General features: G+C 50.4%; 4 protein-coding genes across 31 annotated transcripts in view; 2 read left to right on the top strand and 2 right to left on the bottom strand.

The window, feature by feature from the left end:
* Positions 1–9,047: 9,047 nt before the first annotated feature.
* On the bottom strand, positions 9,048–16,975 carry RGS9BP (regulator of G protein signaling 9 binding protein). The gene is made up of 2 exons (XM_061548506.1): positions 15,381–16,975; positions 9,048–9,293 (listed from the first exon to the last, which is right to left on the bottom strand). Exons 1-2 carry the CDS (start codon positions 15,873–15,875, stop codon positions 9,048–9,050), a joined length of 741 nt encoding a protein of 246 aa, XP_061404490.1. The 5' UTR covers positions 15,876–16,975.
* Positions 16,976–27,020: 10,045 nt separating this feature from the next.
* On the top strand, positions 27,021–36,477 carry LOC133340255 (hyaluronan synthase 3-like). Its single transcript, XM_061548307.1, is given in 6 exon segments — positions 27,021–27,384; positions 31,437–31,715; positions 33,592–33,921; positions 34,427–34,528; positions 35,088–35,843; positions 35,845–36,477. Coding segments are annotated over 6 exon segments (1,893 nt in total). The 5' UTR covers positions 27,021–27,138; the 3' UTR covers positions 36,025–36,477.
* Positions 36,478–44,350: 7,873 nt separating this feature from the next.
* LOC133340256 (pyruvate dehydrogenase [acetyl-transferring]-phosphatase 1, mitochondrial-like) lies at positions 44,351–56,896 on the top strand. 2 transcript variants are annotated; one of them, XM_061548309.1, is made up of 8 exons: positions 44,351–44,653; positions 46,891–46,950; positions 47,941–48,099; positions 48,796–49,167; positions 50,845–51,092; positions 51,555–51,785; positions 54,721–54,901; positions 55,326–56,896. In XM_061548309.1, the coding sequence occupies exons 1-8, from the start codon at positions 44,366–44,368 to the stop codon at positions 55,602–55,604; spliced, it is 1,818 nt and encodes a 605-aa protein (XP_061404293.1). In that variant the 5' UTR covers positions 44,351–44,365; the 3' UTR covers positions 55,605–56,896. The 2 variants fall into 2 exon arrangements, with proteins under 2 accessions (XP_061404293.1, XP_061404294.1); XM_061548310.1 differs by having other exon boundaries at positions 44,532–44,653; positions 46,761–46,950.
* Positions 56,897–62,996: 6,100 nt separating this feature from the next.
* Positions 62,997–67,469, bottom strand: part of LOC133340260 (RNA-binding protein 39-like) — a 13,454-nt gene continuing 8,981 nt past the window's right edge. For 26 of the 27 annotated variants that reach the window (XM_061548345.1, XM_061548346.1, XM_061548319.1 and 23 more), the window contains 10 exons: positions 67,136–67,288; positions 66,712–66,858; positions 66,470–66,535; positions 65,966–66,170; positions 65,754–65,843; positions 65,569–65,641; positions 64,887–64,992; positions 64,520–64,598; positions 63,764–63,860; positions 62,997–63,547 (listed from right to left, as the gene is read on the bottom strand). In XM_061548345.1, the coding sequence (XP_061404329.1) occupies positions 63,532–63,547; positions 63,764–63,860; positions 64,520–64,598; positions 64,887–64,992; positions 65,569–65,641; positions 65,754–65,843; positions 65,966–66,170; positions 66,470–66,535; positions 66,712–66,858; positions 67,136–67,288 (1,032 nt within the window). In that variant the 3' untranslated portion in view covers positions 62,997–63,531. Of the gene's footprint in view, positions 63,548–63,759; positions 63,861–64,519; positions 64,599–64,886; positions 64,993–65,568; positions 65,642–65,753; positions 65,844–65,965; positions 66,171–66,469; positions 66,536–66,711; positions 66,859–67,135; positions 67,289–67,469 lie in introns of those variants that run through there. The other variant, XM_061548328.1, reaches the window with a different exon arrangement.

The raw sequence follows: 67,469 nt of genomic DNA, 5'->3' as shown, positions 1-67,469 counted from the left end.
CGCACCAGGTACTAATTTGAGGCTGAGTCGACTTAGGGGAGGCCCGGGACCGGTTCAGATAATCGTCACTTGTGTTGGACGTGATCGGGAATAAAACTCGGGTCACCGGGTGTGTAGCGCAGCGTGCTAACCGTTGCACTACCACATTATTACATAGACACATTAACACATACATTCACACACAGCACATACACGCATTCACAGAGATCGTGGAACTTGAATTCAGGGGTGGGAAATATTTTCCTTTGGCCGAGCCACGCGTTAACAGCACACGAGCTTAGCGTTATCCAATAACAGCGCATAAAACACATTCCTGCGGAGGGAGCTGGTAGGAACGTTGGGTTGCTCGGTCAACGGCGGCGTGGGGTATTCTGCAAATATGCTCGACTGTGAGGGCGGGCACAAGCCGGCGTGAGTCGGTTAAACGTTGAGTTTTATAAGGGCACCACGGGGTGACCAGCCCCTCCCCACCCAGCCCCACCCCTCCCACCCCCCACCCTCCCCACCCAGCCCCTCCCCTCCCCACCCAGCCCCTCCCTGCACGACGGACGGACGGACACAATAATCCCCTGTGGGCTGGTGTAATCAGGTTCCTACCAGTATAAGTAAATACACAATCATCAATCGCAGTGTTGCTTCCAGGTCGAAAATATTATTCTCTAGCGCCAGATTAGTACTGCTAAGATGCTTGTCGTGACGGATGAGCATGACTTCAAAGTGTTGGGTCTCGTGTGGCCGCGGGACGTCTGAAACGATGTTCTGGATCCCTGCTGACAGTCAAGTCGAACTCCCAGGTATTGTAAACGCTTGGAACCGTTGCATCAACGTTGGGCTAACGTCGGCACGTGTACTGGGCTGAACGTTGGAGGAAGTATTGTAGAATAAAACCACGTGGGTGCCTTCTCGTCACACGGGGCGAGTTGAGTGTTTCGTGTCTGCAAGGGTCGCCCCGCTTTTGTTTCAGTGACTTGTTTACCTTTCCAATACGTTGGACAGCTGTCGTGTTGTTGTTGTGTTGTTTGTCGTTGTAACTTTCTGACCAGCCCCGACTGGACATCTGTGGAAAAAGAAGCGGCACAGCTCTTCGGCTACCTTCTGCAGTATGAATAAAAAAATATTCAGATTTCCCTTAAAGAACACCACCGTTTGTCAGCCAACGAAGCACTGCCACTGACGAAGGACCTCGAAATCCCTCCAGCCACACTCCTGAAATCAGGCAGCCCCTACTAGAATCCACTTCCAACCCTACAAACCCACGACAGCCCGAACCTCTCGATGGCGCAACTCCGGGTTGACTGCAAACGTCACCAATTGTGCAACCCGACGATAACTGACCCGACCGGTGAAGTCCCAAGGTTCAACCTTCCACGGGAAACTTGGGACCAGCCTCGAGCGCTCGAGGACAGGGCCAGGGAAAAAGACGCGGTCACAAGCCTCTACAAGTTGAGCGTGAGGAGCGGAACAAATTGTGACCGTGGTCAACCACCCAAGTCAGACGATCGCCCCACGGTGGCATCACGACCACTCACTTTGTATGTACTGTATGTTGAACTTCTTTCGCGCCGTACGTAGCCAACCGTGCTAATCGGTTGGATACGTGCGGTGCGTTTAATGCCTCACCTAAAGCCATTGAATGGACTGCTAACCTCGATAGGAATCTATACCTGCTTCCCCAGTCATACGAAGAGGAGTCCCCGCTTTGCACTTTTAGGGCTGAGTGGCTTTAGTAAGTGGGGCTCATGGGTCGAGGTCGGAGCCGTGACCTTCACCCGTCGGTTAATTCCGTTCAGCCTCTCGGCATCCACACAAAGCTGACCGCGAGTGACCGACCAAAGGATCTACTCTCGAGGGCCATGTGATGAATGTGCTGGTCACTCACGATGATCGTGATAAAGATGGTAGGTGGTAGTGGTGATGGTATTGGCGGTGGTGGTGGTGATCGTAATTTGTGATGATAATGATGGTGATAGAGTTTTTATCTTCGTGATAATTGATGATAATGATGGTGGTGGTGGTGTGGTAGTGGTTTTGGTGGCAAATGATGAATATGATAATGGTGGTGTTACTAGTTGCGTTGGTGGTAAATGATGCTGATGATGGTGGTGATGATGGTGACGATGATGGTGGTGCTGGTGATGATGATGGTAATGATGATGGTGGTGATAATGGCGATGATGAGGTTGATGATTATGTAGGTTATGATTGACTCGGCGATTGAGTGCGACGGGTGCGTCATCACGCGCGCCGCTCGCTATCTCTCTCGGATCACATCTGTTAATCGCGCTAATGCTCCCTGTCTGACCACCCCACCCCCCACTCACAGCCGGGATAAAATCCGCTTTTCACGGAGGAGAGCAGGGCAGGAGATGATGTAGCTCTCCACCCCACTAAACCCATCCCCCCATCAAATTTTTCCAACCCCCCCCCCCAACCAAAGAGCCCAATCCGCTTACATCCCTCGCCACGTGCACACGGCCGAGCCCACATTGCCGGTAAAGCCCGCAGTGTGGTGTGCAACGGTGGTGATCCTGGGTGTAAATATGCAGGCTCCACACGCGTGCACACGCAAAATTCACTCGAGATTCGTTCCAAGAATTTTTTTGTGTGTGTTTTTTTTTTGCGTTTCGTTTGTCCACCGTCTCGTTTGTATAATTTCTCGTTTGTGTATTAATAAACGCACTATTTATTTAGTCCCCTCCTTTTTATGCCTCGTTTGTACACTTGTGTTGTTCGTCCTCGTTATCGTCATCTACATGTTATTTTGCATACAAGATTTATTTATTTATTGCAATACGCGTGAATCGACCCACGTATCGTGAGCCCTAACAATAAATATCAACCATCGAATCAATGCATCGTCTGTATTGATCAATCAGCAGCCATGCTCAATCCACTGCTGGGCGAAGGCATCGCCATCTCTGGACACGGAATGTAACTATTAAACTATGTTTTATTTTATTTTACCAGGTAAGGCCCACTGAGCTATGATAGCTCAACAAAGTGGCTAACCACGTGGAAATGTATTGCAGCAAAATACTCTAAATGCGTGACGTTGATTCGAAATGTTGAGGGGAAAACCGAAGGACCCAGAGGAAAATCCACGCGACCACGGGGAGAGAGACACACAAACTCCAAATATACAGCAGGCGTCAGGGTCGGGATCGAATCCACGACCTCCTGCATACCGTGCGAGGTAGTTAACATCTCGCCTGTTCACCCAATCTGGGTCTCCCTGCACAGGAGGCGGATTCCGTCGCTCCATCTCTCCAGTGGGCGTCGTCCCTTCCACGCGGCGTGGCCTGCCCGTGCCTCCGATTACCAGGGTTGGCTACCTATGGTGCGAAAGAAGTTCAGCATCCATGCATAACATGGCCACGTAACGTTTCTTCGCGGTCATTGTAATGTCTCCATGACCTGTCTTCTGATCCACGTCCTCCTCTTTCTCTCAATGTAATTCCAAGCATGAGTCTCTTCCAAGCTGATGTCCCCCGGGTTAAGTCTGATGGGTTGTTGAGATGCACTTCAAGTCGCAGCCAATTATCTAATTGTTTAACGGTCCTAGCGGTGGCATTAGGCGCTTGGCTAATTAGTGATGACACCGCCAGTAGTTGTGTACGCATTGCGTGTGTGTGCGCATCTAAATATAACTACCCCCTCACGTAATCTACAGGCAATGGGCCAACACGCGCTCGCATACCGAGTCATGGCCTAATGCGTCAAGATGTGGCGAAATGAGAGGTGATTGCTTATGCTGAGGTCTCAGCAGCAGCAGCAGCAGCGATAGCCATGGCCAATCCACTGCTGGATGAAGGCCTCCCCCAAGCCGCCACCCCCCCCCCCCCCCACGATCCTGCGATGCAACAATCTACCTATCAGCTGCACGCGAACTGATTCCATCGCTCCATCTCCTCCGCGTTGGACGTTCCGTCCCCTGGCTGCCGCTCCGCTGTTCCTCTTGGCCACCGCTCATCATCGTCCCTCTGGGCCACGTGCCCCGCCAAACGCGCGGCTTTACTTACGTGCAGTGTCAGTCCACTGCTGGATGAGGGCCCCCCCACTCCGTGCGGGTAGAGGGGTTATTTTGAAGGTGGAGAGTGTATACAAGTGGGAGCATAGACGTACAATACAACTGCACTGCCCTCTGCTGCCCACCACGCAGCCACAGATCACCATCTATGCGCCCGATCTGGGAAGCTAAGCAGGTTAATCCTGGACAGTGATTGGATGCTGCATACCAGTTGTTATAGACTGCACTGTACGCACACATCGAGTGTTATTAGCCAGCCCATGGTGGCGGTCCGGTACAGTACGATATTTGTTTCGTATTTGGTACTCGAAACAAATATCATACCGTACCTCTGAAAATGTTTTCGCACCGTACCAGTACGGTACAATTTCGCATCTTAGATCGTAGCAAAGAAAAAGTTGGAAAATAAGGGCTAGATGTCAAGCAGAGTTGTAGCGAAATAGAGTTTTTTCGACATTTGTTTTGTAGAAAGTTCCTTACTGTTAAAAACGCATCTTCTGTAAACATGTTTTATTGTTTTTTTACTGGAATTGACAAAAAACAATGTAATTCCAAATCTAGCATGATTTATAAATATGTATTAAAAATGCGTAAAATTCTCATCCGTTATCAACGCTAAGTGGCATTTTGAGAAAGGAATCTTTGCCTGCCATTTTATAATCTTTTATTTTTTATAACTTGTGAGTTAAATTCTTGCAGCCTCCTTTAAAAACAAGAGGGGAGAACGATTATCAAAAATGAAGAAACTTAGCTTCGGATTAATCGACCACCTAAGTTGGTACGAGAAGAGTACGAGAAGGGTACGACCCAAAAAAACATACTCTCGTACCGGTTCAAATACTCATCACTGATGTTGACCGTGAGCGGGAATACGAACTCGGGTCGCCGGGTTCGTAGTGCAACGCGCTAACCACTACACGATCGCCGCCCCCCCACACACAAACACACGAAATCATGGAACATGCAGCAAACACACGAGAGACGCGCATATTTTAAAGTGGAGCTTTATTAACATAATCACCTTATTCCCGGGATTAAACCACGCGCTGGTTCTCCAGCGTTTGGAAGCAAATGTTTCGAAGCGTCTAATAAACCCGGTAGCTGTGAGAGAGACCAGATTGTTGTGTAACTTCACTGACAACCGGGCACACGTTTTTCGGATGCGTCTTACACTCCCAACCGGTCTTGCAATCCCGAGATTACGACGTCTCATGCAAAACAACAACTTGAACTCACTAAACTGCCCCATCTTGTTTCATCGCAAACCAATCGCGGATCCTGAATGACATCGACAGCCCGAAACGTCGGATAAGATATTCGAAACATATTTTTTGGCAGTTTTTGGCATTAATAACAATAATTATTACGACATATTTATGTGTATATTTGCTAAATTGCCTCTGATTGTTCTACGCATACCCATGAGTGCAACTTATAATGCCGTTATTAACAGACGCGCCGCACGCATTTTAACCGCGTACATCGAGGGCGATCCATTTATAGATACTACACTCATCTCTATTTACCGCCTCTTACTTTCAATGGGGCGATATCAGTTCACCCGGGCAACCCCCCACCCCCTCCACAGTAGATGCATCACAGTTCGTCGATCGACAGCGTTCGCCTGTGATTGGGTAAAGTGTGGGTAACTCTCACATATCCTTCCAAGACGTCTGGTCATCGTGGAAGAGTAGACCAAGGTAGTGGAGGTCCTTTCGCCGCCGGTGGCTTGAGCAAGAACGTCGCAGTAGCCCGCGCCTGCACACGTTGGCTGTGAACGGCTCACCCCATTGCGTCACGTCACGCAAACCGCGGCGTTTGCCCCAGGATGCATCGGCCCCGTGCACACGTGGTAAATGATTCATTCATACATCGTATTTCACACACACACAGCGCGTACATGGGGCATACCGAGAGTGTACTGTTTTGCTGTAGACACACTCACATATCATGGGACCCTTTTTTTGCCAACATCACAGTATAAAAAATAAGAATCGGCTTTAGCCAAAGACAATGTCTATAATAATAATCAGAGCGTGTTTTGTTTCCGTGTTCACCACAAGTGCGTGTGGTTAATGCAGCACTTGGTTCCTTGTTTGAACATCTTAAGACCCTGTCTGATTGCCAGAAAGGGTTAAAGCGATTCTTATTTTGTTTATACACTCACAGTCTGTGCTCGTGCAACGCCTGAAACGGGGTAAAAGTTAAAACCATAGCAATAATTAAGCACGTGATGTCAATTCACCATACATGCACAAATACAATGGTCCCCCGTATAGCCTTGAACAGACTGCTGGGGCAAGTGCTGTTCGCGAGCACCTATGAAGGCCCGCTAGGCACACGAGGGGGAGGCTGGCCAACACCCCTCCCAGCCGCCTTTGTCGCTCCATTGCTGATGTTTCCACACCGCACCAGTTACTCATTTTAAGGCTGAGTTGACCTCGGGGAGGCCCAGGATGGGTTCATATATTCATCAACGAATTTGGGCTGTGAGCGGGAATCGCCGGGTTTGTAGCACAGTGCGCTAACCACTGTGCCAGCACGCATCACACTCATATATACCATCGCATATCGATACACATACACTTACATAAATACACTTATACATACAGAAAAACATGCATGTACAGTATACAAAGAGAGTACAAAAAACAATTAGCCTTAGTAGACTGTAGGAACAAGTGCTGTTCGCGAGCACCTTTGAAGGCCGGCTGCCTTTGTTTCCCTAGTGGCGATGTTTACACACCACACCAGGTACTCATTTGAGGCTAAGCCCAGGACCGATTCAGATAATCGTCACTGGTGTTGGCCGTGAGTTGGAATCGAACTCGGCTCGCCGGGTTCGTAGCGCAGCGCGCTAACCGCTAACTAGAGAGCACACACACAGACACACGCGTATACTCACATTTATACACACAACCGTATGCACGCGCACACACATCCACACACACACATCTGTACGTACGCAGCAATCTTCCCGCCTCCAAAATCGTAGACATATTCGTGTCCTTCACGCTTCACATTTCAGATATTGTAGCCCTGCAGGTTTAGGAGTATCACACGCCAATCCCAGCGTGATCCACCAAACCCGGTTTCGCTAAGCTGGAGTGAGGCTTGCATTTAAAACCTCCTGGAATGTGAGCCCCTCCTGACCTATTGACCTCATGACCTCTACTGACCTCATTGACGCCTGTCCGACCTCTTGTAAGTGAACACCCCGAGTTCAACGCAGCGACATTAATCTGTGCAGACATTTGGTGATTTGGATCAGCCGCAGTTCTTCCGCGTGCGATGCCGACGACGCCTTCTTGGCATCCGATGGTTTGACTTTGTCAGAAATTGTCACCGTTGCATCTGCGACGGTCTCCGAGCGATCTCGAGAGAGAGCTGAGTTCTGGTAAGGAGACGGCTGTGGTGTCACTTTGTGGACACGTCGCCCCGTCTTGGTGCGCAAACTCCAGCAGCAAGTCGCGCTCACTTCAGTTGGCGGTCGGCGTTCGGAGTTTGCACTGCCACGACCCTCAAAGGAATGGCGCCCCCCCCCCCCGTGGTCCCCCCCCCCCCCCCCCCGTGATGCGTGGATCAAACAAATCACTCGAGACATCGGGGTATGGCGGCAAGAGCAGCTGTTTGTGCGAATGCTGCAGCAAGAGGTCGCATAACGTTCGGCTCAACGCCCCTTCGCTGATTGCACGCGATGGGCACATTGAGACATCGGTGGCCGTCCTGAGACCATCAACTTGCCATGCGTGGGGGAACTCAGTTTCATCACGGGCAGTGGCTGAAACCCCGATTCGAACCCAGGTACTCAGCGGCGCCGGCTCGGTCAGTATCTTCTGTGTGACACGGAGCATTGCGAACCCCACTGAGTTACCCTTTGGCTTATTTTTACGAAAGGGGCCGTCCATAAATGACGTCACGCGATTTTGGACGATTTTTGACCACACCCTCCCCCCCTCGTCACACGGCGTTACAAAAAGTCAGACCCCCCCCCCTCAAATATGACGTCACAAAGCTCTGCCCCCCCCCACCCAAAACCATATTTTCATTTTGAAAATAAAACATGCTTCAAATCGCTTTAAACTATTGTCATTGTAGTTCGTATTTAATGTGGCGCTGCACTCTGATGGTGTAGGTGAAAACATTTATTAAAAGTCTATTTAATTAAGTAGAACGTGTTGTCTATATTTATTAAAAGTTGCGCATTTTGATGTGACGTCACATTTATCAACCCCCCCCCCCCCGTTACAAATCGTCACAAATGTCTGCCCCGCCCCCCCCCCTAGGTGCGTGACGTCATTTATGGACGGCGCCAAAGGAATAAACGCAACGTTCGCCGTGCAGATGGAGCGATGCAACCAGCTCATTGTGCAGGAAGGAGCCAGGCAGTTTGTCGCATCGCAAGCCCGTTCGAGGAATGGGGCGACGGCTTTGGGTAGGAGGTCTTCATGCAGCAGTGTGTAGATCACGGCTGATGATCGACAACCAACCGGCCACCATCCGAAACCCAATCTCAACGACACGTCTTGGCCTCGTGACATCCGCTCACAGCGTGGCGACCTTATCGCACATTCTGACGTCACGACACCTCCTCTCGAGTGTGCAGGCGGTGCAACTGCACTGGGGCCCAGGCTCCTGGCTATAAAGTGCTGGGGGGGGCGGTGCTGGGGGGGGTGCTGGGGTGGGGGGGGATTGGACAGAGGCGGAGAAGGTCACGACCGTACTAGCACCGGGACGGTCCAATCCAACCGGGCTGCTCTACTGACCTCCTCTACTCATCCTCCTCCTGCTGACCTCACACACCCTGACGTATATACGTATGTATGTTGAACTTCTTTTGCACCATACGTATCCCTAGGTGCATTACATAGTGCCGCTTGTTGCTGGCCGCTCGGCGTTTTTTTCCTGGGGGGGGGGGGGGGGCCTTTGCGTCCTGTACTCAAAAATCCGGATATTGGTTTAGTTTGTTTGGAATCGATTTCTTGACCCCCCTCCCCACCCCTGCGCCCCCCCCCCCGTCTCATGCGAACATGACCACGGCTGCGGCGAGCACGAGGGCGAGCAGCAGCGCCCCTCCGCAGAACGCGGCCACGAGTCGGCGGCCCGGGTCGCAGCACGGCTCCCCCCGGGCCCCCTCCTCTGTGAGCATGGCCACGGACGAGCCGCTGGCCGTCGAGTGAAGTTCGGCGCCGGGTTCCCGCGCGGCCACCACGGACCAGCGCGGCACGTTCACCTTGTTCTCCATCTCGTTGAGCATCGTGCCGAGCTGCGGAGGGGTCAGGGGAGACAGCGAGGGGGGGTTAGCAAATGCAGTTGTGTCAGCTATTCGACGACTCCCGGGGTTCGACCCCCTAACACCAGCGACCTGTGGTCAGCACGGAACCGCTGCAGAACAGGGCACGGCGGATGCGGTTACCTCCTCCGTCAACGTAAAATGAAGAGCGGTCCGCAACGTGACTCATGTGGTCACTAGAGCCAGACCATCGAGCAGCTGATCCCACGCCTGCCCCTGCACCTCCGATTCGTAGACCATGGATCAGCTGATCCCACACTGCCTCCTGCACCGCCGATTCACAGACCATGGATCAGCTGATCCCACACTGCCTCCTGCACCGCCGATTCACAGACCATGGATCAGCTGATCCCACACTGCCTCCTGCACCGCCAATTCACAGACCATCGATCAGCTGATCCCACACTGCCTCCTGCACCGCCAATTCACAGATCATGGATCAGCTGATCCCACACTGCCTCCTGCACCGCCGATTAGAGGGCAATGTCACCGAGATTCACCCAGCCTCCAAAGAGAGTGGCTTCATAACCTCGGTATCCACACAGATAACTCTGCTGACTTAACCTCGACATGCACAGGAGCAGAAGTTGTTATCGACTACAACTTTGATAATAGTGTTGTTTCTTGCAGGTCGCTTGACGCTTTGAGCCTTTGTATGTACGTTAAACTTTTTTCGCACCGTGCGTAGCTAAACCGCGCTAATTGGAGGGGCGGGGGATGGACAGCAAACTAAACACAAAAAGCAGTTTTAAAGAAATTAGTTTTCAATCTCGATTTAAAAGTACATAATATCGAGAGGAAGAACGTTCCAGACGGCCGCATGAGCGCATCTGAAAGTGCGCGATGCAGTGACCGTCTTTGTTCGATGGCGGGGGGGGGGGGGGGGTCAAGTCTATCCATATCCACTGTAGACTTTCCCACATAGTTGTAACAATTTTATCGACCCCGGAAATAGGGAAGGATGATGGGTTGAAGTCAACAACCGCATGAGCTACCTGGTTGGATGATCACACTTGCCGATGTTGAGGTGAAGTCGTTATTTTTATACGTGGGCTGCTTTTACGGCCAATACAGTATTATAATTTAAAATGTGTTTATTTCTGGTAAAATCGTCGCCTGTTAAATGTCGATTTTTAACCAGAACCCTCCACCACCCGCCAGAGCTAAGTGAAGTTGTCGCATCATGGGCAAATGTGCCAATGATAATATATCTGTACTGTCTATATTTTTGAAGCAACCCGGATTGCTTGCCTAGGGGCCGTCCATAAATGACGTCACGCGATTTTGGAGAGATTCCCCCCCCCCCCCTCGTCACGCGGCGTCACAAAAAGTCAGACCCCCCCTCAAATATGACGTCACAAAGCTTTGCCCCCCCCGCCCCCACAAAAAACATGCTTCAAATCGCTTTAAACTATTGTCATTGTAGTGCGTATTTAATGTGCCGCTGCACTCTGATGTTGGAGGAGAAAATATTTATTAAAAAGTCTATTTAATTAAGTAGAACGTGTTGTCTATATTTATTTAATGTTGCGCATTTTGATGTGACGTCACATTTCTCAAACACCTCCCCCCCTCGTCACACATCGTCACAAATGTCTGACCCCCCCCCCCCTAGGTGCGTGACGTCATTTATGGACGGACCCCTATAAAGTAGACACATGACAGTTCATCACCGTTGATGCCAGCAAAATCTGTCTCTGCTGCCGATGAGACATTAAATGTCGAAAAGGGTCCACGGTTTGATCGTCTTGATGACCAATGGCGCCGCCCCTGTCGAGATACACTCCCAGAAGGCCGTGCGGCTGATGAGATGCGCAAAAACACTTTTTTGTGTCACATGTATACATTCATATTGGGGACGCACAGCTCTGTGAAAACAGATAATTGTCTGCTTATCTATAACACAGGGTGCTTAAGAATGTTTTATACTTATATGGGACTATCGTTTTTAATGGAAAAAGAACGGATAATACATTGTAACATGATAACAAATGTACGTTAATAGCTTCGAAAAGTCAAAGCGTCTCCCACTTGTTCACTGCACATTTCGTCATTTGTTTCCACTGTTGTGCCAATATGCCCAAGTAGTGGCCACATCTTTCTGGCACCGACCTCTCTCATGACGTCGTCCTCAAGGCATTGTCCGTTAGGTATTCCTCTCTTTCCTGTTCCGTCCATGTTTTTGTTTTATTGTCCTGTCGAGGTAGGCAGCCGTGGTTCAGAGACTAAATGCGATCGCATTTCTAGAAGCTGTAGAGAGACAGTGGGCGCGTTGACTTGATAGAGGGGGGGGGGGGGGTCAGAGGCGGGAGAACAAGTGAGGATGCTGAACCTGAACTTGAATGGGGGCAATGAGTCCACAGCACGAGTGGCTGGTAGGAAGGGCATTCCAGACAATGGGCGAAGCAGAGAAGAATGAGTGTCCCCACCCCTCCCGCCACGGACCGAAGATTGAACGGAGGACTTCGACTGAAATCATTGGTGGTCGGAGCAGAGAATGAGTGGAGGGGAGTAGAGTGAGATGAGAGGGGAGAGGTAGGAGAGTGCGTGGAGGGGAGTAGAGTGAGATGAGAGGGAAGAGGCAGGAGAGTGCGTAGAGGGGAGTAGAGTGAGATGAGAGGGGAGAGGTAGGAGAGTGCATGGAGGGGAGTAGAGTGAGATGAGAGGGGAGAGGTAGGAGAGTGCGTGGAGGGGAGTAGAGTGAGATGAGAGGGGAGAGGTAGGAGAGTGCGTGGAGGAGAGTAGAGTGAGATGAGAGGCGAGAGGTCGGCAGGCGTGGTTCCAATGGAAGATCGTCAAGAAGCTGAGTGATATTTTGAAATCGATCCGGGGCTGGATTAACAATCATAATCTCAGCTGGCAACGCGCCTCCGCCTCACCCTCGTCGAGCGAGCGAGAGAGAGGAGGGCGAGACGACTCAAGAGACGCGAAGAACCGCAGACCAACGGGAAGATCAACCACGCGGGTTGACGCGTAGACTTTTGCGACCACTAGTATTCACAGGTTTTGTTGTTGTTGTTTAGATCGCGTAAGTATAAATGCGTCGTTAACCCGCCACCACCCGACACTCGCTCGATGACGCTGGATGTCATTACCAGAGGAACGTCGTACTACTCAAATTGTGAATGTTGTGGATTTACTCCCCAACACACCGGTAGGCTGAAGTAGTCACTAATTGCCACATTTTCTCTACGTGACAAACCTTACTGGTTGGCTGTGTCGGCTGGTGGCGGGTTAACGACACATTTCTATTTTTGTCATGACCAACCACGCGGTGAGCCGGCACCAACAATAGTCCAAGCTCTGCGGTCCCCTCTTTATATCTAAAAACGACTTATGCAAACATGCGGGAGGAAACTGGAGCGCCCGGAAATTTGGATCCAGCAAAGGGGGTGGAGGGGTTAGATCGTTGGAGAGCTGCCGCTATGAGGTCACAGTTACGGCGGCGAGTGAGGAGTCTGTGGGCTGCATTTCCATCGACTTATCAGCGTAATTCCGTCTCTAATCCCTGGTCTTCACACTAATGGATTAGATTCCTCGCGGTTTGGTTTATTTCGGGATATCCGTGCGAGACTGCCCTCTTTGTCACCGCAGCTCTTCAACACCGCAGTGGAACCTGCAGCGAGGGATTCGCATGGTTCTGTATTCGTGGCAGAAGCTCATTGAGCCAGACTAAGGCACCCTGGCATAGGGCTGCCGACTCTGAGGCTATTCCGAGGGATGTTTATTTCTTTACCCAACATAACGTAATGCCATTAATTGGACGACTGTTCATCCCGTTCACACCACCAAGGCATCGTTTTATTGTGTGTGGCTGTCAGGAGTGTCATTGATTACAATTAACTTGTTTACGAATTATGTGCATTCATCGAATTTATTTATTTTCTATTAAAAATAGTCTCACAGATTAATTGCAATAGTCGGCAGGAGATCGCCAGTAGAGACTCCCGGTGAATCTGGAAGAGTTGGCAAACCCTCCTACTACAGGGTTGGTATGCTTAATTATTAATGCCAAACCCTCATGCAGCCACACTGGGATACCTTTGGGAGTTGCCGGGTTCAGTATTAATGTAGGAGGCTCACAAACACAGCAGCTTCGAGAGTGGTACAACCGGAGGAAAGCAATGAGTGAATGATTTCTACATCAATACACACCCAGTAAACATCGAGCCAACGTTGGCACGTGGTTGGAAACGTCGTACCAATGTTGGCCCAACATTCCATGTTTACTGCGCAGCTGAGATCAAGCTGTTTGACTCGGTCATGTTGATTACCATTTCTAATGATTATAATGATCATAATTTCTAATAATCATCATTGTTATCATCGTCATCAACATAATCAATCTCATTCAAGCTTCGCGTTGAATGATGATCATCAATCAAGGCATGGTGACGCACTCCGTCTCTCTAAGAACAGTTTTTTAGTGTTTCAAATGTGTTGCCCTTGCTCCGCACCTCCGATTAGCACAGTTGGCTACGTACGGTGCGAACGAAGTTCAACATACGTCACGCCTGCACTGCCCGCTACACAGACGGGTTCAGGAACCCTCTGCCATCTCCTGGTCACCTCGCGGCGGCACGGCGGGTTTCGAAGGTTCATAATCATCTCGGCGTGATCCACCAACCCTTGCCTTCACATGCGCTGGATCGCAGCAGTGCAACCACCGCGCCTGACCATCAGACGATCCTCCTCCGTGTCATCCAAGTCGATCGGCAGCGGCAGCCAGATTGTCAGTAGCCAAAGGGAGGACCTCGTAGCAGATCATGGTGATGATGAAGACGAAGAACGATAAAACTAGAAACTTTATTTATTTATTTAACCAGCTAAGGCCCACTGAGCTGCGTAGCTCTTTAACAGACGCGACCTGGCCGCCAATGACAGCTCAGCGAAGTGGCTCATCGCGTGGACCTTTATAGCCGCCAAATACTCCAAAACGCGTGATGTTGATTCTAAATGTGGAGGGAAAAAACCGGATGACGCAGAGAGACAAAACCACACGACCACAGGGAGAGAAAGACGCAAACTCCAAATATACAGCAGGCATCAGAGTCGGGATCGAACCCAGGACCTCCTGCATACCAGGCCAGGTAGTTAACATCTCCTAGCCACCGTGATGATGATGAGAGAGACACGCAATCTCTAAATATACAGCAGGCGTCAGAGTCGGGATCGAACTCAGGATCTCCTGCATACCAGGCGAGGTAGTTAACATCTCCTAGCCACCGTGATGATGATGAGAGAGAAAGAAACACGAAAACTCCAAATATGCAGCAGGCGTCAGAGTTGGTATCGAACCCAGGACATCCTGCACAGTCTCATCCTCATGCGCGGCCCGTCGAAGTCTGTATCGACTCTGCAGCAATGTCTGAATCGAGAGCAAGAGATATCACTGGCTGTGATGACCTTTGACCCTGGAAGAAATAACTCGGCACTTACCACCAAGGTGTGTCCGTCCACCTTGGCTGGCAGCAATTGGAACGACATATGGTGGGATACGACGTCTGGCCATACACGCAACATCTCGGATTCAGTGTTAGATAGATACGGTGTGGATGCTGCATCTGGATGGAATGCAACGTTTGGGGTTGCATTGTAAATCTAGTTGCATGCAACATGTGGTTGCATATTATATCTGGTTGTATGCAAAATCTGGTTGGATATGTCTCATTGAATGCAACATCTGGCGAATTGCCATCAACAGACAACTTAACGCCACACGCACACACAAGCGCGCACAAAGATCCCCCATATAGCCTTCAACAAACTGTTGGGGCAAGTGCTGTTAGCGAGCCCCTATGAAGGCCGGCGCGGCACACGAGGGGGTGGGTGGCCAATACCACGCCCGGTCGCCTTTGTCTCCCCAGCGGCGATGTCTACATACCGCACCAGGTACCCATTTGAGGCTGAGCCGACCGCGGTCCGATTCAGATCATCGTCACTGGCCTTGGCCGCGAGCGGGAAATCGAACTCGGGTCGCCAAGTTCACAGCGCAGCGTAGCGCTAACCTACAGCGCGCCACCGCACCGTCCCAGTAAGTTCAGCAAACACAACGGTTACCTCCTGCACGTCCTTCTCCAGAGCCTGCGTGTCCTCGGGCCCACCACCACCTCCAGCAGCAGCAGCAGCCGCGGCGCTCCTCACGTCCTTGGCGCTCAGCGCCCTGGAGGCGATCGCCACCGTGGTGCCGCTCATGCCCGTGCGGACGCGCGAGGCACCCACGGGGAACTGGCCGCTGATCTCCAGCGCGCGCCTCATGTCGCCCTCGAGCAGCTCCAGGCAGCAGGAGAAGGAGACCCAGAGCCTCTCGAGCTCCGCTCGCCTCTCGCCCACCACCGCCTTGTCGCGCAGGAGGAGCGTGAGGGCGACGCGCGTCGCGTCCGCCACGCCGTGGGCGCGCTCCCGCGTGCAGCGCAGCTCCTCGCGAAGTCGCGCGCAGTCGGCCGAGCCGCCGAGGCTCACGGCGAGGTGGTGGTGGCACGCGGTCACCTTGTTGAGCGACTGCACGAGCGCGGCGCACTGCGAGTCCGACTCGGCGGCGCCCTCCGTCGCCATGGGTGCGTGCGGATTGAAGATGGGATGGGGATGATGATGATGGGGATGATGATGATGATGGGGATGATGATGATGGGGATAATGATGGGGATGGTGGGGATGATGGGGATGGGGGTGGTGATGTGGTGGTTTGAGATGAGAGAGGGGGACAGATCCGAGCCGACCAGGTGTGACCGAACTGCAAGTCGATTTGAATCCGGAACTGATTCGATCCGACTCGTACCAACCAGACGTTGGCCGACTAGTCCAGGTGTGATCTGCCGACCAGGTCCGATCCGATGATGTCTAACATCCGTCCAGATGTGACGGTGGCAGTCAGAAGCACGGAGAAGGTCAGGTGGACAGGACGGGGGATGATGGAGTGGGTGGCGAGGGTGAGCTCAGGGACGAGGTCGCGGGGCCATGAAATCCCAGCGAGGGAGACGCGGAGAGTTGATCCGAATCCCGGGCATGGGCGACTCAAGACGAAGTAACTCCGATTAGAGGGCGCCGATCACGGAACGGAACCCGGACTCCAACTGGAACGCGAACTTCGAACCGCACCGAGACTTGAAACTGGCCGCTCTCGATGTGCGCGGAAGCGTCACCCTGGGGTGTCGTCCCGAGCCAACGACTTTCCTTCTCTGTCTCTCTCCTCTCTGGCCCAAGCGCGACTCTTCGCCGCTCTCGTGACGGCCCAGGGAGGGAGACGACGGACGACAGAGAGAGAGACGGGAGAAGGAGACCGGGGATAGACGGGAGACACAGCAGAGCGAGACAGGAGAGAGAGAGATGGGGTAAGAGAGACGGGGAGAGATGAGAGACAGAGAGAGGGCGAGAGACGGGGCTGGGATACGAGAGACAGGAGAGAGACGAGAGAGAGAGAGACGTGGTTGAGACCAGGGAGAGAGAGAGAGACGGCTGGACGCGCGGTGCTACCTGTACCCAGGTGCGGGTCGCGCAGATTAGAGACCCAGACCCCCACCCCTCTCACCCTTCACATCATCAAACCACCCGACCAATCAAATGTCCACTGAACCACGCACCCAACTAACCAATTACCAATTACTCACCACTCACTCAACGATACCCAGCCACCTACCCAAAACAACCACCCACTCACCGAACCACCACCCGACTATCCAACCACCCACCCACCTAACCACCACCGTCACCACCACTACCACAGATAAACACCCAAGCCCTAGATTTGGGATTGCGATGAGATTATTCAAACCGAGTTTCACTCCGCCCTCTGATCCCACCGCCTCCCTCCTCGTGTGCCCCATCCATAAACTCATTCACTCCCCCCCACCCCCCCGCGGACAGCCCCCCAACTCCTGCCCCCACCCCCACCACCGCCGCCTCCCCATCCCCAACCTCCACCCCCGTCTCGTCCCATTCGCTCACGCGGCGCTGGGATTTTAATACCTCTGCAATCGCAAAATCCGACGTCGCACACCCAGCCCCACCCAAGGACCCCCATGCCCCCTCCTTCTCATTTCGCCCCTCCAACCCCTCCTCGCACTCATTGAGTCTGTCCCAGTCTCACTGCTGTCTCCATCCCTCACACTCTCGCATCCCCCTCTCAACCTCCTACCTTCATCTCCCTTCTCTCTCCGTCCATTCTTCTCGCCCCCCTCACTCTCATCGCTTCTCTCCCAATTCAACGTCCCTGTCAAGCTCACCCCCTAGTTGCTCTCTTGCCCCCCCCCGGCTGTTTCTCTCACTCCCCCCTCTCTAACTGCCCCCCCCTCTCTCTCCAGAGCCGTGGCTCCCCCCCCCCCTCCTCGCCCCCCCCCCCTCCTCTCATCGCTGCCGGTGCTACCGGTACCCTGCGCAGGCGACGCGTCTAACTTAGCCTGGCAGTAGCCGTGACGACCACGAGTGGGGAGAGGGAGAAGGGAAGGGGGCGGGGGAGGGGGCGGCTAGAGGGGGGAGGGGGCGGGGAGGGGAGGCGGTGGTGTTTGGAGGAAGGGGGAGAATGCGTCTGTCGTCGGGGTTGTGATTGTGGAAGGGATTCACGGGTTATTCTTTGCCCGGACAGATTGCGAGGTTATTAATAAAAGGGGGGGGTGAGTGGGGGTGGTGACACTCTAAGGGGAGGAGGGGTTGGGGGTGGGGAGGGAGGCTGATGTTAATGATGATCGTGATTTTGTGCAATGATGATTTTCGATGTTTCGCCATTGCCGTTGCTGCCGATGATGATGATGGTTAGTGAAGAAATCTAGAATTGATTATAAATAAAAATGTATAGATCGATGACGATTGGATTGTGATGGACTGTGGATGATTATGAAGATGGTGATATTGATGGTTACCATGATGATGGCCATAACATCGCATGCATGTCGAACTTCTTTCGCACCTTACGTAGCCAACCTGCTAACCTCATCATCGCTTATTGGTGGTTCAAGCTCTGGAGAGAGAGAGGGGGGGGGACAGAACCGGTTCTGATATCACTCGCCAATGATGTTGGCCGTGGTCTTGTGATCTGACTCAGGTCATTGCCACGGTGGCGAGATGTTAACTACCTGGACTGCTACACAGGAGGTCGTGGGTTCGATCCCGACCCCTGGTGCCTGTATATTTGGAGTTTGCGTGTCTCTCTCCCCGTGGTCGCGTGGATTTTTCTCCGGGTCCTTCGGTTTTTCCCTCCACATTTAGAATCGACATCACGCGTTTAGAGTATTTGGCTGCTATACATTTCCACACGTGATACGCCACTTTGTCGAGCGATCATTTGTGACCCGGTCGCTTCTGAAGAAGAGCTACGTAGCTCAGTGTGCCTTACCATGGTAAAATAAAAACACGTTTAAAGTAAAAACAAGTTTCATTTTAAAGTGTAAAGTTTCAAAATGGTTCGATATCACTCGCCACTGACGCAGGCCGTGGCCTTGTCATCTCACTCAGTTCGCCGGGTTTTCATCTCTCGCAGTGCGACAACCACTTCTGCCGCCACCGCTGCCACGTGCCTGCCACGGAGTTTTAATGAAGTCGCGCGCACGGTCCCTCTAATCACCCCCCCCCCCCCCCCCCCACTGCGGAGGTAGCTCTCCCCACCTGGGCTCCCATCGGGAGAGGAGGTAATGAATCTGGAGGGACCCCACGCGTGGTGAAGTGAAGGAGGAAGGACGCTTCGCTGAGTCCCAACCACAATCACCCCGGCCCCCAGACACGAAGACCCCAATTAGGGTCTCCAGATACAGATGTGACGAGACGACCAGGTCCGTCCTGTCGTCGCCTTAGCTACGTAATTATGTTTACACAAACACTTTTATTTCCACAACAAAGACAAAGATCCGCCGCGTAGCCTTTAACAGACTGTTGGGGCAAGTGCTGTGAGCGAGCACCTATGAAGGCCGGCACGGCACACGACGGGGTGGGTGGCCAGCACCACGCTCAGCCGCCTTTGTCTCCCTAGTGTCGATGTTTACGCACCGCACCAGATACTCAATTGAGGCTCAGTCGACCTAGGGGAAGCCGAGGACTGGTTCAGATAATCGTCACTGGTGTTGGCCGAGAGCGGGAATCAAAGTCGCGTCCCTGGGTTTGTAGCGCAGCGTAGCGCTAACCGCTACACTACTGCTCCCCCTAACAAACCAACACACGTATATTTATACGCATATATACAAAGACACACACACCATTGTACAATATATACTGCATTGCCCTCATACTCATTGGTTCTTTCGGTAAAGTCACGTGTGGCGATCGAAACGTCGTGATCTATTATCATTTTTCTACCTACGTGACTTTACCGAAGTATCTTCTTGGATCTTTCGGTAAAGTCACGTAGTAGGGAAGCAATAAAATAATAAAAATAAAACATAATAAAATAATTCTCACGACGTTTCGGCCACAACGCAAGCAGCCGTCCTCAGGTGAAGAACATGTCTGTCGATAAGACAGAGTCTAAATGACACGTCTTAGGCTTGGAGTGCCTATTTAAGCTGTGAGGGAGGAGGAAGAGAGCTTTGACAAAAGAATTTGCATTTGAAGAGGAATTTAGCATATTTATGGGAAATGCAGGAATGCGAATAGTGCTAATTGTGAAATGCGTGGGAGGTGGGCGGGGGGTTTTCAAAGTCATATTATGCCCATGCATTATGCAGGATTAGCAGCATAACCAAAGAGTATGGATTACTGCAGTCACGAAAGCTTCAAATCAAGATTGCATTGCCATCGTTTCTTAGTTAAAGGGTAAGGGCGCAGTCCTGCAACTGCTCGCTCTCACCACTGCTGGCGGAAGGGCCATCCACTGGAGGGATCTCCACCAGAGAGGCAAAGCGGCCGACTCTCTTCCACGGCGACCAGAGACGTCTTGGAAGCGGTGGCAGTACCCACACTTTACCCCACCACACGATCGACTCAATGTGGAGTAGCCCATGTGCTGGGTGGACACAGGCAGAGCGTTTGGAGACCGGGAAGGTGTTGGGTGGGGGTCGTCAGGCAGATAAAAAAAATCGTCCATTTTTACAGCTGCCGTTTTGGGAGATTGAATCAAAACGGCGACCTCTGGATTTTAAACTATTTTTAAAAAAAATTACCAGGTAAGGCCCACAGAGATATGTGGCTCTTTTGCAGAAGCGACCTGGCCGCGAAAGATAGCTCGACAAAGTGGCTTGTCGCGTGGAAATGTCTAGCAGTAGCCAAATCCTCTAAACGCACGTTGATTCTAAATGTGGAGGGAAAAAAAACGGAGGACGCGGAGATAAAACCACGCGACCACGGGGAGAGAGACGCAAACTCCAAATATACAGCAGGTGTCAGAGTCGGGATCGAACCCACGACCTCCTGCATACCAGGCGAGGCAGTTAACATCTCCTAGCCACAGTGGCGCTCAGATCCAGTGCCGCGAACCGATTCACCGCTGTGGCGGCTGCCTTCGTTTTTTCGTCAGAACCATTCCACACTTTCATCTTTATGGCGAAACATGTCGAGATGTGCGGCAAACCGGTGGTTTCCGGTACAAGAACAAAACCAATTTTAACAACATGAACTACAGAACTTGAACACGTACCCCCAGTAGCCCACCACCTCTGCCCCTCCCCCTCGGCCCCCCACTCTCTGTAGAGAGATCGAGGAGGCTGTAAGTTTGGCCGGGAGCCCGAATGCTCTTGGCGAGTTCGTTTCTCGAGTGGCGGCTTGGCCTGAATTCTCAGTGACCTTGTACAACCTGTGTATGGTGAGTAAATGTACGTGTATACCCAGATCCGTCCCTAGGGTACAGAATCGAGGCGACTGCCCCGGGCCCCGCGCGTTGGGGGGGCCCGCGCTTCGACATCACGTTGTCAGATGTAATACTGGGGGTCTCACCCAGTGTGATTTGCCCTGGGGCCCGCACTCCCCTATGGACAGTCCTGTGTGTACCCTATGTGCGTACCTTATGTTTGTACCCTATGTGTGTATGGTCACCGACAGCACTTGCTCCAACAATCTGTCAAGGCGACACTGGGGTCACACGGGGGATCTTTGTGTGTGGGGAGCGGTGAGTGTGGTGGTTAGCGCACTGCGCGACGAACCCGGCGACCCATTCCCGCTCACGCCCAATCTGAGTGACGAAAATCTGCACCGGTTCTGGGTCTCCCCTTCTCGAATACGGTGCCCACCTTTATAGGTGTTTGCTAACAGCACTTTCCCCAACAGTCTGTTAACGACTATACGGGGGATCTTTGTCTTTGTGTATAATGAATAACCAGAATATGTGTTTATACTGGAGGAATCCGATGACCTATGAGGCTCTTTGGAGTGCCAGGTGGCTCAGATTGTCGAGCGAGCGGCTCGCAATCTGAAGGTTGCGACTTCTAATCCTGGTTGTAGGTTGACTCAGCCAATCATCCCGCCGGGGTGATAAATCGAGAAGCGCTGATATGAGGGGCGTTATCAACAGTGTTTGTCCTATGGATGGTCTCTTGCCCGTCATAGGAATGCGGAATTTCTGACCGCGGGCTCAGGATTGTAAAGAGGAGATGAGCACCAATGCCTCGATGCTTGTTTGAGTAGGAAATCACTTTGACTATACGAGTGTTGGTGTGTGTTTATGAGTGTGTATGATGAGTGTGTATGATGAGTGTGCATAATGAGTGTGTATGATGAGTGTGTATGATGAGTGTGCATGATGAGTGTGCATGATGAGTGTGCATAATGAGTGTGTATGATGTGTGTGTATGATGAGTGTGTATGATGTGTGAGTGTGTATGATGAGTGTGTATGATGAGTGTGCATGATGAGTGTGCATGATGAGTGTGTATGATGAGTGTGTATGATGAGTGTGTGTGTGAGTGTGTATGATGAGAGTGTATGATGAGTGTGTATGATGTGTGTGTGTGTGAGGGTGTATGATGAGTGTGTATGATGAGTGTGCATGATGAGTGTGCACGATGAGAGTGTATGATGAGAGTGTATGATGAGTGTGTATGATGTGTGTGTGTGAGTGTGTATGATGAGTGTGTATGATGAGTGTGTATGATCAGTGTGTATGATGAGTGTGTATGATGAGTGTGCATGATGAGTGTGTATGATGAGTGTGCATGATGAGTGTGCACGATGAGAGTGTATGATGAGAGTGTATGATGAGGGTGTTCACGAGTGTGTATGATGTGTGTGTGAGTGTGTATGATCAGTGTATGAGTGTGTGTATGAGTGTGTATGATGAGTGTGTATGATCAGTATGTTTATGAGTGTGTATGATGTATGTGTGTGAGTGTGTATGATCAGTGTATGAGTGTGTGTATGAGTGTGTATGATGAGTGTGTATGATCAGTGTGTATGATGAGTGTGTATGATGCGTGTGTATGATGAGTGTGTATGATGAGTGTGTGTGTGAGTGTGTATGATGAGAGTGTATTATGAGTGTGTATGATGTGTGTGTGTAAGTGTGTATGATGAGTGTGTATGATGAGTGTGCATGATGAGTGTGCACGATGAGAGTGTATGATGAGAGTGTATGATGAGTGTGTATGATGTGTGTGTGTGAGTGTGTATGATGAGTGTGTATGATGAGTGTGTATGATCAGTGTGTATGATGAGTGTGTATGATGAGTGTGCATGATGAGTGTGTATGATGAGTGTGCATGATGAGTTTGCACGATGAGAGTGTATGATGAGAGTGTATGATGAGGGTGTTTATGAGTGTGTATGATGTGTGTGTGAGTGTGTATGATCAGTGTATGAGTGTGTGTATGAGTGTGTATGATGAGTGTGTATGATCAGTGTGTTTATGAGTGTGTATGATGTATGTGTGTGAGTGTGTATGATCAGTGTATGAGTGTGTGTATGAGTGTGTATGATGAGTGTGTATGATCAGTGTGTATGATCAGTGTGTATGATGAGTGTGTATGATGCGTGTGTATGATGAGTGTGTATGATGAGAGTGTATGATGAGTATGTATGATGAGTGTGGATGATGAGTGTGTGTGGGAGTGAGTGGTAGTGTAGCGGGTGCGGGGGGCTGGTAGCAGATCCACCTTCAATTTAATTACCACAAAACCACGTGAAAAATATCCAACTAAGCTAGTGTCGGAGGCCCCAAGGGGACAGACGTTCATTACGTTTCCTGGCCAATCCCCATTTGGCAGAGCCAGAAGGCTGAATCATTGCTCTCTGGGGCTCCTCCAGAAACAACTAAAGCCACGGCGGGTGGCCACGTCGAATGTTCGAAAACTCTATGCGGAGGAGAGGCTGACACCCCTCTGTCGGGAGCTGGACTGGTACCTCCTGGATCTCTGTGGTATTCAGGAGATCTGGTGGACCGGCTCTGGATCCTGCCACCATGAGGGGTGTACAGTCCTCTACTCGGGACAGGAGACTGCCGAACAACAGGGAGTGGCTCTTCTTCATAATGAAGGAGTGCATGGGAACATGGTCGTGAGGTGTGGGAAGCTGTAACCCCCAGGCTACTTTAGGCTTGTCTTCCCATAAACCAGAGGCGAGCAGTGGTGGTTGTGGTTATTTATGCTCCACCGAAAATGAACATCAGTGTAGGGATTGAGGTAAGGTCGATGAGTCAGATGACTTCTATGACCTCCTGTCACAGGTGCTAGCTAAACTGGCCCCTCCGGATAGAGTATTCCTGTTGGGTGACTTTAATGCCCAATTTGGTTATGATTATGGCACCTGGTCTGTAGTGATTGGAAGACATGGGCTAGATCAGCTCAATAACAACGGTAGGAGGCTGCTAGACTTTTATGCACGCTGGGTCCAAGCAAGAACATCTGCTGGACTACATAGTGATGGAACAGCAGATGCGGGCCCATGTCCTTGACACCAGGACCTACCGTGGAGCTGATCTGCCCACTGACCATCGGCTTGTCATCTGTAAGATGCGCCTGTCATTCTTCCACTCCGATGGTGGGTATACACCCAGGACCCCATTCAAACCCACAGTGGCCTGGTCTCAGTTAGCTGATGAAAGTTGCAAGCGAGAATGTCATCGCTTGCAGTTGGGGTTGGCATCGTCCCCCACTCCTCCTGATGCCGAGGGGAAATGGGCGAGATTTAAGACTGTGGCTCATGCAGCTGCAATGGCTGCGTTGGGTACACGATCCAGACCTCCCCAGAGACCCTGGCTGACAAAGGAGGTGTTCAGGCTGGCTGAGAAAAAGCGACAGGCCCACTCTCACCGTCTACAGCATCCCACTTTAGAGAATGAGGAGGCTTACTGCAGCCTTCGCTCGGAGGTTCGGAAAGCCGTGAGGTGCTGCAAGGATGGGTGGTGGTCGCGGGTTGCTGAGGAGATGGAGTAACTTGTAGTGCCACACCTATCATCATCATTAGGAGAAAGAAAGGTGATCCGATCTCCAACCTCCAGGAACTGGTTTGCTGATTTTTTACAGCATTTGTGTGAGGTCTTGGGGAGGGGAAATCCGTCAGTCTGAAAAACATCATGGGGCAAAGTGGGGGTGACCCTGCTGAGGCTGCGGTGCCTCAAATATTGAAAGAAGTAGTCACCCGCTGTGAGTGGCTGGCTGAGGTGCCATCTGTTGAGGAAGTACAAAAAGCGATCCAGAGTCTGAGCCCGTCAAAAGCACCGGGCAGAGATGCTCTCCCAAGCGAAATGCTGAGGGAGAGTGGTGTTTGTGCACAGACTGCCCTACATGACATCATAATAACAGTCTGGACCACTGAACAGGTTCTGCAGGATTGGAAGGATGCCATGGTGGCCCCCCTCTTTAAGAAGGGGGACCGCACAGACTGTAACAACTACAGGGGCATCTCCCTCCTCAGTGTGCCGGGAAAGGTCCTGGCAAGAATCATTCAACATCGCCTTGGCAGGCACGCTGAGGAGAGGCTTACGGAGCCCCAATGTGGTTTCAAGAAAGGGCGGTTCTGCACAGATGCCATATTTTCTGTCCGTTTGCTACAGCAGAGATGCAGGGAATTCCAACAGGACCTACATATTTGTTTAATTTACCTGGTCAAGGCCTATGATACCATCAGTAGGGCTGGGCTCTGGGTTGTTCTTTGTGCTTTCGGAGTCCCTGACTCTACTCACAATCATTAAGGACCTTCATGATGGTGAGCAGGCCCGGGTAAAACTACGTGGCCGGGAGTTGGAGCCATTCCCTGTTTACTTTTGGATGCGACAGGGATGTCCTCTGGCTCCCACATGATTTAACATCTATTTTGACCACGTAGTTCGTGAAGCCTTCAATGGTTGTACCGGAGGAATTTCCATCTGGTACAGATACAATGGGAGGCTAATTAATGCCCGGATGCGGTAAAAGGATGGCTCGCTATTGGTCAACCATGTTATGTATGCCAATGATCTGGTGATTGCTGCTCACTCAGAGGAGGAGTCGGAGGCGCTGCTGCTGAATCTGCCGCGTGCCACTAAGAGGTGAGTCTTATCATCAGCCCCACCTGCCTGGGTATTTTGCACCACCAGACACTCCACCCCCACAACTCCCAATTGGTGATGGGGCAGTTCTGGAGAGAGTGGAGAGTTTTCCATACCTGAGCAGTGTGCTCATGACCGGCTCCGGTATGACAGCAGAGGTCTCGCTCCGAATCAGCCGAGCAGCATTATCTTTTAATCGGCTACGTAACGCTGTGCGAAAACTACGTGGTCTGTCGCTCCACACAAATCTTAGGGTCTTCTCGGCCATGGTCATGCCCTCCATTCTCTATGCTTGCGAAACGTGGAACCCGATAATGGAACATTTTCGTCGGTTAGAAATATCTAGTCTGGCCTGCCTACGATCCATACTGGATTTAGCCAGGCTGTATTGTATGAGGAGCTCACAAATACTTGAAAGATCTGGAAAAAGTCCCATCGGTGAGCTCCTCCGGCAGGCAAGACTGCGTTGGCTGGGTCATGTAGCCCGCATGCCCAGCCACCGCATGCCTAAACAGATTTTGTTCGGCCGGATAGAGGGGGCTAAACGGGCGTGGTACGGTTTAGAGAAGAGATGGAGTGATGTGGACCAGGAGGACTTGGAGCTGAGTGGACTTGCCGATGACTGGTACCAGCTGTGTCAAGATCGGCTTCTATGGAGGAGGCTCGTGAAGGACGCTACTGGGCAGTTGGAGGCAGTCGCCCTCCAACAATAACGGAGGGCAGAGGAGAGACGCTCACAACAACGAGCAGAATACCAGGTGGCTGAAACACATCAAGTTGGCACAATAGGGGGCACAGGTGGTGCATCGGCCAGTCATCTCAGTCAGTCGACCCATGGCACCTGGGTCTGCCCTGTGACCTCCTGCCAGCGGGCGTTCGACACTTCACGTGGCTTTAACGTGCACATGGCCTGACACAAGCGTCGTGGTGACGTCACTGCCACTTAGTGGCGAATGGCGTTGTTGTTGTAAGCGGTTAGCGCGTCGCACTCCGAAACCGGCGAGCCGAGTTTGACTCCGCTCACGGCCAACACCAGTGAGGATTATCTGAACCGGTCCTGGGTCTCACCTAGGCAGACTCGGCCTCAAATGATTACCTGGTGCGATGTGTGTAAAAAACATAGCCACTAGGGAGGTGTTGGCCACCTACCCCCTTCAGAAGTGTCTCGCTAACAGCGCTTGCCCCAACAGTTTGTTAAGGCTACACGGATGATCTTTGTCTCTGTTATGATGTGTGTGTGTGAGGGGCGGGTGTTGTTGTGTGAAGTTGTCAGCTCCCTCCCTCCTCCCTTGCCTCGCCCATTCCTCCTCTCCACTGACCACGGTCGCCACTCACAGCCATCAGTCCGCCGCGCCAGCGTCAGGAATAGCTCAACTCGGGGAATCGTCGGGGGTATCAACGGGGACCTCATCGCACCCCCGCGTCTCCCCCCGAGTCCATTCCATGGGGGTTAAGGTGTGGGAGCGAGGAGAGGTTCGATGCCACCACCAGCTCCGACTGAGGTTTGAGCCCGCGGGTCGCCGCTGTCATCCAGCGGTGAGCGTGTGGCGGTGGATCGTGAGAGTGACCACGAGGTCAAGGTCGAGAGGTCGTCACGGCCAAAGTCGTTGGTGGCACCGCACCTCGCCATCGCTTCCTACCTGCTGCCAGATCCTGCGGCGGTTGCGAAGTCAACGGCCGACGTTCAAGGTCCGCTCTCGCAGTATCATCATCGTCGTCATCATCGTTATCATCATCATCATCGTCGTCGTCATCTCCCCCTTGGTCACAGACGTCCTCTGGGTGCCACTAACCTGCCCTACTCCACCCTGCACGCGTGTCCCAAACATCACCCCCCACCACCACCACCCTTCCTCCCATTTACACCTACAGCAAATGTCTGTGTTGCATTCTATTCTGAACGTCCACGTTGCTTACCCCATTACATCTGTCTATCATTATTGTATCAATCCTTTGCCTTTCCGTTAATTACCATCATTGGATATCGTCCCTTCTAGCGATGCGTTCTGCCCAAATCCCTTATAGATATATCTGCCCTGCTGCGTGTGTCATCCTATGATCCGTGTGCTCCCCCTTTCTGCCTATGGGTGTTGTAATTATTATTATAATTTACATTTCTAAGGCGTATTTTATCCGTAGATCCCAATGCGCGACAGTGTATGGAACAGGAAATAAACAGAACCTGAAAGGGGCGAGTTTTCAAGACGGCACTTAAATAGCTCTAACGGCTCTGATTGTCTTTTTAGCAGAGGCAAAGGGTTCCGAAGCTTGGGAGTTGCACTGGCAAAAAAGCCCGATCACCCCCGCAGGACATGAGCCTTGAATTCGAAGAAAACAATCCTGAGATCTCAGGGGACACCTCGTTTCACTATAAGAGATGAGCAAGTTCCTCTGCATTATTCCCGGCGCTGCGCCACCTCTCCACGTTACTTTGCGCACTTTCCATTCTGCGTGCTCCCAATGGCGGAGCCAGGATTTAAAGTTAGGGGGAGGCAACCCCTCCCGCAATGAAAAATTATAGAGGAGTTGTTAGTGAGTAAGGACTTGTCCCTTGCTTTTTATTCGACGCGTGTGCGGCGATGGCAAATCCATCGATTGAGGGTCGAATTCGAACCGCGTTGTGTGATCGGCATCGCGCTCGCTGAAGGTGAATGCCTTCAGGGAAGTCGTGTACTGTATACGCAACTGCGCACAATTCTGTGAGTCACTTATAACTGCTTTGCCGTTACTTATTGCCAATTATGGACTAAGACTATTGTCCTATCATCTCAGAGTCCCTGGCACGTAATAATATGCTACACAGTGGCAGTGGAGGTCGCAAAATGCCGATGTATTACTAATAAACCCAAATGATCCGATCGAAATTAGGAATTTCGATCGGATCATTGGGGGGACACGTGCCCCCCCCCCCCCTCCCCACTGGCTCCGCCAGTGCGTGCTCCCCTTGCCTCTGCCACTGTGCCCAATCCACGCGTCACAACCTGCCAATGTTGCACCGACCGGGCTCGTTCCTCTTGGTCGCATCGTATTCACGTGTGTGTGTGTGTATGTTGAACTTCTTGCGCACTGTCTGTCGCCAATCGTTCTCGTCAGAGGTGCACCGCGGTTCGCTGTCTCTCCGTTCTCTTCCGTGCGTGCGCGTGACGATGGCAGCGGCAAGATGCTCAGGAGTTCGATGCCAATGTTGAGGTCTGCTGCTCGCCACAACGAGAGGGCTTCGAGAGTGAGTTTGTGTCGTTTTGCTGTTCCTCCTCCTCCGTTGAACGAGCGCAGACTACAGCGGTTTAGGACAGAGGTCGCAACCGGGTACCCGATACCCGTACACTACCCGATACCCGGCCGTTTGCGACCCTGGTGCGGCCGGGTACGGGTACGGGTGGGCCGTGAGTCACTGGTGAGTCACCGTTTGTCACTCATTTCCCAACGTCTTGTCTCTTCTCACAATTCAAGTTCCTAGAATCAACCCACCCGCGCCTGCAACATGGCTTCATCCCAGAGGTCGCAATCGGGTACCCGATACCCGTACCCTACCCGATAACCGGCCGGGTACGGGTAGCCGGGTATCGGGTAGGGTACGGGTATCCGTTTTCGACCCTGGTGCGGCCGGGTACGGGTACGGGTAAGGAATCAAAACCCGTTTGCGACCTCTGGTTTAGGATATCGTCCATAGTTTCGTCTACAGCGGTACACTCCACTGCTCCTGACACGGTCATCTGGCATGGCCACCTGAATGTGAGATTGTAGTTGTTGCTCTGCGTCTACATCAGCCGGACGGAAGAAGAAGTTGGGTTTACATGGCCATAATCGCACTACTCTGGCTCGTCTTTAATGTATGTCTGTGGATCTATATGGGGAGCGGTAGTGTAGCGGTTAGCACGTTGCGCTACGAACCCGGCGACCCCAGTTCGATTCCCGCTCACGGCCAACACCGGTGACGATTATCTGAACCGGTCCTGGGCCTCCCCTCGGTCGAATCAGCCTCAAATGAGTACCTGATGTGGTGTGTAAACATCACCACTAGGGAGACAAAGGCGGTCGGGCGTGGTGCTGGCCTCCCACCCTTTCGTGTACCGTGGTGGCCTTCATAGGTGCTCGCGAACAGCACTTGCCCCTACAGTCTGTTAAGGCTATATGGGGGATCTTTGTCTTATATGTACGTGTATCTCTGTGTATCTCTGTGTATCTCTGTGTGTCTCTGGCTGTATCTCGATGAGTCTCTATGGGTTTAATATACGGTCCGTAGTTTGGGCTGCATGGCCACAAGCGCACTCCTGTGGCTCAGGTCTTTAACTTCCCATTCATGAAGGTGATGTGCGCCTGTTGGTGATGTTCTTAATGCGGTTGATGGTTCCACCGGTATCTTCGAGGAGGAGGAATGTCAAAGCCCACGAGGTCTGTGAAGATGTTTGGCTCTCAAATGAGGAGGTGTTTATTGTGGACGTCCGCCTTTTTCCACTCTTTTCACCAGCAGCAGCGTTCCTCCGGATTTGCCTTTCATCATCAAGTTCAGCTGTTTTTACTTGGACAAATAACAATGTAACGTCCTTCTGTCATACTACTGCCGGATGTAGATCATGGGGAGGGTGGGGGGGGGGGGGTTATTGACCATACTTCACCACGCTGGCCAATGCCGATTTGTGGCAGTGTTTGGAGGGAGGGAGGAGACGGGGGCAGAACCGGTACAGACGCCTTGGTTGATCCGTACGGATGATGCGATGTGGATGTTACGCCCATGTGATGTAGTAAGGAGCTGGGTCGATTGTTACATCTCACTGGACCTCACGAGAGGTGATGGCGGATTCGAGGGGCCTTCATCCAGCAGTGGACTGACCATTCCTGCTGATAATCCCCTATTAAATTAAGCCGTGGGAATTATCGAGCCCCACATGTTATGCTTAAGTGCCCCCCGCTCCACTTCCTCGTGGAGTTTTGAGCTCTCCGCTCGCTCCACTCTCCTCACCACTTACCCTGCACCACCCGGATGTGAAGTGAGCAAGGAGGAGATGGGGGAGGGGGGAGGGTGTGAAGTCTTTAAAGAGAAGTGCCTCTGAGCTTTTGTTGTAATAATTCAATTATTGACTCGTTCGAGTGCGCGCGGTGCAGAGAGCGAATATAAGAATGGGATGTTATCTGTGTCGCCGTGTCTCTATGACTATATGCGCCCATGCCCCGTGTCTCTGTGACTCTTTGCGCCCATGTCCTCGTGTCTCTATGTCTCGTGTTTCCGTGTGCCCAGGACTCCACGTGCAAACCTCTCTGCGTCTCTGCCTCCACGTCTTTCCCCCGTAATCATCTTGCTCCCACCTCCTTATCTTCTGCTTGCTCCTCTTTCTTACCCTCCCTCCCATTGCTCCCCTCCTCCCCCCTAACCTTTGCCTCCTCGCCCCACCTCAACCTTGCTCCCTCCTAGCTCGCTCCCCATCACTGCCCTCTTCCCTCGTCTGGACCCCTTCCATTCTGCTCCCCCTCCACGCTATACCTAAGATCCACTACTGCACCCCGCCCACCTTCCCTCGGCCCTGCCTTCACCTAGCTGCCCCTCAATTCCCTTGCCCCCTTTTGCCCCGATAGGCCCCCCTGCATCACCCAGATGTGCTGCCGCTCCTCGGGGAAACTGGCCAGCGTCGCCGTCTCGACCCCGTTCACCGCGTCCCTGTGTCCCCTTGCCCCCGTCCCACCTCCATCTGCTTACTCCCTCTCCTACCCCCTTGGGACCCCTGACCCTCCGCCACGACCCCCAGATGCGCTGCCGCTGCTCGTGGCAGCTGGCGCGCGCCGCCGTCTCGGCGCTGTTCGCCGCCTCTCTCCTCGTCTCCATCACGGCCGCGTACGCCGCGGGATTCCGCCTCGCCTCCTCCGAGCGCTGCCACCTCTCGTTCGGCCTCTACGGCGCCGCGCTGATGCTGCACCTCGTGGCGCAGTCCGTGTGCGCCACGCTGGGGCACCGCGAGATGAGGCACCTCGCCCGGGTGCCGCCCGCGCAAAGGGGCAGCGTGGCCCTCTGCATAGCGGCCTTCCAGGTCAGGGTTCACGATCGCGGTCTGGGTCTTCACTTTGTTGTCCTTCAACCCGCACCTCCGATGAGCACGGTCGGCTATGTACGATGCGAAAGAAGTTCAATATAATACATTGCCTCACACAGAGATCCATAGACTCCCACGGAGACACATAGACTCACACAGAGAGCCAAAGACTCACACAGAGACCCAGACACGCACAGATATCCATAGACTCACACAGAGACCCATACATTGCCTCACACAGAGATCCATAGACCCACACAGAGATGCATAGACTTACACAGGGACCCATAGACTCACACAGAGAGCCATACATAGACTCACACAGAGAGCCATAGATGCATCTACATGCGGCTCGCTATCATCGCTCACTTCCTTCTGGCCACGGGTTGATGTCTGTCGAGCAGCCGGAACGTCGCTCGGGCTTTGCTTAGAGTAGGAATTATTGGCGTAAGGCACTACCACTAGAGTAAAAGGTACGTCTCTTCATAACCCTATTTTGCCGTACCCTACGTTGCGTGTAATTCTATAAAGAGGTTTATAACAAAATTAGGCGAGATGAATGTGGCTGGGTGCCGGAATGATTCCCGGAACAGCGTTCCAGAGTGTTCAGGCTGATATTGAGCCCGGCTCACAATCGCCTGAAGTTATCAGGATCAGAATCTTTAGTTAGACTGAAGGATAGCCAATACATATATATACAAAAACAAAGATCCCCCGTATAGCCTTCACAGACTCTTGGGGCAAGTGCTGTTAGCGAGCTCCCATGAAGGCCGGCACGGCACATGAGCGGGTGGGTGGCCAGCACCACGCCCGACCGCCTTTGTTTCCCTAGTGGCGATATTCACACACTGCACCAAGTACTCATTTGAGGCTGAGTCGACCTAGGGTAAGCCCAGGACCGGTTCAGATATTTGTCACTGGTGTTGGCCATGAGTAGCAATGGAACTTGGTCGGCCGGGTTCGTAGCACAGCGCACTTACCGCTACACTACCGCTCCCCATAGTATATATATGCAGTGTACACACACACACACATCAAACAGTTGCTGAGCACACGGGGCCCAAAGGCCCAACACGTCAAGCGGCCTACAACAAACAGCACTATCTGGCTACTCACCTCCTCGTGTGCAGAGCTGGCCTTCATCGGTGCTCGCTAACAGCACTTGCCCCAACAGTCTGTTAAAGCTATACGGGGGATCTTTGTCTTTGGGGGCTAGAGTGCCCCCCCCCCCCCTACGCCTCGTGCACGCGGATTTTCTCCGGGTTTCCTCCCATGTGCATAAACAAACAAACGAATAATTAATCGGGCGAACACATCGTGCAATCAACATAAACACGGCGATACAGAAAGGGACCCTCCTGATGAACGTCTCCCACCAACTCGGTGTGGCGCTGTCCCGGCTAAAAAAAAAAATCAGTGACGAGTAAATTAAACACCGCGGTGGCTAGGAGATGTTAATGACCTCGCCTGGTGTGCAGGAGGCATGGGTTCGATCACGACCCTGACGCAAGCCGTAATTTTGAAGTTTGCGTCTCTCTCTCCCCGTGCTCGCGATGAGTCCTCCGGCTTTTCCCTCCACATTTAGAATCAATGTGCGTCTAGAGCATTTGCCTTCTACTCTACATTTCCACGTGAAGATATGCCACTTTGTTGGGCTATCATTTGTGATGGTCAGGTCGCATCTGAAAAAAGGGCTCTATAGCTCAGGGGGTCTTACCTGGTAAAAAAACAAAAAATATATATTCTTAGGTTTTTCGGTTTCGGTTAAGTCACGAAAGCTTCAAATCTAAAAAATATATAGTTTATAGTTACAAAAAAATTCGATTATTGAATGCGAATCCGTCCCGTGGCGTCGTCGCCGCTGCCGCCGCAGGAGGACCCCTACTACCTGCGGGAGTGTCTCCTGTCGGCGCGCCGCATCGCCTACCCGGACCTGCGCGTGCTCATGGTGGTGGACGGAAGCGCCGACGAGGACCAGTACATGGGGGACATCTTCGGCGAGGTGATGGGGGGCCCCGCCGACTCGCGGTGCCGCTGGGAGGAGAACTTCCACTCGGGGGCCCAGGACTCGGACGGCGAGTCCCGGGTGCGCGACGTCGTAAGGGCGCACCGCTACGCGTGCGTCATGCAGCGATGGGGAGGCAAGAGGGAGGCCATGTACACGGCCTTCCGCGTGCTCGCAGAGTCCGTGGACTACATACAGGTGAATTCCCGCGGGGAGATTGTACGGGGTAGAGGGAGGGATGGAGCAGGGGTCGGGGCACGGGGTGGTGAGGGGGGCACGTGGAGGGAGAGAGGGTGCAGCAGACGGTGAGAGCGAAGGATGAAGAGTAGCACGGGAAGGGATCACGGGGAGGAGAGGGGGTAGAGATTCGGGCGGTACGGGTAAGGCAGAATGGCAGGGGTGGGATAGGCAGAGCGGGGTGGATCGGATGTGGGGAGAATGCGAGGGGCTTGAGAGGTCGGGGAAAGGGAGATGCAGGGGGTCATTGGATCACAGGGAGGAGTGTGCGTGAATAAATAGCTTCATAACTCATCGGATTCCTCCAGTCTCAATAAAAATTCTGATTCTGAAACACGTGGGAATCGCGGGGAGGGGTTTGATGTCGCAAAGGGAGGAGGAGGCGAAGGGAGAGTGCGGAGGGAGTCGGACAACGCGCCCCGCCCCCGCCCAGGTGAGCAGCGTCACGTGTGCGCGCGCATCTCAGGTGTGCGACTCGGACACCGTGCTGGACCCCGCGTGCACCCACGAGCTCGCGAGGGTGCTGGAGGCGGACCCCTGTGTCGGCGGGGTCGGCGGGGACGTGCAGGTGAGAGAGGGGAGGAGACGTGCAGGTGAGGGTGGGGAGGGGACGTGCAGGTGAACGGTGGGGAGGTGAAGGGGGGGGTGAGGTGCGAGGGGGGTGGGGGAGGAGTGGAATTGTGGGTGACGCTGCCGTGAAAAACACTGACGACGCCAGAGTTGGTGTTGTGGCCGTGGGGCATGGTAATGGGCGTGATATCTGCTAGCAAGGAAGGATGGGATTATGGTTCGGGATAAAGATCGGGTTATTATTCGTGTGGGTGTACACTTATTTCTCAGAAGAGTGGTGCGTTGTTACACTACAGTCCCATCTTGGTAAATTATTCCTCACATTTGCTGCACATGGGTACCAGCGATGGTCCAAGAGTCATTTGGTCGCCCGTCTGTAGCCGCCCATATCCAAGTCCCTCCGTCTGCCTGCTTGTTTACCTGTCCTGCCTGTATGTCTGCCTCTTCGTCTGCCCGTCTGCTTGTTTATCCATCTGTCTACCTCCCTCCATCCCTCCATGCCCGACCGCTCGCCCGTCTATCCATCCGCGCGCCCCCCCCCCCCCCCTGGCTCCCAGATTCTCAACCGGTACGCGTCGCTGCTCGCCTTCCTGAGCAGCGTGCGCTACTGGGTGGCCTTCAACGTGGAGCGCGCCTGCCAGTCCTACTTCGGCTGCGTGCAGTGCATCAGCGGCCCCCTGGGCCTCTACCGCAGCTCGCTCGTTCGTGAGATCCTCGAGGCCTGGTACGGGCAGCGCTTCCTCGGCTCGCCATGCAGCTTCGGCGACGACCGCCACCTCACGAACTGCGTGCTCGGCCTGGGCTTCTCCACCAAGTACACGGCGCGCGCGCGCTGCCTGACCGAGACCCCCGCGGGCTACCTGCGCTGGCTCAACCAGCAGACACGCTGGAGCAAGTCCTACTTCAGGGAGTGGCTCTACAGCGCCACGTGCTTCCACAAGCACCACCTGTGGATGACCTACGAGGCGGTCGTCACGGGCTTCTTCCCCTTCTTCCTGGCCGCCACGGTGGTGCAGCTCTTCTACCGCGGCAGCGCGTGGGCCATCCTGACCTTCCTGCTCATCGTGCAGGTGGTGGCGCTGTTCAAGGCCGGTGTCGCGTGCGCCCTGCGCGGCCGCGTCGTCATGATCTTCATGTCGCTCTACTCGCTCCTCTACATGAGCAGCCTCCTGCCGGTCAAGATCTGCGCCTTGGCCACCGTCAGCAGCGCCGGTTGGGGCACCTCGGGCAGGCGGACGATGGTCACCAACCTCGCCGGGCTCGTGCCCGTGCTCGTCTGGGCCGCCGTGCTGGCCGGCGGCGTGGTTCGCACCGGTGAACAAGGAGACGGCCTCGCCTCCGGCCCCGTCGGAGCGGTCATTGGTGTGGGCCGGCGCGGCGCTGTACGCGAGCTTCTGGGTCGTGCTCATGGCCCTGTACCTGGGGCTCGTGGCCAGGTGGTGCTGTCGAGGGAGATGGAGGCAGCACCTGTACGAGGTGCAACCGGACGTTTGATTGGATGGAAATTAATTCTAGAGATGGAGGAGGTCATAAGATGACTGCCACGTGGCCTCGTTTGGACGGAGCAGTCGCGGTTCCAGCAGTGGATGGAGCATGGCTGATGAGATGATAATAACTGCCAGAGGTCCTGGTTGGCCGGGACCAGTCCTGGTTGTTTTTCAGAGACGCTGCTCCGTTAACATTTTGTGAAAATCATGGAGCGGTGGCACAGTTGTTCAGCACCCCACAGTGTGAACGCCATCGCAGGTGACCTGAGAGTGGCATATGAGATCTGATTCGGGCCTGGTACAACTCCTTCCACCAACCCGCATTGACCAGCATGGTGAAGTATGGTCAATCAACCCCCCATGACCGACACGGCGTGATGCGCTCCGTGGGAGGAGGCCTTCATCCAGCAGTGGTTTGACAAGGGGATTGTAATTACCACACGCATGCACAGTATTTATAAACACGGTACATGAATGTTTTACAGATGTAATGAAAGGATATCGTCGCACATTAATAAAGCATTTTTGTTGAATAAAGATATTTGTACACCAAATTAGAGGTGTTCGCTTTATGCCTGCACACACCTGGAGTGTGGCTGTTGTAGCATTTGTATAGTTGACGTGCTTAGTATTCGTATGTATGCTGAACTTCTTTCGCACCGTACGTAGTAGCCAACCGTGCACATCCACGGTGTGGTTCTTTCAGTTGACGCTGCGTGGACTGAATACCCGTGAGTGTAAGACTCGTATTTATCGATTAGAATATATTGTACGATCCTGCCAGGCCACTAGAGGACGCTAAATCTACGGTAATATTCTAGACAACCACAACTTTTTTTTTTACCCTGTGGCACCCCACGTAAAGGAGAGCGAGAGCCAAGGACGTGATGCATGGAAAAGGGAAGAGAGAAGAATAGAAAATAAAACTAAAACTATGTTTTATTCTACCAGGTAAGGCCCACTGCGCTATGTAGCTCTTTTTCAGAAGCGACCTGGCCACAAATGATAGCTCAACGAAGTGGCTTATCATGTGGAAATGTATAGCAGCCAAATACTCGAAACGCATATTTATAAATGTGGAGGGGAAAAACCGGAGGACCCAATGAACAATCCACACGACCAGGGGTAGAAGATGCAAACTACAAATATATACAGGCGTCATGGTCGGGATCGAACCCACGACCTCCGTCCATACCAGACAAGGGAGTGAACATCTCGTCACCGCGGCGCCCTAAATACGAGGAAAAGGATGGAAAAAGAGCAGAAAACTGGGAGCAAAGGAGTCAGGAGAGGTGATGATCGGGAGAAAGAGGCGGTGGCGCTAATGCACGGAGGAGCAGCGTCTGTTTTGACAGTGAGCGGGGAGAGGTTCAAGCTGGGAGAACACAAGTCATGTGGTTTATAGGAGGCTTGAGCCGATTTCGATATCGAGGTTGTCCATACAACTTTCAGTAGACATGAACTACAGGAAATGAAGACACAAGTTTGAAGGGATGCACACTGAGATAATAACCGAGTATTATGGGAGTAATTTTTGAAGGCGGACCGAGTGCAAAATTACGAAAGATGCGGATGAGAACCAGGTTGCAGTGGGTTTTTGGATAACTTCATTTGAAAGTTAAAATACGACTCGTAATCATGTATCCAGGAAGGCCACACAGACTCCTTTTTAGGAGGATCCTGCTACATTGGCGTTTTTTAGTAAGGTGCTCTCAGACAATTTAAGAGTCGTTTATACACGGGGAGGAAACCAGAGCACCCGGAGAGACCCCACCCACACATGCGAGGGGACAATGCTCTATCCCCGCACCGATAGAAACACCTACTATAATCACCCAGGAATGTCTGTCCTTAACGCTCGTGACGTCGCTCCACATCGACCAGCCCACCCTCATAAATATTCATGAGCAGGTGACGTCCTCCACATGGACACCCCCCCACCCCTCATTAATAATCATGCGCAAGTGACGTCACTCCACATCGAACAGCCCCCCTCATGAATAATCATGAGCATGTGACGTCACTCCACATCGTACAGCCCCCCTCATTAACAATCATTATAAGGTGACGTCATCCAAATGGACACCCTATCATTAATAATTAGCGGCTGACGTCACTCCACATGGGGGGGGGGGGCGAGGCGCCTCCTCCCCCCTCCTCGGCATCAACTCACAACCCTCGCTACAAAGGCAGAACCCTCACGTCACGCGACCTCCGTAACGCTGTTGAGACATCAAAGTAAAAAGGACGTCGTGATGAACAAGGGATTATAACCCTGAAATGAAATAAGTCTGTGTCACCGCGCCCTTACAAATTTCACACGAATGGATGCAATGGATATCACGTTGCGGTCTGCTTTTCGCTTGCAGGTTTCAGATTTACTGCAATACACCCGTCCTTGGATAGGCAAAAGGCGAGTAGATGGAGATGAGTTTACACTTTTCTATACTGTACTGCCTTCTAGCGAGTCGGAGTATACGGTACCTCTTCAACGCCAACAGGAAGGGAGTTTCACAACATTTGTGTGGTGATCTGTCGGGGTCGCTGGCCCCCGAGATCCCTCCCTCGATAATGCTAACGGCCGGGCTAACATCGTCACTCGCCCCCCCGCTGCTAGGCGAACTGCTGCTGGGTTCCTCACCCATGGGGTGTGAGCCGTCGCTCGAGGATTCCCCCCCAGCGCGGGTCCGCGTAGTAGGCATGGTTAGCTACCAAGTGGTATTATGCCCCCCTTTACGCTACCACAATACCTCCCTTTCCTAATCGCGCACCTGCAACCCACATGGAGCGAACGTACGCACACCCACACACGCAGCTCCGTGCACTCCAACTCAACCCTGACTACTCACGTTATGATCGCGCACCTGTATCATACACGGAGTGAACACACGCGCACACACGCAGCTCCACACGCGACACCCACTCTCGCGCCGCTCTGCGCAGCGCTCCCCCAAGGCGAGCCGCAGCACTACACGCGTTCACACCGCTCACGAGATCACACGAGGCCACGATTCGCTATTAATGATTTATTATCTGCTACCTGGTAATTAATGTTAAATCAGTGAGTCGACGAGGCTGGCCTATTCCACTAAACCTGTACCTATTCCCTATTTATCGGTTATGACCCTACTTCACCTCCTTACTCACTGCTGGGTGCCCACGGCGGTTTGCTGCTCCCTGTGTTAACAGCGTACCTCGATGCATCGCACGGACGTCCGGGTCGCTGGCTGGAGCCGCGTCTGGTCCTCTGGCGCTGGAGTAAGAGAGCGATTTCCCCTTTGCGCCCCCTATTTATCCTCCCTACATCAAAGGGATGCGGCTCTGAGTTTTTCCTTAACAATTGGCTCGCGCCCCCTAGCACACGCACGGCGGTTCCAGGCGCTTTTGATATGCTAATCAATGTGCGGCGTGCGCGGCATAAATCCTAATTAATCCCTTACCCTCCCTAACAATGGTACCTGCGCGCTCAAGCGTAATTATCCCAACCCTCCGTGACTATGCGCAAGAGCCCCTGCGGTCCCGCTATTCATGCTGTCCCGTCCCTCCCCTGCTTGCCCCGTCGACACGTGGGTGGTGTGTGTGGGGGATGCGCTTCAACCGCGGTGGCCGAATGCCCCTCGCCGCGGCCATACCATCTTAAGGCCGGTCGCAGCGCCGCGGTGCAAAGTAGTGTCAGGGGAGGTCGTCCAATTCCCTGATCGCCGGAAACCGTGAGAGTTAATCCCGATAAGGGTTTCTCGGATAAAAACCGGTCGATCAGGTGACCTTCCCTTCCAGCTCTATGGGGGGGGGGGGGATGCGTGCGGGTGTGTTCATGTGAGGTGAGGTGAGGGGGACGAGGGGTTGGCTCCGTTGCTTGGTGGTGGCGAGGTCGGGGGTGGGGCGCCTGCCGAACGGCTTCGTGGCGGCGGCATCACAGATCCACCAACTCTCGCTGCTGCCTCCAATACTGGATTACAGACCACGTGCGTAGCCACCACGACCCGGCTGTGCACGTAATCTGCTGTTACATATTCATTGGAGTCATGGACCCCGACGAACTAAATCTGAAAAGCGTGCAAATAATCATGGAGAGATGTGGGCTTTGAATGACACCGAGACATGCAAATCGGAGAAAATACTGACTGAAAATGCATGCTGTATTGTGAAAAGTCATTTGGGGCCGTCCATAAATGACGTCACGCACCTGGGGGGGGGGGGGGTCGGACATTTGTGACGATGTGTGACGAGGGGGGGGGGTTTGAGAAATGTGACGTCACATCAAAATGCGCAACTTTAAATAAATATAGACAACACGTTCTACTTAATTAAATCAACTTTTTTTAAATAAATGTTTTCTCCTACAACATCAGAGTGCAGCGCCACATTAAATACGCTCTACAATGACAATCGTTTAAAGCGATTTGAAGTATGTTTTATTTTGGGGGGAGGGGGGGGCAGAGCTTTGTGACGTCATATTTGAGGGGGGGTCTGACTTTTGTGACGCCGTGTGACGAAGGGGGGGGGGGGGGTCAAAAATCGTCCAAAATCGCGTGACGTCATTTATGGACGGCCCCTTTCCCGAAACGTCACCTAATATAGACGTCACAGTGGCGAGATGTTCCTTACCTCGCCTGGTATACAGGAGGTCGTGGGTTCGATCCTGACGCCTGTATATTTGGAGTTTTGCATGTTCTCCCTGGGGTCGCGTGGATTTTTCTCCGTGTTCTTTTCGCTCCACATTTAGAAACATGCGTTTAGAGTATTCGGCTGCTATTAATTTTCACACGATAAGCTACTTCCTTGAGCTATCATTTGTGGCCAGGTCGTTTCTGAAAAAAGACCTATATAGCTCAGCGGGCCTTACCTGGTAAAATAAAAATATATATTTTAGTTTTAAGATATAATCTTTTTCTTTTTAAATCAGTACTTTTGACTAATGTATTGAATTTATGTTATCTGTGCATGTGTACCACTGCCAACACAGCAGGAACAGCATCACTAAATACATTGATGAAGCAAGTCGGTTTGGGTAGGGAATACATCATGGCGCGATGGTGGTGGAGGGTCGAGACTAAAGACGGAGCAGCAGCCAAGGAGGGATCACGCCCGACAGGGCATCCACGGCGAGAGATGGGAGCTATGCAATCAGCCCGTGCGCAGAGGCTATGGGTGGATTGGTGCATCGCAAAACCGTGAAGAGATGGCGACTGTTCGGATAAATCTTCATTCAATAGTGGATTGATCATTGCTGATGTTGATGATTAAAGAGAATCGATTATTGAGTGGTAGCGCCACCCCGAATGGAATCGATACACCCAAAGCTATTACGATAAATACAGTATTCACGGTACCTCCGATTAGCACGGTTGGCTACGTACGGTGCGAAAGATGTTCAGCATACATACATACGTATTGGCTGGACGTGTGATGTTAAGTATTTTGAACTTCTTTCGCACCGTACGTGGCCAACCGTGCTAACCGGAGGTGCAGGGGAAGGACAGCTAATCACAAAAAGCGGTTCTCAAGAAATGGGTTTTGAATTCACTTGATATAAAAATGCATAGCTCCAGTGGCTTCCTAATATCGGAAGGAAGAGCGTTCCAGAGGGCCGCAGAAACGCGTCTGAAAAAGCGCGATGCAGTGGCCGTCTTGGTCGATGGCCAGCCAAAAGGCGCTGCGAGGATGACCAGAGTTCGCGTGATGATGATGGTTTATGCTACTTGACGAGATCAGCAAGGTGTTGTGGTTTATTTGTGGCCAAGCACTTTTGTGTTGCAATGAGTGCGACCTTATAAGACGTCACCAGAGTCCCATATTGGCACGCTGGATCGTACCTTAAATGCAAGGCCGTAATTATAATATATATTGGGGGACACACACCCCCCCCCCCAATATTCAAATATGCTCAAAATGTCCCCCCCCCCAATATATTGCTATTAAATAGATTTCTGTTTATATGACTGTGGTTATGGTTGTACTTTAATCATCCTTAATCTCTGCCATTACATACAATGAAACAAGAAAAGGTAAAACGAAAAAACAGAGCAATGTAATACAATACACTATTAGACATTATTGTAAAACATAAATAAAAAGTCCATCCTATGTGTTAGTGAATTTTTTAAATATTTTAGGCAGGAAATTCGTTTTCAAATTTAGCTTTTTCTTCTGGGGAAGGACCCCCAGACCCCCTGGAAGATTTGGTCCCCCCCAATGTTGACTCCATGGCTACGGCCTTGATTACATGTATACAATATATACCATTGACGATGTGTGAAACTCTCGCGTCGAACAACCCGGGGACACACAGTCTCCCGCAGTATACAGCTACGAGATATGAGCCGCTTCTGTTTTGTGTTACATCTTCCGCTGCAGCATCGTAGCAGCAGCATCATTTGAGTCGTTTTATGTGCTACGAAGAAGGAACATTTCCCGACACGTCGCCTATCATATATTTAAATGTGAAGGCCACACACAGTGTTATGGATCAATGAGTGATTTTCTTTTGTAAATAAGTGAGCAGGGAGGAGCAGAGCTTGGGGAAATCCTCCAGTGACGGGGGATTCCCCAGTGACGTCACTCGATATTCAAAGTGTGCGAGGCTTGGGCTGAGTGTACGACGTTTCATTTTCAGGTCCTTATCTCACCTCTTCATCTCGCCGGTCACCAGTAATCTCCATTACCAAAGCTCACCTCATCTTCATATTTCCGAATCACATTACTCACCTCTTCACATCTCATCATCTTATATTCTTCACCTCTTCATTTACCACAGCTTAACTCATTTCACCTCGTCACAGTTATCACCTAATCTCACCACTATCTCCCATCTCTCATCATCATCTCATTCCTCACTTCTACCTCATGACTATAGGATTCGCAGATGTTAATGTTTTTGTTAATGCGTATTATAATGTCTATCTTATTGTAAGGTAATGCATATGTTAATGCATATGCCAATGCAAATGTTAATATACATATGTTTGTGTATGTTTTAATTTATGTGGTGATGTATATGTTAATGCTTATGTTAGTGTGTATGTACATGCATAGGTCAATGCATATGTGAGTGCATATGACATTGTGTATGTTATTGCATATGTTGATGTTTATGTATATGTTGATGCGCGTGATCGTCACACAAGTGACGACATCACATATATCTCTCTATTTAAGACCGAAACAGGAGGAGGATTTCTCCACAACTTTGGCTGTCGCCTGATTATGCTGGTTGTAATTACTGGCGAAACATCGTACTTGAATTGTAATTGTTGTGGTGGGTTTACTCTCCAACACAACCGGTGTGTTGAACTCGTAACGAATTGGCATCGTTTTATTACGTGACAAACCTTACTAATTGGCTGTGTCGGGTGGTGGCAGGTTTAACGACACATTTATACGTAGGCTTTCGCGACCAATATTATTTATAATAAACGTTTTTGGGTTAGATCGCGTTACTTCTAAATGTGTCGTAACCCTCCACCACCCGACACGGCCAATCAGCAAAAAAGTGTCACGTTGACAAAAGACAAATAGTTCACTACTTTAGCCCACCGGTGTGTTTAAGAGTGAAATCAACAAGGCTCGATTATTATACCTGTCAACCCATACGGTTACCTCGTATTCTTGAACAGGGTAATTGAGTTTTCAGGTCCATATGGCGTAGAGCCGTTTCAATACAGGCAACATTTTTTTTGTCTATTTGCTTGTGTTTCTCCCTTGTGATCGGACTTTGTAGGATGAACGTTGAGATTTATAAGGACACGGGGTGACCAATAAGGTCTGAATTGATTTGTAATAAGATAGGCACCGATAAGGGGTTGTATTACTGCAACTCACTACTCTATGGGACGTCTGGCAAAAAAACATTACCAGACTGCACCGTGCACAAAACTCTTTGGCACGTGCAGTGATGGGTACGGCAAGATCCGACCATGGTTTATGCAAGGAGCATGCAAGGAGCCTGAACCATCACCACACGAACTCTGGTCATCCTCGCAGCGGCTTTTGGCTGCTAGCCATCGAACGGCGGTCACTGCATCGCGAGGCGCTTTCAGATGCGCTTCTGCGGCCGTCTGGAACGCTCTTCTTTTCAATATTAGGAAGCCACTGGAGATATGCACCTTTAAATCATCTACATTGAAAACTCATTGCTTTAGAACTGATTGTTGTGTTTAGTTTGGTGTCCTTCCCCCGCACCTGCGATTAGCACGGTTGGTTACGTACGGTGCGAAAGAAGCTCTCTACAAATTTACATAGTACAGGGTCATCTCACATTCCTCACCTCGGGGTCATGTTTTGTTTTTTGTTTGTTGCGGTTGCACCCGATTCAAGAGCCGAATGGCTCACAGGGCTATACCTAATAAATGAACTTGAACCTCGGGATCACCTCCTCACCTCAAGGTCATCTCGGGGTCACCTCGTTACCTCGGGGTCACCTCGTCACCTCGGGGTCACCTCACCTCAAGGTCATCTCGGGGTCACCTCGTCACCTCGGGGTCACCTCGTCGTCACCTCGGGGTCACCTCGTCACCTCAGGGTCACCTCGGGGTCACCTCGTCACCCCCCTCTCGCCACACGGCGGCAGCCATGGCCGGGTGCGAGTGACGCTGGCTGCCGTCCCCAACCCAACTCGGACTCAAACCCTCGCTCAGGTGGGTCCGGGGAACCCGGCTAGGGGAGTCGAACCGCGGTGTTTTCGCCTCACCCGGCGCTAGGGAGTCCACGGCGGGGCTCTGTGAGATGCCGGCGACGGTGCGAGCGGAGGATACCAGCATCCACGCGTGACCCTGGCCCAGGGTGAGGGGTGCCGGTTGAGGCGCCTAGGAAAGAGCGGAGGCTTCGCGTGCGTGCGGCACGACTAGGCCGCGACCTTAACTCTCCGTCTGAGACTGCTGCTGATTATTCTGATAATCTGCAGATGTTTAGTTATACTGCCGATTCATCTGTCACTGCCGATTCTTATACAGTACTGCTGATTATATTTCTGGTTACTGATAGCTGATGCTGGTTTTTTTACTGCTATTGATTCTACTTATGCTGATTCAACCGCTTGCTGCTCTTCATGACGCTGCTGATGATGGATAATTATTTTGCTCAAACTTATAATAGATATAGTACATAACTTTTACCAATCCGTCGCAATGATAAAGCTGCCGCTGATGATGATGTTATTGATGATGATGGAATGTCTAGTTGTGATGGTGATACTGATTGTACTGTTGCTATCCGATGAGGATGTTGCTGCTATTGATGCTTATCTTGATGGGATTGCTGATTGTGATGATGTGTATCTGGTGATGATTCTACCGATGGTTTATACATAGCTGTCAACCCATAGGGTTTACCCCGCATTCTTGTACATGGAAATTTAGTTTTCAGGTCCGTACAGCCGTTTCAATACGGGCAAAAAATGTGTCGTCTGTTTGTGTTTCTCCCTTGTGATGGCATTTTGTAGGATGAACGTTGATATTTATAAGAGCAGGGGGTGATCAATAAGGTCTGAATTGGTCTGTAATAAGGTAGGCACTGATAAGGGGTTGACCGCTATGTGGTTATAGTGGTAAACCGGTTGAGGAGACGACGTGAAGGTCACACACAGGAGCCAGGCAGTTGGTGGGGCTATCGCACTTCATAGCTGCCTTCAACTGGTGGTTGGAGGTTTGTTGGTTGGAGGTGGTGGTAATGGGGAAGGGGAGATGAGGGTTGCTGTGGTCTCAAGGATGGAGAGCGTAGTTCGCGCACTGTGCCACGGACCCAGCAACCCGAGTTCTATTCCTGCTCCACAGCTAACAACGGTGACGAATATCTGAACCTGGGCCTTGACATCTCTTAGGTCAACCTAGCCCTAACTGAGTACCTGATGCGATGTATAACCATCGCCACTGGGGAGACGAAGGGAGCCCGGGCTTGGTGCTAGCCAAGCATAGCCTCGTTTGCTGTGCCGGCCTTAATCGGTGCGCTTGGCCAATTCTTTAAAAGTTTAAACGTTCCTTCTCTCACCTGACCCAGTCGCGTCTCCTAGGATTTAACCGCCCCCATCTGACTCCAAATACCTGACCCTCAGCATATTATCCTATTATCATCGCTAGAATTGTTACCATTATTATTAAATATTTGTCTTTCTATTTCTGAACATACTTATTTAGTTTGTACCCCTGTTATTGGGCTTAGTGTTAAATTCAACGGAGATACATGTACTATATATATATATAAATGCTGCTTTTAGAAGACTGGAATGTTTTTAGATGTGGGTGCGATGTCTAATGGTGAAAATCAGTTGGACGGAGATGTAAGAGTGACAAAGAACTATCAAAAGATCTGAGCCGAGCATGTTGCCACAGGGGAAGCTTTGTTGCTAGACTCTCTCAAGAGAATGGAAGCTGGAGAAAGAGGCCAATGGATAGGAAAATCAAGGTGCTGTTTGGTACTTAGTAGAAATTATATCTGTACAAGGGAACGACCAGAGGGAATGGTGGGAGCTTGAACCAAGAACCTGCCCAATATGGCAAGCGATGCCTGAACTGAAACTGGGCAACTTTTTACTTCACCAGCCTATACCGACCAGCATCATGAAGTATGGTCAAACCACGCCCTACGTCTGACACGGCGTCACGAGCACTTCATCAGAGCATTGGATTGACAATTCGCTGTAAAAATGTCGGTATTTTATTGTGATTTTTTTTATCATTTCCATCATTAATTTTGTAGCTACTGTAACAACCGATATTCGTTTTAATTAATATTATCGTTGTTATTCAGATCGGCCATGACGAGTGCTCTCTGCGTGTCTCTCCGGGTCGGACGGGCGCACGGCGCCGCTGCGCTCCGTGTCTCCGTCGCCGGTTCCCCTCCTCCCTCGCGCTGGGACCCCCGGCATCGTCCTGCCCAGAGAGGCTACATCTCACTGCCCGCGGAGCGCAAGGTTTCACCGCCGCTAAACCCAGAGCAGGTAAACTAAACTTGAAATAAACTTTTCATGTTATTTTACCAGCTAAGCCCCACTGGGCTATATAGCTCTTTTTCAGAAGTGACATGGCCACATGATAGCTAAATGAGGTGGCTTATTGCGTGTTAATTTATAGCAGCCAAATGCTCTAAAAGCATGTTGATTCTAAATGTAGAGAGAAAAACTGAAGGACCCGGAGAAAAATCCATGGCCACGGGGACAAGATGCAAACTTCAAATATACAGGCATCAGGGTAGGGATCGATCCCACGACCTGCATACCAGCCGAGGTAGTTAACATCTCACCACTTTGATAAGACACTACCAGGTGACACCTCCACCAATAGTGTCGTGCCACTGAGTGTTGGTGTCTTCTCAGCCAGAAGACCTGTTATTGCATTGGATTGACTGCTCGGATATTCTATCTCCACGCACTTCTGTTCTTGAAAACGAATTTCTTTAGAACTGCCTATTATATTTAGTTTGTTTTCCTTCCCCTGTACCTCTGATAAGCACGGTTGGCTACGTACATTGCGAAATAAGTTCAACATACACATATACATCCTGCGTGTATTCTCTTTGTCACATCCACCATACTTATTACATAGAGACCAATAGACCTGCATACGCTTATATGGCTACGTACGGTGCGAAAGAAGTTTAGCATACATTTTACATGAACCTTAGAATTACATAAAGACCCATAGACTCTGACAAATGTATATGATCCATAGACTTATGTCGAGAAACATATACTTACATTGAGACCCATAGACTCACATGCACTTACATGGTCTATATATTTGTATACAGACCTATAGATATACTAATATGATCCATAGACTTAAATAGAGTGCCATAGACTTACATCTTTTTCTTCACCAAAAGTCCCATGAGGGCAGTGGAGTCCATAAGTCACATCCACTAGTCCTCACATCTTAGTCCACCACATCCCTTACATCTCACTCGCGGTGGCTCCTTCCTTTGCCTGCAGGTGGATGGGATCCTGCGCACGGACGAGTTTGAGTGTGAGCTGGAGCGGGAGTTCCGCGGGGGGACTGTGCTCAGCCTCCACAGCAACCAGCTAGCGGCGAACACCCCCGTGGAGGACCGGCGCACCGCCGCCACCTGCCTGCACACGGGAGGGCTTCTGGTGGGGCCTCCATACACACACACAAAGACTAAGATCCCCCATGTAGCCTTTAACAGTCTCTTTGGGCAAGTGCTTTTAGTGAGCACCTATGTTGGCCAGCATAGCACACTCGGGGGTAGGTGGCCAATATTTACGCCTGGCCGCCGTTGTCTGAGCTTTACACACAGCACCAGGTTCAATTTTTTAAGCGCCCGTGTTTCTGGTCATGAGCGGCAATTGAACCGCTACACTACGGCGCAAAAAATAACAAAGACACACATGCACACACACACACAATCATGCAGACGCGTGTACACACGAGTGAGTGCATGTACACAAACACATAGGCCCTCCCTTGATAACTGAGCTAAAGCCAAGGCTCCAATTGTGATGCCTCTTCCTCATTGAGATAACTCTCACTGCATTATCTCTCCCATCGGGAAACTGCGTCATGATCATCGTCCTTATCATCATCAGCTATTCTACACCATGGTCTCAATCCCCCTCATGTTATCATCCTCATCACTCCATCATCATCAATCAAATCTCTGTCATTGGCATCATCTTCTTTCAACTTCAATGCTACATCATCTTCATCTCTTGCTCATCATCATCTCTTACCCAATACCACCACCATCATCATCACTCCCTCGAGTTGTTTTTCCTCTCCCACCCCCTCTATTCTCTCAACCCCATTACCGCTCCGCACCCACGCAGGTGGGCGTCTTCGACGGCCATGGTGGCTCCACTTGCGCGCAGGCAGTGAGCGAGCGCCTCTTTGGTTACGTGGCGTCGGCGCTGCTGCCCCAGCACACTCTGCTTAACTTGGAGGCGGCCGCTGAGGCCCGCGAGGCCGCACTGCAGGAGGGCGGCTGGGCTCTGCTGAGCTCCGAGCTGGGTCAGGCGCAGGGCCAGGGCCTGGCGTACCTCCCGGCGCCGCCGGAGCTGCTGCGCTGGCACGGCCCGGCACCTGGCGGCACGGCAAGGACGCACTACAGCGAGAGCCTGCGCACGTTCTGGCAGGAGCTTATCGACCTGGACAACGGGGAGGGCCTCGGAGTGCGCGACGCGCTCATCACCGCGTTCAAGGTCTGCGGCGGTGCGACGCGGTGCTGTGTAGTGCGCTGTGGATTCACCCGGTGGCCAGATGCGGACCAAACGTCAGTAGAAACGTAGCGCAAAGCTCGACATGCTCGTCAATAATACTGTGGCTTTAAAAGGAAAAATATGTATGAGGTGATGTTTCGAACAATGTCCTTTCTTTGTAAGTCATAAATAGAGAAGCCAGGGAGATAGAGCGGATATGAGTAAGCAGACAATACGCTCCTTTCCTATGCCTGTCTCTCCACTTAGAAATAAAAGTACAAGAAGGCCGTGTGGCAGTCTTGAGATGCGATCAAATTCAGCTGCTCTATACGTTAAAATTGATTTAATTTAACACGCAGGCTTTCACGACCAATGTTATGATTCAAAACAGATTTTTTGATCAGATTGCAAAAGTGATTGGTTTAGGTGAGTGGTGGTGAACCTATGTCCTGACGACTGCATGGACCTACCACTTCAAAACACTCCTAAACAATATCTCAACCACACTAAACCAGGTACTGGATGGAAACATCTTTGACCTGGCAACACCACTAATTCAAGTGCCAGGCTCATTCACTTCTGTCACTGCAAGGTCCTCTTTGCACTCGGTCGACATGCACCTTGTTTTTCTCATTGTTATTATCATTATTGTTGGATAGTGCCGAGCTGTAAGTGCGTAATTGCGTTGTACGGCGAGCATATTGAAAAGCAACAAGAAACAACGCCGAGCGTTCCTTTATCTGCGATCGCGCGACCTCGTGCATTATACGTCGCTATCGCTCGCCCTCGCCGTGATATCACTTCGGCTCCCGTGTTTACGCAGTGGCCGGGGCCAGTGCCAACAACCACGTGGATGCCAGCCCGTGCCCGTCGCCCAAAACCAACGGGAAAACAGAATGCGGTTCACGTGTTCTCCAGCTCCAAAATAAGAGCTTATTGCAAAGCTGAAACTAAAAATAGCAAAGGGGTGTGTGAACGAGTGGGTACGTATGTGTGTTTGTACGTGCGTGCAGCATGTCCCGTCGGATTAGCCGTGTGCCGTTCTCTGCCAGAACGACCCGAGCTGAGCACAACAGGCGTGCACGCGCGCGTCGCTGGACTCGTTCCACGCTTTCCGCATCATTGCTGGGGTGATGGAGCGAAACAGATGCTCATTAATGAGCTGTGCTCTAGAAATAAATCACTGCCCAACGCAAATTAGTTATCAAGTATCCGTGCCACTGATGGTAGCCAAGGGAGGAAAACGCGCCCTGGAGGATGTACACAGAGGAGATGGAGAGAATGACCGAGCATGTGTGCGGGCGTCAGGTGGATCCTGACATTGCGGGATCGTGAGAGATGGCGAAAGCTTGGCGAGGCCTTCATCCAGCAGTGCACTGATCATGGTTTATGGTGGTGGAAGATTGAGTGAGGCTTTCCTGGATACATAGAGGGCATTATTATGTCAAGAGAGTGGTGGAGGGTGGTGGTACCTGATGTTCACTGCTGTTGAAAGTCGTCTGTATACCTGGGGTGACACCTCAAGGCTTTCCTTAAAAAACACAAATCTTGCAGTTGTTTCTGTGCATCCACATCAGCCGTATGAAAAAAAATGAATGACGGCTGCAGCAATCAAAGAGTTTAGTTTTACTCGTGCACGCTCGATGCGAATCTAACCACTGCCGCCGCGATTGTGCACAGAGACTGGACTCGGATATCTCGCTGGAGGCGCAGGTGCCGTGGGAGCACCCATCGCTGGCACGCAAAGCCCGGCGCACAGCCTTCTCAGGCTGCACGGCGTGCGTGGCGCACGTGCACGGGCCTGACCTCCACGTCGCCAATGTGGGCGATAGCCGCGCCGTGCTGGGCGTGCGCCGCACTGACGGCTCCTGGAGCGCCCTCTCGCTCACCAACGACCACTCGGCGCAGAATGAGAAGGAGGTCGCCAGGTGCGCTGGTCGCCTTGCGCTGACGGTGCCCGGAAGGGGGCATGATGAAGGGGTTCCACGGTGGCGAGATGTTAACTACATCGCCTGGTATACAGGAGGTCGTGGGTTCGATCCCGACCCTGGTGCCTGTATATTTGGAGATTGCATGTCTCTGCCCGTGGTTGCGTGGATTTTTATTCGGGTGCTCTGGTTTTTCCCTCCACATTTAGAAATGTGCATTTAGAGTATTTGGCTGCTATAAATTTCCACATGATAAGCAACTTCGTTGAGCTATCATTTGTGGTCAGGTCGCTTCTGAAACAGAGCTATATAGCTCAGTGGGCCTTACCTGGTAAAATAAAAAAAATAGTTGATTGTTTAATGGCAAAATAAAGAGGAAGAAAACACCTGACGAACGATCTGTGAAATCCGTAGTGTTGTGGTTGTTGTCGTGCCCGGCTCCACGTCTCCGCTCCTACGTAGGCTGCGTGCGGAGCACCCCATGAAGGAGCGCAAGACGGTGGTGCGTGGGGGGCGGCTGCTCGGGCTGCTGATGCCGACGCGTGCGTTCGGCGATGTGAGGTTCAAGTGGAGTGTGGAGCTTCAGCGGCGCGTGCTGGACGAGACGGGCTACGCCGGGCGCCAGTATTTCTTCCCGCCCAACTACCACACGCCGCCGTACCTCACCGCCAAGCCCGAGATCACGCACCATAGGTGAGCGAGCTCAGTTGGAAGTCCACGTAAAGCGATCGCCATCCCCCTTCCTCGAAAGACTTGGCAGGACCCTGATGAAAAAGAGTCTTGAGACTCTTTGAAACAAAAAACTATTTAAGGAACTATTTTTCTTTTACCAGGAAAGGCCCACTGAGCTGTATAGCTCTTTTGGCTTATGTGGAAATTTATAGCAGCCAAATACTCTAAACGCACGTTTCTAAATGTGGAGGGAAAAACCAGAGGACTCGGAGAAAAATCCACGCGACCATAGGGAAAGAGACATGCAAACTCCAAATATACAGGCATCTGGGTTGGGATCGAATCCATGACCTGCTGCATACCAGGTGAGGTAGTTAACATCTCGCCACCGTGGCGATAATAATGATTCTGTTGTTGTTAGTCTGTAACTTTCCACTGTTGAGCAAAGGCCCTCTCATATGTATTGCTACTCCTTTCATTCCCCAGTTGCTCCTGTCCAGACGTGACCTCCGAACTCTGTTATTTGTCTCCACTCCGCTGTTAGTTTCGTCTCTTAGCTCTCGTCATCTGCCCTCATGACATGTGCTGCCCATTCCCACTCGATGTCTTTTGCCGCAACAACAGCTTCTTCATCATCATCATCGGTGTGACGAAGCTGTTATTTTCATTACTTCTTCATGGACCCTAACCTCCCACCCCCCCCCCACCCCAAACATGGAAAGACGGAAAGAAAGATGTGCAATCAGGATCCTGCAGCGAAGGCCTGGTAATAAAATGAGTGTATGTTAGCAGGTCACGTGGTGTCATGTCGTCACCTGTATAGAAGCTAAATATAAAAAATACTACGGGGATGGTAACAAAACAACAATCGATGCTTGAATTGATTGTTGTTTGTCTTGTAATTGATTTATTAAGGGCTGTACAGCAAAATATTTATTTAGTTTAAAAACATTCACACCAATTTAATTGGACTCAACATGTTCATCAATAACACTGTGTGTGTGTGTGTGTGTCCTTTACAAAAATATATAATTGCTGACATTTCGTGCAATGGCCCATCTTTATGTATAAACAGAGAGGTGATAGAGATACAGTGGATACTAAGAGCTGAAGACTGCAACTAAATACCGTGGGCCTGATGAGAATAACATTTTTAAAATGTTTTCCCGATGACCAGTTTTTTAAATTGACAGTTGAAAAGTTACGAGAATTTTTCTTTTTTTGCAATCCAGAGGTGGTCTCCCCATACACCCATAGTCTAAAATGAGTTTAATAACAATTAACTTCTCCATCCACTTGATTTGCCCATTTTCAAGTAGAGCATTTCTGGGCAGTGGCTGGGTGACTTTGAGGTCAGAGGTCAGAGCGCTAATCCAGCACCATTGAGGTCCTGGGTTCGAATACAGGTTTTAGCCACTGCCGGTGATTAAGCCGGGTTCTCATATTTAGTGAATGGATGGTTCTCAGCTCAATCACCAATGACCGCACGCCAAAAATGACATGTAGTTACATTTATCATTGGTAATTTATATCTGTCTTTCCGTAAAGTAACTGATCAATACGTACAGTTGTTGAGTGCTTAATCTTTGTCTAGATCTTGACTTAAAGCTTTTGGGACTGCAGGAATTCATATTCTTTGGGTCTTTTGGTAAAGCCACGTAGATAGGAAAAATAATACAATATCACGACGTTTCGATCGCAACACAAGCAATCATCTTCAGGTGAAAAAAGCGGGGGAAATCTGCCGAGGCAGACTGTTTATAAAGATTTAGAGATGGGCGGGGCAGCTAATGTTCATGTAGGAGAGGTCTCCGTAACATGCAGTAGGTCTACACCAATCAAAGAGCTGTTTACAAATGGTTTAGAGATGGGCGGGGCAGCTAATGCCAATGTGGGGGAGGTACTACGGAGCTGTGGGGGGTGGCCATTGTATTGTGGGAGATTAGCATGTCAATGTAAGAAATTTAAAGCTCGGCGAAAGATCGCACAGCGCAGTGGCCACATGGAGGTGGAAAAGAATGACAAGCCGCCATTTACTAGCACAGCTAACGGTGGCTGTGTTAGTGAATGTAACTCAGAGAGTCGAATATAACTGCTAACATAGGTAGGTAAGATAGGAACATCACAGCCAGTTATGACCTAAACTGGTTAATAACGTCCTTCCAATGGTTGCTCAGTTTGTACCCATCTTCTCAGTTGAAATTGTGTCTGTGTTTATATATCTGGATGGCTTCATGAACGAATCTTTGTTAATAGCCAGTGGGTTTGCAGAGTACCTTCGTCTTGGCAAAATCAATTTCGTGTGTGCCCACAACGTTAAAATAATGATCGGCCACGGCTGAGGTATTGGTCCTACCGTGTTTCAGATCTTCTTTATGTGCACAGACCCGGTCTGAGACATGTCGCTTAGTTTCCCCAATGTAACTGCTGCCAGAAACACAGCTTAGTTTGTAGACGCCGGGGTATTGCATGCCGGGGATCGCATCCTTCACAGAAGGGATCAAATCACGAATTTTATGTATTGTGTTGAATCGTACCTGGATCTTGTGTCGGCTCATGATTTTGGAAATCTTTTTGGTGACCCCTGCTATGTATGGCAAGGTGATGGTTTTGATTGGGTCCTCAGATGGTTCTCTCCCCACGGTTGTGTCTAGATCACAATACTCCAGTAAATTCGAATTACATTCTATTTTCCCCACGTCTTCTCCTCACCCCTCACCCCACCCTCACTTCATTCTCACCTCGCTTTCCCCTCACCATTACCTCACTTCCCCTCCTCTTATCCTTACCTCACCCATATCTCTCTCATGTTACCTTCATTCTCACCTCATTCTATCCTGACCCTCGCTTCACTGTCACCTTGTTGCTAACCTCCCCCACATCCCACCTCAACCCCGACCTTACCGTCACTTTGCCTCCCCACCACCGGCCCTGGTGGCGGCGTGGCGGTGAGCAGGCTGCGCCCGCAGGACGAGTTTGTGGTGCTGGCCACGGACGGCCTGTGGGAGGTGATGCACCGCCAGGAGGTGGTGCGGCTCGTGGGCGAGCACCTGGACCGTGCACCATCGCGCCCCGCACTCCAGCCGTTGCCACGGGGACGCCCCCTCACGCTCGCCGACATGCTTGCCCTGCTGCAGGTACTGACGCGCGCACACGTACCGCGCGCACGACGTACCGCAGCACGGGTACCGTCGTCACACCTGCAAGTACGATGTCGCAAAATCGTCTTGTCCGTGTGGCACTACGCCGTGGTGTAATGTGGCCTACAAGAAGATATCGTTTGCAAAAGACCTCGTTATGAATAAAGTCGGTTTACGACGATGATGATATTATTACAATGTGTCTCAGCTATACAGGGCATGTGGCCGTGCTGGGACAAACCCTGCCACTTGTGCGTCGGATCTTTCAAACGAGGGTATGCTACATGGCTGGCTGGCTGTGACTCCGTTGTGACCCCAGTGTTCCTTGATCCCGGTGTTCCATGACACCCACGTTCGTGACTCTCATTGTCCATGACCCCAGCATTTCGTTCTCCCCCTCACCTGGCCCACAAATGTACAGGCCCGTAAGGCCGCCCTGGCCCCCACGGACGGCTGGGACCGCAACCCGGCGACCTTGCTTGTGCGGCATGCGGTGGGGCGTGGCGAGTGGGGTGGCGTGGAGCCCGACCTGCTGGCGCGCATGCTGGCACTGCCCGAGGACATGGCGCGCCTTCACCGTGACGACATCACGCTCACAGTGCTCCGCATTGACACGCGCGCCGCCGGACGCTACCACCACCACGCCCGCGACGAGGCCGAGGATGACGACGAGGACGACGATCAGATGGGACGTGCTTAGGTGGGGTCCCTGCGACTCAAAATAAAACGTCGTTCGAACTGTGGATTTGTACTCGGGCCACTGGTCCTGGGCTGTCTGGCACGAGTTGGAAGCTCCATTCTGCTGCTCCTATGGTCTGACACCTCCTCCAGCCGTCCGTACTGTCATCTTCTTGCCCCTGTTCGAAGTCCAGGTTTAAGAGCCTTTTTTACTCTGCCTATCACCAACAGCCTCTGTATAAACAAAATATATACACACACTGCTTCTGTACAGTGTTTTGATTCATAGACGAAATATAAATAATACACATTGTACATTTGATCTGTGAGAGATGAAGTCGCACAATTGTAATTTTAGCACTTTAGTGGCATCACTCTGAAGTCCCTCCCATTTCAGCGCATCAATCAAACGATTATTGCAGCACGACAATGCTGTTGCCTGACCATAACTTTTGGAGACGTTTTTATCTTGTGAACAAAACGTCAAAACTGTGTCTGACAGCCCAGGACACACAGCCTAGGTACGGCTCTACAATCTCCATTTATTTTACTGCGTCGTCCGCGATCATGCACACGCACACTCCGTTGGGGTGGTTGCACAAGTGGGTAACTGACGATTTCAGAACAAAGCCAGGAGCGGAGCTGGCGGCTGGTAGTAGTGGTGCAAAGCGCAACCATGGGTGACCCAGCGATGGCAGCACTGCTACTGCCACCATGCACGGCCAACGTCAGTGCACATCGTTAAGGAAAACTAAACCCCCGTGCGCGCCGGTCTGTGACAATGCCGCAAATGAGAGAGTTTTAAAGCGCACAGACCCGAAGAACGTTTATCGATGAACGACAGATGTTGCACTGAGCGCAACTGTCTGTAACGTCACGCAACTGTCTGTAACGTCACTTTGCCTTTTTAGAGGTGTTCTGGAGTTTGTGTTTGATATTTTAGCGAGTTTTGTGTATCGTAAGTGGCACCTGTAAAGCAAAAAGGGAATCGCAATGACGACTTCTAAAATGCTGCCGTTTAACACACAACAATGTCACAATTGCTCGAATGTATCCAAATGAAACTTTTTTAAGCACGTATTTTTCGGTAGTGGGTTTGCAGACTTTCGTTTGAAAATGTTTGCGCAGCGTCAGACTGAATGAAGATACACGGCAGCGGGATGCAAGCCACGTCGCGCTCTGCGGTTATTCATATTTAAAGTGGCCGCACAAACTTTACTATGAAGACAGTTTGGAATCTCATATTTATTTTTGTCATTTGGATGTGGATTTGTGTAAAGGTTGGCGATGCTTATAAAATGACGATGGACTGTTTTACTTGTCTGATGCATCCTCGTTTTTTCTGCAGTTTATAAAGTAATTCTAGATTTGAAGCTTTCGTGACTGCAAGGATTCATATTCTTAGGTTTTTGTGACTTTATAATTGCAATCCGTGGTGCGTGAGCACAGCAGCAAAGATAAAAAAGCATCAATAGTGCAGAAAATTACTACAGAGTCCTGAAGGAATATTGTACAGTGAACAAACGAGGTATTTAATGGTCGTAATTCGGAACACGCGGATAAACAAACAGTGCAAATGTAATATGAGAGCAAGAGGCACGAGAAAATGCAGGTAAGAGGTGCAAATATGCTCCGTGTTTTAATTTAATAGGGAAATAAAGTTAACTTTGTGCACCCAACGATTTTGTGGATGGTATTTGGAACCGTTGAGTTTCCCTACGGCGGTGAATCTTCGTGTGGAGTTTGGAAAGGTCTGCGTCAGCAATACAATGGCTTGAGAATGCTGCACAGTATATTGAAGGAGAGTGAGACTTACAATACAAATTTTCACCCAAAAAAATCAACACGCGAATCTCTCGTTTATGGCCAAAAATGCCAATTGTTTAAAACTTAATTTTTCAATAAATATGGAATTCTCACAATCGTTTTTATTCGGGCTGGATGGTTGCCCAATGGTAACAATCGTACCTCAGGAAATAAATGTTCATAGTTTAATTCCCAACTTGGGTTCCTTCCGTGTGGAGTTTGCACGCCCCCTGTTCTGCATGGGTTTTCCTCCCGAGTTTTACGGGTTTCTGCCACAGGTAAACAAAACAAACATGCAATGTAATTGGTATTGGCCAAACATCCCATTGCTGGAAAAAATTATCTGCAAATTACTCAATTGAGATGACACGAATAGCAGCATTGCCCCGCCTCACTGCGAACACTTGGCAGAGCCGTTCCTGAAAAAAAACCTCGAGACACCGGTGAAGATTTCCAGGTGGAACGAGGTAGTCGTGTCTCGCAGCCGTCGTGCTGACAGAGTTCCCGGGAGAAGCACTTTTTTCCAGTGTTTCAACGAAGTTGGGCCACTGTGGAAAACACTTGTTTGACTCGTACCATCCCAAATTCCTACATGGGGATGCCTTTATCATTGCAATGACTTAATTGGGAAAGCATCCAGGATGCTGACTCTAAAGCCACGTTCTCGGTGTTTTTTAACGGATGTGCAATGCGCGCAATCTCGTGTGTGGAGCGGCTCTTGGAGGATGCCTGCTCGGGAAAGCATCACGTGTGTGTGTGTCTGGAAAGGGTCCGAGAATTGACGCAAGTTTTATCGTGCACATATGTAGCACTTGGGTGGAGGGGTGGCCATGTGTAATAGGCGGATGTCGTTATGTTCATGGCAATTCGTGTCAACCTGTGACGACGGGGAGGGGGTGGGGGCATTTCTCCAAAGGTGGTTCTTAATTATAACGGTGTGTTGGTTGGCTGGGAAATTCGAGCTCTTATTAAACTTGAATGAAGATTTACATTTACTTGGCCTTCAATACTGCAACTGAATAGACATTGTAACATTTGCATAGATGGTATTGCGAATTAATAGTATTTTTTATCGCCATATGTACATCATACTTGTAAACCCCTTATCAGTGTCTACCTTATTGCAGACCAATTCAGACCTTATTGGTCACTCCGTGCCCTCAACGTTCATCTTTCAAAGTCCCATCACAAGGGAGAAACACAAACAAATAAAATAAAAAATGTGCCCGTTTTGAAACGGCACTTTTATAAATTTATTTTCATTACATTTCGATTTAAAGCTTTCGTGACTGCAGGGATTCATCTTCTTGGTTCTTTCGGTAAAGTCACGTAGAAGGGAAGTAATAAAATAATAAAAATAAAACATAATAAAATAAAATAATTCTCACGACGTTTCGGCTACAACGCAAGCAGCCGTCTTCAGGTGAAGAATGAGACAATGCCAAGCTAGGAGCTTATATATAAGCTGCGTTGGAGGTGGAAGAAAGAGCGCCTTAACAAAAGAATGTGCATATGAAGAGGAATTTAGCATATTCATGGAAAATGCGTAGGAGGTGGGCGGGGGGGTTTCAAAGTCATATTATGCCCCATGCATTATGCAGGATCAACAGCACCAAGGGGGGGGTGCAGGGATTAGCAGTAACAAAGGAAAGGAATGTTAATGACATGTAGCTGCAGTTACTCAACAACCACGTAGAAAACTAAAGTATAAACTACATTAAAAACTAAAGTATAAATAGCATAGCACCATCAGTATACTTACTATACTCTACACTAAGCTGAGTTACTAACAGCAAGTAATACATTACAATTCTACGTCGTAAAAATTATATAATATGCTTCCATCTAAACTTTATTCTATTGCATCACACGAGCATATACCGTACTATATACTGCCAACATTAAATTATATACTGTATTGCTGTAAACCAACCTATATCTTATACATTTAATATAACACTATGTATTATTCTACCCACCCTAATGTGTGTCGAAATGGTTTATTACGTCCTTCCAATGATTGCTAAGCCAGAATCCATCTTCTCGGTTCGTTCATGAGGCGATCCACATATACAAACACAGAGACAATTTTAACCGAGAAGATGGATTCTGGCTTAGCAATCATTGGAAGGACGTAATAAACCATTTCGACACACATTAGGGTGGGTAGAATAATACATAGTGTTATATTAAATGTATAAGATATAGGTTGGTTTACAGCAATACAGTATATAATTTAATGTTGGCAGTATATAGTACGGTATATGCTCGTGTGATGCAATAGAATAAAGTTTAGATGGAAGCATATTATATAATTTTTACGACGTAGAATTGTAATGTATTACTTGCTGTTAGTAACTCAGCTTAGTGTAGAGTATAGTAAGTATACTGATGGTGCTATGCTATTTATACTTTAGTTTTTTATGTAGTTTATACTTTAGTTTTCTACGTGGTTGTTGAGTAACTGCAGCTACATGTCATTAACATTCCTTTCCTTTGTTACTGCTAATCCCTGCACCCCCCCCTTGGTGCTGTTGATCCTGCATAATGCATGGGCATAATATGACTTTGAAACCCCCCCGCCCACCTCCTACGCATTCGCCATGAATATGCTAAATTCCTCTTCATATGCACATTCTTTTGTTAAGGCGCTCTTTCTTCCACCTCCAACGCAGCTTATATATAAGCTCCTAGCTTGGCATTGTCTCATTCTTCACCTGAAGACGGCTGCTTGCGTTGTAGCCGAAACGTCGTGAGAATTATTTTATTTTATTATGTTTTATTTTTATTATTTATTATTTTCATTAGTTTACAATTAAGATTTAAAATTAATTAACGACATGCACCCGCGATGCTTAACGAATCCATGCCCCCCCCCCGCCCCACACAAATATAGAAGTCAAACTCCACCCATGCTCTTGCCCCACCTAATCTCGCTTCGCTCAAATCTTCCTCTGACCCATCCCGTCCTCACCGCTCCCAATCTCTAGTGCCCACTTCTCTGCCTTCCCTCACCTTGCGCCCAGTCTCGCTCGCTCGTTCCTGTTCCCTTCTCGTTCCCCATTCACTGAACAAACTCCCACTGCAGCACAGAAAACAATCAACTTCACAATAACCCATCTCGTCTCCCGAGCCCATCCTGCTACTACTTTACCCCCTGCCGCCCAGCTCCGACCAGCCCTACCCCTATCACTACACATATCGATGCCCCTAATGCAGTAGCGTAACTACATTATCAGCTCAGGGGGTGCAGCAGTCGGTCGCACATTCGCACCCAGACTATTATATACCGCGGCTCCGCTTGTCTCATCACATTATTACGCTCACGGTCTCAAACATTTAATGCTGTCGGGGTGCTCCGTTTTCGCAAAATGCAACCACTACAGCTCCCTAGTACTTCTTTGCAATATTACTAAACTGCTTTAATGAAATTAAAATGAAACGTGGAACCGAAATGAAAGCATTTTCATTAAAACAATAACTTGAAACCGCGTTTTAAATAAGTTTGTTCTTTTACACTGTTGTGGAAAACATATCTCACTAGCCTTTTGCCCGTCTAAGGACGGGTGTATTGCAGTAAATCTGAAACTTGCAAGTGAAAAGCAGACCGGCGACGTGATATTCATTGCATTAATGCGTGTGCAATTTGTAAGGGCGCGGTGACACAGACTTATTTCATTTGAAGGTGATAATCCCTTGTTCATCACGACGTCCTTTTTACTTCTATGTCTCAACAGCGTTACAGAGATTGCTGACTTGAGGGTTCTGTCTTTGTCGTGAGGGTTGTGAGTTGACGCCGAGGGGGGAGGAGGCGCCTCGCCCCCCCCCCCCCATGTGGAGTGACGTCATCCGCTAATTATTAATGAGGGGGTGTCTATTTGGAGGACGTCACCTTATAATGATTATTAATGACGGGGGCTGTTCGATATGGAGTTACGTCACATGCTCATGATTATTAATGAGGGGGGGGGGTCCATTTGGAGGATATCACCTAGTTCATGATTATTAATGAGGGGGGCTGTTCGATGTGGAGTTACATCACATGCTCATGATTATCAATGAGGGGGGGGGTCCATTTGGAGGATATCACCTGTTCATGATTATTAATGAGGGGGGCTGGCCGACGTGGAGTAAACTCAACGTTTAACCTACACACTACAATATACACGACACGATACACTACACTTATACAGGTAGGAACAACAGGTTCCACACTGCCCACCAGGGATTATTTGTCTGTCTGTCGTGCACGAATGCGCTGTCCAACCAAGTTCCTATCTGCCCACTCCGAAAGAACGTGTTAATAGTCTGCACTATTTATCTCAACCACTTTGCATCATATGTACATTTAAAAATCATTGATGCAAAGCACCTTGGATAAAGGAACGATACAAATCTAGATACGACAGTCTACATTCTTGGTTGGTTTGTGTTTATTTTAGCTGGGCGAGGGGTTGAGAGCTCCGGCGCGCGAGCATGACCGCGTCTAGGTAGTTCAGGGCATTTGTGGCCAACCAGGCAGCCACCTCCCTGGAACTTGGCCGCCCTTTGAGCTTTATTTTGGTGATTTCGAAAACGTTTTGGTTTAGCCATGTTTTGTTTGTTGTAGTAGAGTTAGACTGATAACTTCAATCTAAATTGTCTGATGGTTATTGTTTGACTTGCATCCCACTGGGAATTTTGCACACAGCGTTGATACACGGTGCTTTTTCTGGAAGACTTTGCTGTTTTTTCCTGGATTTTTCTGTTTGCGCGTAGTCACTTTAAGATGTTTCTTGTTCATGTTTTTGTTTGTTGCGGTTTCACCCGATTCAAGAGCTGAATGGCTCACAGGGCTATACCTAATACATGAAACTGGGCTACTCCAGGTAGCTTATAGACTGTCTCAGGGGTGCACCTCTACTCATGGCACCCACTCGTCAAATACACACGTACAAAGCTGGCTGGAAGCTGGCTGCCGATCTGTAAGGGTGCAGAGACCATAGGTAGGGTTTTATGGGAGTCAGACTGCAATGTACATTGCACAAGCGTGATTGTGAAGGTGTGGCAGGGTGAATACTTCACATATTTAGGATTTTTCATGTGTTCACTTATCAACGTATTTTTAGGTCACATTGTTGAAATGTCATTTAAGTATTAAATGTCTCCATAATACAGGTTTTTATATACATTTTCTATAGTATTTTGAACTTAGTATGTTAAAGTCGTAATTTTCTATTTCCTTAACCCATTAAAAAAAATCATATCTTTTTTGGTTAATACCAACGTTAATCCGAAAGTTTTTTTTTTAAACGCATTTTTAAGGCGTGCCATGCAGACCACTAAAATGTTGCACATCCTGAAACTGACGCTATAATGCACGTGATTCAAGCCCCGTCGCATTCTGCGCGTTCACATTTGTTGTTGAAAAAGGTCTACATTTTACTTGGGTGTGGATTTGTGTCAATGTTGACGATGCTTATTCCCTTTAACTTTTTGCACCAAACAATTCAGAATATGGTGTACTTAAGACGTATTGGTTTCCTTTTGCCGGTTATGTCTGGAGGTGCTGTAGCATAGGTCTGGTGTGCAGGAGTTCCAATCTCCACGAAAGCAGTCTACGAGGAACAACTTTCGAAGAATGTGTTTATTTGAAACCATCTCTTTACAAACTTTAAACATTTTGAAAAAAATTACCAGCGATTACAGTGTAGGATTCCTGACAAAATAACACAAAACATAGCAAACAAAGGCTTGAGAGCTCACAGAGCCACACACCCCCAACTTTATACAAGATTATTTTTTTAACAAAGCAGATGGCGATAATTACTGGAACAGCCACCAATGACAGGAGGTATCACTGAAATATTTACCGAAAATGCTTAAAAAAACATTAATTCAAAAAGCTACAGAGTTAAACCATTCAAACACCAAATTGTGTGGAACTTTCACACCAAGGCAAGCACCGTCGGTGACTTGGCCTACGTCTGTATGTTATGTAATTATTATTATTTTCGGTTCTAAAAGTCAGGAATACCACAGCTGCTATTGGAGGGTTGTAAGTACAAGCCAACGAGGTCACCGCCCCGGGCCCCCACGCGGCTCCGTGTGGAATGTCTCTCTCCTCCAGGACGTTGTCGCCATTTCTCGTTGCCTGCCCCCCCTCAAATGCCTTGAGAGCTGCATACGCAAGCGGACACAGGGAGACGGCGGCAGTCAAGCAGGGCTGAAGCCCGCGCGTACATGCACGACGCGCCGGAGCTACAAATGGTCAATCTCTATCTCCGGTGTAAAAATAGCATGGGCTGTGGGTTTGTTGATGCTGCAGTTTCGTTTGCGAGCACCGCTGCGGAGAGAGGGGAGGGGACAAAGGGGATGGCGGTGTGGCGCAGTCACCTCCTGACGGGAAACAGCAGCTGGGTTGCCATGGTCGAGTCCGGGAAGAGGTTGTGGTAGGTTGGAACCGGCACAAAAGCCGCGGTGATCATTTTCCCTGCAAGGCAACGAGTGGGCCACATGCCGGTGGAATGAGTCAACAATCACTCCAGGAAAAATAACAAATGGCTGGAAATGTTTGGATTGGTTGATTGAAACGGGTTCTTATTGCTCACCATACGTGTGTTGGATTGTGAACCTAAGGCTAGATTAAACAAAAAGAGCATTTAGGTAATTCACCCATCCACAGTGGATAATTGGTGACATGCCTCCAACCACCATGAACACAAAGCAGTGGCAACGCGATTGTGTCACTTTGCAGAGAAATTCAGGTTCTCTGAGCTGCAGGACAGTCTGATTCAGAATATTTATACTGGAGGAATCCGAGGAGCTATAAAGCTATTTTTCACATATATCCAGTAGTTTCACTGATATCCAGTAGATTAAGAACTGTACAAATATTATTGTAACGAAGCACATCGATTCGCGAAGGTTAAGACTACTTTTCACAAGGGCCTTGTTTTGGTTTGTATAACCAATGCTTTTAGTTTTTTATAATCGGTTTTTTGTTTAGCGTGAGGGGAAACCAGCATATGCACAAATAATCCAACTAACCACTGCTGCAAAAGCAGTATATTCTCAGGTGCCCACCACCACATACGCCTCCATTATCATGAGTGTGGCGTCACAGGGGGTTAAACACAAGGCAGGACTCACCAGCGAACCACCGTCCGTGCAGGGCGTTGACGGTGGCGATGGCGGACGCGACTGAGGAACACTTCACGTACACGTTACCCTGCGCACATGTCATGGCCGGAGAAGCATCAGCATTAGAGCCGCCGGGACAACTAAGCTGACCACCAACGCGACGGTGCACCATGCACTACCCTCCCGCCAGCAAATGGACTTGACTCCCTCTTCTCTTTTACAGGTGTGTTGCTTCAGTCACTCGCACACTTTTGTTCAAAGTAATTATACAATCCAACCTGTTCTGTGTCTCCCTCTACTTTTATTTTTGTGTACTCAAGTATAGATTGCCAAACCAATTCAGCTGTCAGCTTACAGCAAACCACGCCACGCTTACCTGGGGGGAGTTCTTATCAACGAAGATGTGCACTAGGCCACCGTGCTTCATGCACTCCGTGATGACGTCATCGCGGATGTCCTGATCCCAGGTGTGCGACTGTTCGCTGTTGTACAAACACACACACACGCGAGGTCTCACACTCCTCCCACCTATTTCATGGAAGATATATTCTCTAGTAGTGGTTCTGAACTTTTTCTGGCTACTATATCTCTTGTTGAATTTTATTTCAACAGCGTACCCCCCCTCCTTGCCTGACCTAACATGGTTCTGAGAAATAAATGTACGAAGAATGAACATTTGAACCAATTGTCCATTTTGTGAGGTATATCCTAACTAGCTGGTAACTGCAAGCGAATAAAAACAAATTCAACAAACGCTCTAAATGCATGACGTAGTGTGTTCGCACTCGTTGGTTACTCTTGTAAACCACACTGTTTACGAGTTTAGAAAGATCTTTAATATCCTCGGTTACCATTGTAGTTATTTTATTATTGCCCGATTCATGCATGATTATTCACGAATGACCCATGTATGATATAATTTCACACCTTTATAAATCACCTCACATACCTCCTGGGGACATTGCCACGTACCCTCACGGGTCTGCGTACCCCCAGTTGAGAACCACTGCTCAAGTACAAAGTGTGCGGGGGGGGGGTCACCAAAGGGTTACCCTCACCTCTCTGGAGAGAACATGTTCGACAGCTGGATACACTGTGTGGCGATGGAAGGCGGCGCAGCGTTGTTCAGCACTGTGAATAGACAAGGGCACCGAGTCACAATGTGCGTGTTCGTCCGTCAAAATCTCAAGGCAATCAATACTGCCTTAAGATGGGAGTCCTATAAACAGATGGCAAAACTTACCCGGCATCACGGGGTTCGTAGTGCCCAGACCAAAGCCCCCAGTCATCTGCAGCGCTTGCTGGGCCGCCAGTGGAATCTGCAGCCCCGTGCCTGCATCAAAGAGCGAGATATAGAAACTCAAACGAGCACCACGTGTCTGCCTCTTCCCCGGCATCCTCGACCATGGCGACAAAACTGTGAAGGGAGGGGGCGAGTGAAGAGCGCTTGCGTACCCTCGGCCAGTTTGGCCATGAGGTGCAGGCGTCCTGTGCTGCCCAGGTCGATGCCCGTGCGCTCCAGCTCGTCGTTATCGAGGAATGAGCTGGCGCCCGAGCCGTCCGAGCGCTCCGTGACGTGGCCAACCTTCATGGGTCGCCCCGCCAGCTCGAAACCGTTGAGCTGCTCCAGTGCCTTGCGTGCGCACTCCGCGTCCGCAAACTGGCACAAGCGCAGAAAAAACAAAGAATAAAGCTCCAGATCGAACAGGATGGAGGGGGAGCTTGGGCCCCAAGGTACTTGCAAATAGCCAGAGAAATAATGAACCCTTGCAATTTGGCACAAAGCAGAACATTTAAAAAAATCAATTTGGGAATATAAATTGGTTAAACAGCCGAATGCAAAGTTCACAGCACTGCCTGATGTTACACAGCATTCGGAATGGCAATGGCTCTCATGTGACGTATACAAGTTCCACACATCCACACAGACCAATGATCCGCTCTTTAGTGCGTGCTCACCGTGACAAAGCCGTAGCCCCTAGACCGGCCCGTGTCGCTGTCCATCATCAGCTGGCAGTTCTCGATCTGCATACAAGAGCACAGAGTATGCCTTCGAGTTAGGGAAAAGCATGCCAAAGTGGACCCCACAGAGCTACGTTTAAATTTCATTCAAGTGAACTATGGTCACAACACAGCACTTTCCCATCCATGCTACCACCAAGAGTATCGTTAGTCTCATCATTCCAGAACGGCTGCTGCACCTTGCCGAAGGGCTCGAAGATGCCCTTGAGCATGTCCTCGGTGATGTTGAAGTGTAGTGAGCCCACATAGAGACGCATTGGCCCGGCGGTACTCTTCTGCATTGTTGCTGCAGCAGCCGCCGCTGCAGCAGCTCTGTTCTTCTCAGCCTGCAGAGTCAAGAAGACATGTGCGTTGAGGCCAACGCACCATCACCAATGATCACAGCACCACCCAATGCTGCCAAGCAAACACTGCATGAATACAGCCAAATATTGTTCATAAAATGCTATTTGGCGTCTCACAAGAAGGGCGTAATTTCTCACTGAATATTTCTAGCGCCGCCATCACCACCACCACTGCCACCAGTGGTGATGAGGGGAGGTGTGGTAACGGTTATGAGGGCCAGGCTGACTTAGGAAGTGTGGCAAAAGGGTGCAGGCTGACCTGGGAGGCCTGGACGATGATGGGCACACCAAGGAGACGCTGACCCGTCAGCCCAATGGCCAGAGACACCGAGTCCACTTCCACAAACTCGATGTAGGCGATGCCCTTGGAGCGCCGGGAATTCCGATCTGAGATCATGCGCACGTCGCGCACCTGTCGAAGGGAAAGTCACGATTCCTCGTCACACGCTGGCCAGAAGAACTAGCAGTCTGCAGTGCGAGCACGAGCATTGTTGGTGTGCAGAGCAACTGTCGTGCATGTCAAGAGGGCTGAACTTCTTTCACACCGTACGGAGCCAACCCTGCTCATGAAAAGTGCATCAAATAGCTTGCCA

This window comes from Lethenteron reissneri, chromosome 9 (genome assembly GCF_015708825.2).
Source record: "Lethenteron reissneri isolate LAM-NWPU_2019-01 chromosome 9, ASM1570882v1, whole genome shotgun sequence".
NCBI classification, from domain to species: Eukaryota; Metazoa; Chordata; class Hyperoartia; order Petromyzontiformes; family Petromyzontidae; genus Lethenteron; species Lethenteron reissneri.
The sequence above is the reverse complement of the archived record's forward strand: the minus strand, read 5'-3'. Positions and strand labels throughout refer to the sequence as shown.

Excerpts from the sequence above, each read along its gene's own strand:
- LOC133340256 (XM_061548309.1), top strand. The coding sequence starts at position 44,366 with ATGAACTTGAACCTCGGGATCACCTCCTCACCTCAAGGTCATCTCGGG. Across the intron at positions 44,654-46,890 it reads GGACTCAAACCCTCGCTCAG|AGAGGCTACATCTCACTGCC; the intron begins GTGGGTCCGGGG and ends CGTCCTGCCCAG. Across the intron at positions 51,093-51,554 it reads AATGAGAAGGAGGTCGCCAG|GCTGCGTGCGGAGCACCCCA; the intron begins GTGCGCTGGTCG and ends GCTCCTACGTAG.
- RGS9BP (XM_061548506.1), bottom strand. The coding sequence starts at position 15,875 with ATGGCGACGGAGGGCGCCGCCGAGTCGGACTCGCAGTGCGCCGCGCTC. Across the intron at positions 9,294-15,380 it reads TGGAGAAGGACGTGCAGGAG|CTCGGCACGATGCTCAACGA; the intron begins GTAACCGTTGTG and ends ACCCCTCCGCAG.